The 69,927-nt window shown below is 46.9% G+C and overlaps 2 protein-coding genes across 3 annotated transcripts in view; one reads left to right on the forward strand and one right to left on the reverse strand.

Moving 5' to 3' along the window:
• rigi (RNA sensor RIG-I) overlaps window positions 1-8,022 on the forward strand; it is a 52,697-nt gene extending 44,675 nt beyond the window's left edge. The window contains 7 exon segments of the mRNA XM_031791579.1: window positions 1-157; window positions 1,562-1,710; window positions 2,038-2,184; window positions 3,096-3,168; window positions 3,282-3,367; window positions 4,911-5,052; window positions 6,792-8,022. The exon segment at window positions 1-157 is cut by the window's left edge and continues 17 nt beyond it. Coding sequence (XP_031647439.1) covers window positions 1-157; window positions 1,562-1,710; window positions 2,038-2,184; window positions 3,096-3,168; window positions 3,282-3,367; window positions 4,911-5,052; window positions 6,792-6,808 — 771 coding nt within the window. The 3' untranslated portion in view covers window positions 6,809-8,022.
• A 15,729-nt stretch (window positions 8,023-23,751) lies between these two features.
• On the reverse strand, window positions 23,752-59,842 carry LOC109885038 (mucin-19). Of its 2 annotated transcripts, XM_020476910.2 has the most exons (3): window positions 59,534-59,826; window positions 53,758-56,621; window positions 23,752-25,281 (listed from the first exon to the last, which is right to left on the reverse strand). In XM_020476910.2, the coding sequence occupies exons 2-3, from the start codon at window positions 54,697-54,699 to the stop codon at window positions 25,234-25,236; spliced, it is 990 nt and encodes a 329-aa protein (XP_020332499.1). In that variant the 5' UTR covers window positions 54,700-56,621; window positions 59,534-59,826; the 3' UTR covers window positions 23,752-25,233. The 2 variants fall into 2 exon arrangements, with proteins under 2 accessions (XP_020332499.1, XP_031647440.1); XM_031791580.1 differs by lacking the exon at window positions 23,752-25,281 and having other exon boundaries at window positions 54,699-56,621; window positions 59,534-59,842.
• Between the last annotated feature and the right edge of the window lie 10,085 nt (window positions 59,843-69,927).

Consider the following 69,927-nt stretch of genomic DNA (forward strand, 5'->3'; position numbering starts at 1 on the left):
AAGAAAGGTGTGCTGGATTCCTTTAAGAGTTTTGACAATCAAAGCAAGATCCTGATCGCTACTTCGGTGGCCGACGAGGGCATCGATATCCCACAATGCAACCTGGTATTGATGTACGAATACGTTGGCAATGTGGTCAAGATGGTCCAAGTCAGAGGTAATCAATCAATGGATCAATCAGTTACTCAGCTAGTCAGTCAATCCAGTCAGTAAGCCGGCCATTCAGTCAGTCAGTAAATTCATCAATCAACCAGTCAGTCAATTAACCAGTCAGCCAGTCAGTCAATCAACCAGTCAGTCAATCAACCAGTCAGTCAGTCAATCAACCAGTCAGCCAGCCAGTCAATCAACCAGTCAATCAACCAGCTAGCCAGCCAGTCAATCAACCAGTCAGTCAACCAGCTAGCCAGCCAGTCAATCAACCAGTCAGTCAACCAGCTAGCCAGCCAGTCAATCAACCAGTCAGCCAGTTAATCAAACAGTCAGCCAGCCAGTCAGTCAGTTAATCAACCAGCCAGCCAGTCAGTCAGTTAATCAACCAGTCAGTCAATCAACCAGTCAGCCAGCCAACCAGTCAGCCAGCCAGTCAATCAACCAGTCAGTCAATCAACCAGTCAGTCAATCAACCAGTCAATCAATCAACCAGTCAATCAGCCAGTCAGTCAATCAACCAGTCAGCCAGTCAGTCAATCAGCCAGCCTGTCAATCAACCAGTCAGCCAGTCAATCAACCAGCCAGTCAGTCAATCAACCAGTCAGCCAGTCAGTCAATCAACCAGTCAGCCAGTCAACCAGTCAGTCAATCAACCAACCAGTCAATCAACCAGCCAGTCAATCAGCCAGTCAATCAACCAGTCAGCCAGTCAGTCAATCAACCAGTCAGTGAATCAACCAGTCAATCAGCCAGTCAGTCAATCAGCCAGTCATTCAATCAACCAGTCAGTCAATCAACCAGTCAGCCAGCCAGCCAGTCAATCAACCAGTCAGTCAATCAACCAGTCAGTCAATCAGCCAGTCAGTCAATCAACCAGTCAGCCAGTCAGTCAATCAGCCAGCCTGTCAATCAACCAGTCAGCCAGTCAATCAACCAACCAGTCAATCAACCAGCCAGTCAATCAGCCAGTCAGTCAATCAACCAGTCAGCCAGTCAGTCAATCAACCAACCAGTCAATCAACGAGCCAGTCAATCAGCCAGTCAGTCAGTCAATCAACCAGTCAGCCAGTCAATCAGCCAGTCAGTCAGCCAGTCAGTCAATCAACCAGTCAGCCAGTCAATCAGCCAGTCAGTCAATCAATCAGCCAGTCAGTCAATCAACCAGTCAGCCAGTCAATCAACCAGTCAATCAGTCAGCCAGTCAGTCAATGAGCCAGTCAGTCAATCAACCAGCCATTCAGTCAATCAACCAGTCAATCAACCAGTCAGTCAGTCATGTTATAACGATGTGTTCCAGGGCAGTATCCTGGTGATATGATTATTGTGTGTGTGTGTGTGTGTGTGTGTGTGTGTGTGTGTGTGTGTGTGTGTGTGTGTGTGTGTGTGTGTGTGTGTGTGTGTGTGTCAGGCCGCGGCAGGGCCCAGGGCAGCAAGTGTATCTTGGTGTCTGATAAAAAGGACAGGATTGATAAAGAGAAACATAACATGGAGAAGGAGAAGATTGTAGAGAGGGCCATCAGAAACCTACAGGACACACCTACTGAGATGCTCCGCAAGGTGGGTACACACACACACACACACACACACACACACACACACAGTTACACACACACAGTTACACACACACACAGTTACACACAGTTACACACACACACACAGTTACACACACAGTCCCTGAGATACAAATGTTTCAAGGTGTGTGTCTGTCTGTCCGTCCCGGTGTGTGTGACTGTGTGTCTGTTCCGGTGTGTGTGTGTGTGTGTCCGTCCCGGTGTGTGTGTGTCTGTGTCCGACCCGGTGTGTGTGACTGTCCCTGTGGGACTGTGTGTGTCTGTGTGTGTGTCCGTGTGGGTGTGTGTGACTGTGTGTCCGTCCCGGTGCCAGATGGAGGTGTTTCAGCGTGGGGACAAGGTGTGTCGTGACATGGTGAAGATGGTACCAGAGAGACCCCGGACTGAAGGCAGCTACCAGCTCCTCTGCTCCAAGTGTAAAAAACACAGCTGTTACACAGACGACATCAGAGTACTGCAGGTAGGTACACACACACACACACACACACACACACACACACACACACACACACACACACACAGATGACATCAGAGTACTGCAGGTAGGTACACACACACACACACACAAACACAGATGACATCAGAGTACTGCAGGTAGGTACACACACACACACACACACACATACACACAAACACAGATGACATCAGAGTACTGCAGGTAGGTACACACACACACACACACACACACACACACACACACAAACACAGATGACATCAGAGTACTGCAGGTAGCATGTGTTTCATGCTCAACAGTTTCCCGTGTGTGTGGAATGGGTCACCACCCAACGGACATCCAGCTAACTGGACACAACTGTGGAAAGCATTGGAGTCAACATGGGCACACTTTCCAAGCCCTGACGAATTGAGGCTGTTCTGAGGGCAAGGGGGGAGGTATTCAATATTAGAAAGATGTTCCTAATGTTTTGTAAACTCACTGTGTAGAGTTCTGTTCTCTCTTGTCTCTTTCCTCTCCCCTCTCTCCCCCTTTCTCTCTCCCTCTCCCCTCCCCTGCCCTCCCCTCCCCTGCCCTCCTCTCCCCTCTCTCCCCTTTCTCTCTCCCTCTCCTCTCCCCTCCACTCACCTCTATCCCCCTTTCTCTCTCCCTCTCCCCTCCCCTCTCTCCCCCTTTCTCTCTCCCTCTCCCCTCCCCTCTCTCCCCATTTCTCTCTCCCCTCCCCTCTCTCCCCCTTTCTCTCTCCCCTCCCCTCCCCTCTCTCCCCCTTTCTCTCTCTCTCCCTCTCCTCTCCCCTTCCATCTCTCCCCCTTTCTCTCTCCCTCTCCTCTCCCCTCCCATCTCTCCCCCTTTCTCTCTCCCTCTCCACTCCCCTCCCCTCTCTCCCCCTCTCTCCCTCTCCCCTGCCATCTCTCCAGGATTCTCACCACATCGTTTTGGACCCCACTCTGTTCTCTCGAGCTCGAACTGAACCTCACCCTAAACCCAAAGGTGTGTTTATATCAGAGGGGTTAAAAACTCTAGTCTTTTCTAGATGAATAAAGTAGTATCTAAAGTATCTAAAGTAGTATCTAAAGTATCTAAAGTAGTATCTCCTTCTACAGGTTTCATGGGGCTGGTGAAGACCAGGAAGCTGTTCTGTCACTGTGGACTGGACTGGGGCATAGTGGCCTCATACCTGTCCATACAGGTAAACACTAGACTGGACTGGGGCATAGTGGCCTCATACCTGACCATACAGGTAAACACTAGACTGGACTGGGGCATAGTGGCCTCATACCTGACCATACAGGTAAACACTAGACTGGACTGGACTGGACTGGGGCATAGTGGCCTCATACCTGTCCATACAGGTAAACACTAGACTGGACTGGACTGGACTGGGGCATAGTGGCCTCATACCTGACCATACAGGTAAACACTAGACTGGACTGGACTGGACTGGGGCATAGTGGCCTCATACCTGTCCATACAGGTAAACACTAGACTAGACTGGGGCATAGTGGCCTCATACCTGACCATACAGGTAAACACTAGACTGGACTGGGGCATAGTGGCCTCATACCTGACCATATAGGTAAACACTAGACTGGACTGGGGCATAGTGGCCTCATACCTGACCATACAGGTAAACACTAGACTGGAATGGGGCATAGTGGCCTCATACCTGTCCATACAGGTAAACACTAGACTGGACTGGGGCATAGTGGCCTCATACCTGTCCATACAGGTAAACACTAGACTGGACTGGGGCATAGTGGCCTCATACCTGACCATACAGGTAAACACTAGACTGGACTTGGACATAGTGGCCTCATACCTGTCCATACAGGTAAACACTAGACTGGACTGGGGCATAGTGGCCTCATACCTGACCATACAGGTACACACTAGACTGGACTGGGGCATAGTGGCATCATACCTGTCCATACATGTACACACTAGACTGGACTGGGGCATAGTGGCCTCATACCTGACCATACAGGTAAACACTAGACTGGACTGGGACATAGTGGCCTGATACCTTCCCATACAGGTAAACACTAGACTGGACTGGGGCATAGTGGCCTCATACCTGACCATACAGGTAAACACTCGACTGGACTGGGGCATAGTGGCCTCATACCTGACCATACAGGTAAACACTAGACTGGACTGGGGCATAGTGGCCTTATACCTGACCATACAGGTAAACACTAGACTGGACTGGACTGGGACATAGTGGCCTCATACCTGACCATACAGGTAAACACTAGACTGGACTGGGGCATAGTGGCCTCATACCTGACCATACAGGTACACACTAGACTGGACTGGGGCATAGTGGCGTCATACCTGTCCATACATGTACACACTAGACTGGACTGGGGCATAGTGGCCTCATACCTGACCATACAGGTAAACACTAGACTGGACTGGGGCATAGTGGCCTCATACCTGACCATACAGGTAAACACTAGACTGGACTGGGGCATAGTGGCCTCATACCAGACCATACAGGTAAACACTAGACTGGACTGGACTGGACTGGGGCATAGTGGCCTCATACCTGACCATAAAGGTAAACACTAGACTGGACTGGGACATAGTGGCCTCATACCTGCCCATACAGGTAAACACTAGACTGGACTGGGGCATAGTGGCCTCATACCTGACCATACAGGTAAACACTAGACTGGACTTACTTGATTTGCCGTTGTAGTGTGTTTATCTTTAAATGTTTTGTCTCCCAGAATCTGCCTGTGTTAAAGATAGAGAGCTTTGTGGTGAAGAACTGTGTTACCGAGCAACAGAGGTACTACAGGAAATGGAGAGACGTGACCTTTTCCATGAAGACCTTTGAACTTACAGACATTGCTGATAGCTGGAATCCATGTGAGTCTCTCTCTCCGTCTGTCTTCTCTCTCCCCTCTCTCTCTCTGTCATCTCTCAATCTCCCCCTTTCTCTCCCCCTCTCTGTCACTCTCTCTTTATGTGTGTGTGTGTGTGTGTGTGTGTGTGTGTGTGTGTGTGTGTGTGTGTGTGTGTGTGTGTGTGTGTGTGTGTGTGTGTGTGTGTGTGTGTGTGTGTGTGTGTGTGTGTGTGTGTGTGTGTGTGTGTGTGTGTGTTGTCGTGTCTTTACTATGGATTAAATTATATGACATGCTATTTTATAAAATCAATTCTCTGCAATTAATATTACCTGATTAAACTAATGATTTAAATGTAATGTAAGGAAGTTGGGGCACCACGGAAGAATGTTTATAGAGCTGTTGTCTTCTCTTAAAGACCTGGTAAAACGTTTATATTAATAGCAGTCCAGCAGAGATCTCCCTTGTCCTTTGAAGAATATTTCTGGGTGATACATTGTAGTGTGTCGTCGTGTGGTAGAATGGATACGTTGTAGTACCCTGTCGTCGTGTGGTAGAATGGATACGTTGTAGTACCCTGTCGTCGTGTGGTAGAATGGATACGTTGTAGTACCCTGTCGTCGTGTGGTAGAATGGATATGTTGTAGTACCCTGTCGTCGTGTGGTAGATGGATATGTTGTAGTACCCTGTCGTCGTGTTGTAGAATGGATATGTTGTAGTACCCTGTCGTCGTGTGGTAGAATGGATATGTTGTAGTACCCTGTCGTCGTGTGGTAGAATGTATATGTTGTAGTACCCTGTCGTCGTGTGGTAGAATGGATACGTTGTAGTACCCTGTCGTTGTGTGGTAGAATGGATATGTTGTAGTACCCTGTCGTCGTGTGGTAGAATGTATATGTTGTAGTACCCTGTCGTCGTGTGGTAGAATGGATACGTTGTAGTACCCTGTCTTTCTGAAGAGATTGTCCGTCCTATCCGTCCGATGTATCACTTCTTTAGTGGATAAGAGTTCAAAGTTCATACCAAGTTGCCAAACTATAAGCTCATGCTATATTCTGGCTGGTGTAATCAAATTCATCCTTCCAGCTTGGCGATTGTCACCTCCACGTTGAAATTCGCCCTTCTAAACGTATGGACATCAGTCCTCACGTCATCGGGAACACAAGGTTCATTTCGTTAGGTTGCAGTTGTTCAACCATTTGCAACCAGAGCTCACGCTGAGGTTGGCTTAGTTCGCCGTGAATTGGGTCACGGGGGCTGTTATAGACATGTAGAAAAAGGGGTTGGTTCATCCTTTCCAACCAATGCCTATGCATGTGGGCGTGGCCACTGATTGAGCATATTTAACATATGAAAACAATCCTCTCATTTTAAAAACTAAAATGACATTTAATCTTTTCACAAATAGTTTCATATTTAAACATTTAAATTGCACAACAATTCCATGTGGATCTGATAACTAGAATGTGTAGACTTTCCAAGATACAGTTTATGTCGTCCTGTCATCAGTAATAATATCTCAGACAACAACTGATCTGACATCATATTCTTTAAGTACCAACGGACACTTTCAACTGGTTGGATTACTGAAATACTGTTCCGTTCCCCAACCTTTTGATGTTACCAGACTATGTTAACAAAGGGCTTTGTCCTGTAGAGTAGAGAGAGACAAAAGGAGGGAAAGGTATTTATGGGGGTTATCAACCTCACCAACAGGACAACGTCATGACAGTGTGTTGTAATGTTGCTTTGTTTCTTTCTAGTGCTTGACGACCAGTAAGCAGCTGTCAATCTGGAACGGAGGAGCCATGAAGAGAGAGAGAGAGAGAGAAGAGAGAGGCATTGGTCATTACCAAGCCCTGCAATGCCAGGAGCCTCAGGACCAGAACATCCAATCCAAACAGATCAAAACAAATTACAACACAGTCAAAACAAAACAACAATGCTTATTGGGAAACACAAGAACAAAGCAAAATGCAGTGCTATCTGGCCCTAAATCGACAGTACATCGTGGCTAACTATTTGACCATGGTTACTGATCAAAACCTTAGAAAAACCTTAACAAAGTACAGGCTCAGTGAGCACAGCCTTGCCATTGAGAAGGGTAGACACAGGAAAACCTGGCTCCCTGTAGAGGAAAGATCTGATAAAAACATCCTGTTTGCAGAGAGCTGTGGGTTGTCAGCACACATGTTATTGTTATTATTCAATGTGGGTTGTATGGTTATGTGGACCCTTGATTATTGTTGTTACTGTTTGTCCCCTGGACAATATTGATTATTATTATTATTAATTATGTCAGTGTATTAAATGAATCACCTAATTTCCAAAGTTTGGCAATATGTACATTGTTACGTCATGCCAATAAAGCAAATTGATTGAGAGAGAGAGAGATGTACACAGAGAGATAGTGTTTAACATAATTCTTTTTAATTATATATATTTTTTATTGACTACATCATCTCTGTAACCCACATATACATATTGACTCAGAGGTGTGAATACTTATGTTAATTAGATATCTGTATTTCATTTGCAATACTTTTGGAACAATTTCTAAAAAACATGTTTTCACATTATCATTATGGGGTATTGTGATGTCATTATGGGGTATTGTGATGTCATTATGGGGTATTGTGATGTCATTATGGGTTATTGTGATGTCATTATGGGTTATTGTGATGTTATTATGGGGTAATTTTCCTTCATCTGAGTCACAACAATAGACAAACACAGTGTGCTTAAACTAATAACACACAAATTATTGTATTTTTCTGGTCTATATTGAATACATCATTTAAACATTCACAGTGTAGGTTGGATAAAGTATGTGAACCCCTGGGCTAATTACTTCTGCAAAAGCTAATTGGAGTCAGGAGTCAGCTAATCTGGAGTCCAATCAATGAGACGAGACTGGAGATGTTGGTTAGAGCTGCACTGCCCTGTCGTGTCTCTGACTTATCATTAAATGCGAAGACTGTTATTTTTATCAAATCAATTCTCTGTAATTATTATTACGTGATTAAACTAATCATGTAAATTTAATTAACTAGGAAGTCGGGGCACCGCGGAAAACATTGGTTTACAGAGTCATAATTTTGCTAATATTACTCTTCAGATATTTTAATATCTGATCAATTAGTCTTCAATTAATGAGTTCTTATTATTACCTTCGTCAGTCTCATCTGAACATCGTAAATTCTTGGTTATCTGCACGAACCCAGCCTCTACTATGACTCATCCATACACCAATTGGCTCAATTATTTATTTACTAACTAATTAAACAATTACAGAATATACCTTACATAATGACATCATACAGTAAATACCGTCCCTAGTGGACTAAACAAAAAAACAGTTTGGTTATAGCACGATAGATTCAGAGAGAAGAGAAGGGGGTTTTGGAAGGAAGACTAAGGAACACGGGTCTCTATCGGACCTGGGAAGCTCTTCTCTCATAAATACATACACCACTAACGATCGCTCATTCGGAAAAGCAATGCACAACAAATATTATGGCTGAACTCAAATGTGCTGGTTGATAAAATGCCTGTATTTATGGGAAAGATGTTTGAAAAGGGAATTTTGTTCTAAAAATGATATTGTCAATTGTAATGGTAGAGTTATGTCCTTCAAAGAGTACAAAAGGAAAGGTTCAAAGAGAAAGGAAAGGTTTAAAGAGAAAGGCTCAATCCAAGAGTACAACCAATAGATTACAGCACCCAATACTGGAGGAGGAGGGTGGCAGCAGGAGGAGGTAGGGAACTGGTCTGTCTGCCCAATATAAAGGATCAAAACTGGAGGAGGAGGGTGGGAGGAGGTAGGGAACTGGTCTGTCTGCCCAATATAAAGGATCAAAACTGGAGGAGGTAGGGAACTGGTCTGTCTGCCCAATATAAAGGATCAATACTGGAGGAGGTAGGGAACTCGTCTGTCTGCCCAATATAAAGGATCAAAACTGGAGGAGGAGGGTGGCAGCGGGAGGAGGTAGGGAACTGGTCTGTCTGCCCAATATAAAGGATCAAAACTGGAGGAGGAGGGTGGCAGCAGGAGGAGGTAGGGAACTGGTCTGTCTGCCCAATATAAAGGATCAATACTGGAGGAGGTAGGGAATTGGTCTGTCTGCCCAATATAAAGGATCAATACTGGAGGAGGTAAGGAACTGGTCTGTCTGCCCAATATAAAGGATCAAAACTGGAGGAGGAGAGTGGCAGCAGGAGGAGGTAGGGAACTGGTCTGTCTGCCCAATATAAAGGATCAATACTGGAGGAGGTAGGGAACTGGTCTGTCTGCCCAATATAAAGGATCAATACTGGAGGAGGTAGGGAACTGGTCTGTCTGCCCAATATAAAGGATCAATACTGGAGGAGGTAGGGAACTCGTCTGTCTGCCTAATATAAAGGATCAAAACTGGAGGAGGAGGGTGGCAGCAGGAGGAGGCAGGGAACTGGTCTGTCTGCCCAATATAAAGGATCAAAACTGGAGGAGGAGGGTGGCAGCAGGAGGAGGTAGGGAACTGGTCTGTCTGCCCAATATAAAGGATCAATACTGGAGGAGGTAGGGAACTCGTCTGTCTGCCCAATATAAAGGATCAAACTGGAGGAGGAGGGTGGCAGCAAGAGGAGGTAGGGAACTGGTCTGTCTGCCCAATATAAAGGATCAAAACTGGAGGAGGAGGGTGGCAGCAGGAGGAGGTAGGGAACTGGTCTGTCTGCCCAATATAAAGGATCAAAACTGGAGGAGGCAGGTGGCAGCAGGAGGAGGTAGGGAACTGGTCTGTCTGCCCAATATAAAGGATCAATACTGGAGGAGGCAGGGAACTGGTCTGTCTGCCCAATATAAAGGATCAAAACTGGAGGAGGAGGGTGGCAGCAGGAGGAGGTAGGGAACTGGTCTGTCTGCCCAATATAAAGGATCAATACTGGAGGAGGCAGGTGGGAGGAGGTAGGGAACTGGTCTGTCTGCCCAATATAAAGGATCAAAACTGGAGGAGGCAGGTGGCAGCAGGAGGAGGTAGGGAACTGGTCTGTCTGCCCAATATAAAGGATCAATACTGGAGGAGGCAGGGAACTGGTCTGTCTGCCCAATATAAAGGATCAAAACTGGAGGAGGCAGGTGGCAGCGGGAGGAGGTAGGGAACTGGTCTGTCTGCCCAATATAAAGGATCAAAACTGGAGGAGGCAGGTGGCAGCGGGAGGAGGTAGGGAACTGGTCTGTCTGCCCAATATAAAGGATCAATACTGGAGGAAGAGGGTGGCAGCGGGAGGAAGTAGGGAACTGGTCTGTCTGCCCAATATAAAGGATCAATACTAGAGGAAGAGGGTGGCAGCGGGAGGAAGTAGGGAACTGGTCTGTCTGCCCAATATAAAGGATCAATACTGGAGGAGGCAGGTGGCAGTGGGAGGAGGTAGGGAACTGGTCTGTCTGCCCAATATAAAGGATCAATACTGGAGGAGGTAGGGAACTGGTCTGTCTGCCCAATATAAAGGATCAAAACTGGAGGAGGCAGGTGGCAGCGGGAGGAGGTAGGGAACTGGTCTGTCTGCCCAATATAAAGGATCAAAACTGGAGGAGGCAGGTGGCAGCGGGAGGAGGTAGGGAACTGGTCTGTCTGCCCAATATAAAGGATCAAAACTGGAGGAGGCAGGTGGCAGCGGGAGGAGGTAGGGAACTGGTCTGTCTGCCCAATATAAAGGATCAATACTAGAGGAAGAGGGTGGCAGCGGGAGGAAGTAGGGAACTGGTCTGTCTGCCCAATATAAAGGATCAAAACTGGAGGAGGTAGGGAACTGGTCTGTCTGCCCAATATAAAGGATCAAAACTGGAGGAGGTAGGGAACTGGTCTGTCTGCCCAATATAAAGGATCAAAACTGGAGGAGGTAGGGAACTGGTCTGTCTGCCCAATATAAAGGATCAATACTGGAGGAGGGTGGCAGTGGGAGGAAGTAGGGAACTGGTCTGTCTGCCCAATATAAAGGATCAATACTGGAGGAGGTAGGGAACTGGTCTGTCTGCCCAATATAAAGGATCAATACTGGAGGAGGGTGGCAGCGGGAGGAGGTAGGGAACTGGTCTGTCTGCCCAATATAAAGGATCAAAACTGGAGGAGGAGGGTGGCAGCAGGAGGAGGTAGGGAACTGGTCTGTCTGCCCAATATAAAGGATCAAAACTGTCAGAGGAATAAAAATAGCATAAATAGGAAAGTTTACCAGTTTCATTTGAGGACCAGGATGTTGACAACTGCCATACAGATTGCAAAATAGTTGGGAAGAGATTTTTGATGTACTGATTCCATGGTACAGGGTGTATGAGTTGGTATATAAAACAATGCGATATTCAAGACTTCGTGATTTTCATCAAATATTATTATATAGACATATAGAAAGATTATGTACATAATTCTTGCCACCAACAAAATGTTTAATATTTGGGGCATAAAATCATCGAAGATCTGCAGATTTTGTTGTGAATATACAGAATCTATAGACCATTTATTTTGGTATTGCCCTCAGGTAGCCTGTTTCTGGTCTCAGGTTCAGGAATGTCTGAAAATGCATAGCATTGATCTAAAATTGACCCTAGAAATAGTACTGTTAGGATATCTGGAGAGACCGGGTCAGTCAATTACTAATATACTAATACTCCTAGTAAAAGTATTTATCTTCAACTCGCAATCTGTAGATTCTATTCCATTAGATAGATTGAATTATACGTTAAACATCACAGCATAGTTGAAAGATATATGTTGCATATAAATCCGAAGAGGGTGGCCAACAGAGACAGGTGGGATGGGCTGAGGGAAGCTGAGGGTTGGGATGTGGAACTAGAGACAAGTGGGAGGGGCTGAGGGGAGCTGAGGGTTGGGATGTGGAACTGGAGACAGGTGGGAGGGGAGCTGAGGGTTGGGATATGGAACTAGAGACAAGTGGGAGGGGCTGAGGGGAGCTGAGGGTTGGGATGTGGAACTAGAGAAAAGTGGGAGGGGCTGAGGGGAGTTGAGGGTTGGGATGTGGAACTAGAGACAAGTGGGAGGGGCTGAGGGAAGCTGAGGTTTGGGATGTGGAACTAGAGACAAGTGGGAGGGGCTGAGGGGAGCTGAGGGTTGGGATGTGGAACTAGAGACAAGTGGGAGGGGCTGAGGGAAGCTGAGGGTTGGGATGTGGAACTAGAGACAAGTGGGAGGGGCTGAGGGAAGCTGAGGGTTGGGATGTGGAACTGGAGACAAGTGGGAGGGGCTGAGGGAAGCTGAGGGTTGGGATGTGGAACTAGAGACAAGTGGGAGGGGCTGAGGGAAGCTGAGGGTTGGGATGTGGAACTAGAGACAAGTGGGAGGGGCTGAGGGGAGCTGAGGGTTGGGATGTGGAACTAGAGACAAGTGGGAGTGGAGCTGAGGGTTGGGATGTGGAACTAGAGACAAGTGGGAGGGGCTGAGGGAAGCTGAGGGTTGGGATGTGGAACTAGAGACAAGTGGGAGGGGCTGAGGGAAGCTGAGGGTTGGGATGTGGAAATAGAGACAAGTGGGAGGGGCTGAGGGGAGCTGAGGGTTGGGATGTGGAACTAGAGACAAGTGGGAGTGGAGCTGAGGGTTGGGATGTGGAACTAGAGACAAGTGGGAGGGGCTGAGGGAAGCTGAGGGTTGGGATGTGGAACTAGAGAAAAGTGGGAGGGGAGCTGAGGGTTGGGATGTGGAACTAGAGACAAGTGGGAGGGGCTGAGGGGAGCTGAGGGTTGGGATGTGGAACTAGAGAAAAGTGGGAGGGGCTGAGGGAAGCTGAGGGTTGGGATGTGGAACTGGAGACAGGTGGGAGGGGAGCTGAGGGTTGGGATGTGGAACTAGAGACAAGTGGGAGGGGCTGAGGGGAGCTGAGGGTTGGGATGTGGAACTAGAGAAAAGTGGGAGGGGCTGAGGGGAGCTGAGGGTTGGGATGTGGAACTAGAGACAAGTGGGAGAGGCTGAGGGAAGCTGAGGGTTGGGATGTGGAACTAGAGAAAAGTGGGAGGGGAGCTGAGGGTTGGGATGTGGAACTAGAGACAAGTGGGAGGGGCTGAGGGGAGCTGAGGGTTGGGATGTGGAACTAGAGAAAAGTGGGAGGGGCTGAGGGAAGCTGAGGGTTGGGATGTGGAACTGGAGACAGGTGGGAGGGGAGCTGAGGGTTGGGATGTGGAACTAGAGACAAGTGGGAGGGGCTGAGGGGAGCTGAGGGTTGGGATGTGGAACTAGAGAAAAGTGGGAGGGGCTGAGGGGAGCTGAGGGTTGGGATGTGGAACTAGAGACAAGTGGGAGAGGCTGAGGGAAGCTGAGGGTTGGGATGTGGAACTAGAGACAAGTGGGAGGGGCTGAGGGAAGCTGAGGGTTGGGATGTGGAACTAGAGACAAGTGGGAGGGGCTGAGGGAAGCTGAGGGTTGGGATGTGGAACTAGAGACAATTGGGAGGGGCTGAGGGAAGCTGAGGGTTGGGATGTGGAACTAGAGACAAGTGGGAGGGGAGCTGAGGTTTGGGATGTGGAACTAGAGACAAGTGGGAGGGGAGCTGAGGGTTGGGATGTGGAACTAGAGACAAGTGGGAGGGGCTGAGGGTTGGGATGTGGAACTAGAGACAAGTGGGAGGGGCTGAGGGTTGGGATGTGGAACTAGAGACAAGTGGGAGGGGCTGAGGGTTGGGATGTGGAATTGGAGACAAGTGGGAGTGGAGCTGAGGGTTGGGATGTGGAACTAGAGACAAGTGGGAGGGGCTGAGGGTTGGGATGTGGAACTAGAGACAAGTGGGAGGGGCTGAGGGTTGGGATGTGGAATTGGAGACAAGTGGGAGGGGAGCTGAGGGTTGGGATGTGGAACTAGAGACAAGTGGGAGGGGCTGAGGGGAGCTGAGGGTTGGGATGTGGAACTAGAGAAAAGTGGGAGGGGCTGAGGGGAGCTGAGGGTTGGGATGTGGAACTAGAGAAAAGTGGGAGGGGCTGAGGGAAGCTGAGGGTTGGGATGTGGAACTGGAGACAGGTGGGAGGGGAGCTGAGGGTTGGGATGTGGAACTAGAGACAAGTGGGAGGGGCTGAGGGGAGCTGAGGGTTGGGATGTGGAACTAGAGAAAAGTGGGAGGGGCTGAGGGGAGCTGAGGGTTGGGATGTGGAACTAGAGACAAGTGGGAGAGGCTGAGGGAAGCTGAGGGTTGGGATGTGGAACTAGAGACAAGTGGGAGGGGCTGAGGGAAGCTGAGGGTTGGGATGTGGAACTAGAGACAAGTGGGAGGGGCTGAGGGAAGCTGAGGGTTGGGATGTGGAACTAGAGACAATTGGGAGGGGCTGAGGGAAGCTGAGGGTTGGGATGTGGAACTAGAGACAAGTGGGAGGGGAGCTGAGGTTTGGGATGTGGAACTAGAGACAAGTGGGAGGGGAGCTGAGGGTTGGGATGTGGAACTAGAGACAAGTGGGAGGGGCTGAGGGTTGGGATGTGGAACTAGAGACAAGTGGGAGGGGCTGAGGGTTGGGATGTGGAACTAGAGACAAGTGGGAGGGGCTGAGGGTTGGGATGTGGAATTGGAGACAAGTGGGAGTGGAGCTGAGGGTTGGGATGTGGAACTAGAGACAAGTGGGAGGGGCTGAGGGTTGGGATGTGGAACTAGAGACAAGTGGGAGGGGCTGAGGGTTGGGATGTGGAATTGGAGACAAGTGGGAGGGGAGCTGAGGGTTGGGATGTGGAACTAGAGACAAGTGGGAGGGGCTGAGGGGAGCTGAGGGTTGGGATGTGGAACTAGAGAAAAGTGGGAGGGGCTGAGGGGAGCTGAGGGTTGGGATGTGGAACTAGAGAAAAGTGGGAGGGGCTGAGGGAAGCTGAGGGTTGGGATGTGGAACTGGAGACAGGTGGGAGGGGAGCTGAGGGTTGGGATGTGGAACTAGAGACAAGTGGGAGGGGCTGAGGGGAGCTGAGGGTTGGGATGTGGAACTAGAGAAAAGTGGGAGGGGCTGAGGGGAGCTGAGGGTTGGGATGTGGAACTAGAGACAAGTGGGAGAGGCTGAGGGAAGCTGAGGGTTGGGATGTGGAACTAGAGACAAGTGGGAGGGGCTGAGGGAAGCTGAGGGTTGGGATGTGGAACTAGAGACAAGTGGGAGGGGCTGAGGGAAGCTGAGGGTTGGGATGTGGAACTAGAGACAATTGGGAGGGGCTGAGGGAAGCTGAGGGTTGGGATGTGGAACTAGAGACAAGTGGGAGGGGAGCTGAGGGTTGGGATGTGGAACTAGAGACAAGTGGGAGGGGCTGAGGGTTGGGATGTGGAATTGGAGACAAGTGGGAGTGGAGCTGAGGGTTGGGATGTGGAACTAGAGACAAGTGGGAGGGGCTGAGGGGAGCTGAGGGTTGGGATGTGGAACTAGAGACAAGTGGGAGGGGAGCTGAGGTTTGGGATGTGGAACTAGAGACAGGTGGGAGGGGAGCTGAGGGTTGGGATGTGGAACTAGAGACAAGTGGGAGGGGCTGAGGGTTGGGATGTGGAACTAGAGACAAGTGGGAGGGGCTGAGGGTTGGGATGTGGAACTAGAGACAAGTGGGAGGGGCTGAGGGTTGGGATGTGGAATTGGAGACAAGTGGGAGTGGAGCTGAGGGTTGGGATGTGGAACTAGAGACAAGTGGGAGGGGCTGAGGGGAGCTGAGGGTTGGGATGTGGAACTAGAGAAAAGTGGGAGGGGCTGAGGGGAGCTGAGGGTTGGGATGTGGAACTAGAGACAAGTGGGAGAGGCTGAGGGAAGCTGAGGGTTGGGATGTGGAACTAGAGACAAGTGGGAGGGGCTGAGGGAAGCTGAGGGTTGGGATGTGGAACTAGAGACAAGTGGGAGGGGCTGAGGGAAGCTGAGGGTTGGGATGTGGAACTAGAGACAAGTGGGAGGGGCTGAGGGAAGCTGAGGGTTGGGATGTGGAACTAGAGACAAGTGGGAGGGGAGCTGAGGTTTGGGATGTGGAACTAGAGACAAGTGGGAGGGGAGCTGAGGGTTGGGATGTGGAACTAGAGACAAGTGGGAGGGGCTGAGGGTTGGGATGTGGAACTAGAGACAAGTGGGAGGGGCTGAGGGTTGGGATGTGGAACTAGAGACAAGTGGGAGGGGCTGAGGGTTGGGATGTGGAATTGGAGACAAGTGGGAGTGGAGCTGAGGGTTGGGATGTGGAACTAGAGACAAGTGGGAGGGGCTGAGGGGAGCTGAGGGTTGGGATGTGGAACTAGAGACAAGTGGGAGGGGCTGAGGGTTGGGATGTGGAATTGGAGACAAGTGGGAGTGGAGCTGAGGGTTGGGATGTGGAACTAGAGACAAGTGGGAGGGGCTGAGGGGAGCTGAGGGTTGGGATGTGGAACTAGAGACAAGTGGGAGGGGCTGAGGGTTGGGATGTGGAATTGGAGACAAGTGGGAGGGGCTCTGTGGGAGATAGAATGATGGCCAAAGATAAAAGTCAATATAAAACATTAAAAAAGTGTGTTTAAATGACACTGAGTGTCTTTACAACTAATGTCAGTTTGCCTGGGGCTGATGCCGTGCAGGTGTTTGTACACATGAATATACACACACTCTCATTCAAATACACACATACAAGAACACACACATACATGTCATAGTGCCAGACATGCACACAAACACATACATTTGGCATTGCTGTTATGATTTTAGTTCCTTGATGTCTTTTGTTTTTTGTGTGTTTTTTTGCATTGTTGTTTTCCTGTTTTCTTCTGTCTTTGTCTTTCTTCTCTTTAGTTCATTCTCTTGGTTGTTTTTTCTCTTTAGTTCATTCTCTTGGTTGTTTTTCTCTTTAGTTCATTCTCTTGGTTGTTTTTTCTCTTTAGTTCATTCTCTTGGTTGTTTTTTCTCTTTAGTTCATTCTCTTGGTTGTTTTTTCTCTTTAGTTCATTCTCTGGTTGTTTTTTCTCTTTAGTTCATTCTCTTGGTTGTTTTTTCTCTTTAGTTCATTCTCTTGGTTGTTTTTTCTCTTTAGTTCATTCTCTTGGTTGTTTTTTCTCTTTAGTTCATTCTCTTGGTTGTTTTTTCTCTTTAGTTCATTCTCTTGGTTGTTTTTTCTCTTTAGTTCATTCTCTTGGTTGTTTTTTCTCTTTAGTTCATTCTCTTGGTTGTTTTTTCTCTTTAGTTCATTCTCTTGGTTGTTTTTTCTCTTTAGTTCATTCTCTTGGTTGTTTTTTCTCTTTAGTTCATTCTCTTGGTTGTTTTTTCTCTTTAGTTCATTCTCTTGGTTGTTTTTTCTCTTTAGTTCATTCTCTTGGTTGTTTTTTCTCTTTAGTTCATTCTCTTGGTTGTTTTTTCTTTTTAGTTCATTCTCTTGGTTGGTGGTGCACAAATGTTTGAGGGGCAGCTATTGGGGAACTGATGGGGAGATCTTGAAGGGTTCGGGTTTATGTTTTTGGTCTGGTGGGAGATCTGTCAACATGCCTTTGCGCAGGGCATTGACCCTGGATTCTTCTGTGTGTCGCTCTGAATGGGAGTCAGTTGGATGACTGGTGTGATGTAGTTGTTGAGCAGCTTCACTGCAAGTATATTGTATGTTTCAGATATTCAATTTTCCTATTTTTTTTGTTTTTAAAGTAATGCATTGTATTTACGTGAAACTGGCTTCGATAGTTGGGCTGGTGATGTGAGGCTCTGGTTTGCCCAGTCGAGGTCGCCATTGTTCTTTGTAGATTCTTCCAAGTCGTCGTGTGAAAGGTTCACGTGATCTGAGAGGTTCATCTCACTCTGGAGATGCTTCCTCGTCGGTCAGTGTTCTCGTACTCCATTTGCACATATGTTCACCTGCAGTCTGATATATGCTAGTTTATTATGCACTTCTTCCCTAGGTGATCAATAGTTCAGAGTTCACACCATTTCACGTGTGGAGGAAGCCTTCACGTCTCCCGCCCTGTATAGTTGAAAATAGACCTTTTCAACATGGAGGACAAGTCCTCCCGTTATTTGGAACTGAGGTGACTTTTTGTCACGGGGGCTTTTATAGAAATGTAGAAAAGGGGGTTGGTTCATCATTTCCAACCAATGTCTATTCACATGGGCGTGGCCACGTAGTCAGCACCAGTTTACTTATGAAAACAATTCTCTCATTTAGAAGACTAAATATCACATTACATCATTTCGCAAATAGTTTCATCTTTACTCATTCATTTTATACAGGAAATAGATGCAAGCCTAAAAAACGGAGGCTCCTGTATTAACAGAGTTAGGGTAATGTGGCTGTATTGTCTTTCGTGAGGTCACAACCTGAAACAAAACGGACCGTGTCGTAGCTGGCTTCTCCACCGACTGATTCCACATACTCCAGAATAGGAATATTGTTCAATTCTCAAATTCTAGGATGTGGTAGAATTTGGCGGGGGAGTTTCTTTGTTCTACTGTGACTCTCTCCCATACTGCATGGTCAGGGAGACAAGAGTCTCTTCAAGGAATTTCTGATGTGGTTGTAAAGTCATAAAACTGCCCCCCACTGCACTCCTAACAGGAGGGGGGGGTTGTTCACATCTCTGCTAGCAAATTCACTGAAAGGGCTAGCGTCATGACATCCCTATAAAAAACACTCACAAAATGTGAGTTTGCTATTCACAAGAGGGATTGCCTGATGTGAACCATGCCTTGAACAAAATAGATATCAGAAGACCTAAGATTAAGAATTGTTGACTTGCATAACGCTGTAAAGGGTTTAAAAAGTATCTCTACAAGCCTTGATGTTCATCAGTCCACGGTAAGACAAATTGTCTATAAATGGAGAAAGTTCAGCACTGTTGCTACTCTCCCTTGGAGTGTCCGTCCTGCAAAGATGACTGCAAGAGCACAGCGCAGAATGAGGTTAAGAAGAATCCTAGAGTGTCAGCTAAAGACGTACAGAAATCTCTGGAACATGCTGACATCTCTGTTGACGAGTCTACGATACATAAAACACTAAACAAGAATGGTGTTCATGGGAGGACACCACAGAAGAAGACACTGCTGTCCACAAAAAAACATTGCTGCACGTCTGAAGTTTGTAAAAGTGCACCTGGATGTTCCACAGCACTACTGGCAAAATATTCTGTGGACAGCTGAAACTACAGTTGAGTTGTTTGGAAGGAACACTGCCCTGTGGTGTACCGCAGGGCAGCTCTCTAGGCCCCCTACTCTTTTCTATTTTTACCAGCGACCTTACACTGGCATTGAACAAAGCATGTGTATCCATGTATGCTGATGATTCAACCATATACGCATCAGCAACCACAACTAATGAGTTCACTGAAACCCTTAACAAAGAGTTGCAGTCTGTTTTGGAATGGGTGGCCAGTAATAAACTGGTCCTGAACATCTCTAAAACTAAGAGCATTGTATTTGGTACAAATCATTCCTTAAGTGCTAGACCTCAGCTGAATCTGGTAATGAATGGTGTGGCTGTTGAGCAAGTTGAGGAGACTAAATTACTTGACATTACTTTAGATTGTAAACTGTCATGGTCAAAACATGTAGATTCAATAGTTGTAAAGATGGGGAGAGGTCTGGCCGTAATAAAGAGATGCTCTCCTTTTTTGACACCACACTTCACAAAGCAAGTCCTGCAGACTCTAGTTTTGTCTAATATTGATTATTGTCCAGTTGTGTGGTCCAGTTCTGAAGGAAAGACCTAGTTAAGCTGCAGCTGGCCCAGAACAGAGATCCACGTTTTGCTCTTCATTGTAATCAGAGGGCTGATATAAATACTATGCATGCCAGTCTCTCTTGGTTAAGAGTTGAGGAGAGACGGACTGCATCACTTCTTCTTTTTATAAGAAACATTTAATGTGTAGAAAATCCCAAATGGTTTGCATAGTCAACTTACACACAACTCTGACACACACACACTTACCCAACCAGACATGCCACCAGGGGTCTTTTCACAGTCCCCAAATCCAGAACAAATTCAAGAAAGCGTACAGTATTATATAGAGCCCTTATTGCATGGAACTTCCTTCCATCTCATATTGATCAAATAAACAGCAAACCTGGTTTCAAAAAACAGATAAAGCAACACCTCACGGCACAACGCCTCTCCCCTATTGGACCCACAGCACAACGCCTCTCCCCTATTGGACCCAGAGCACAACGCCTCTCCCCTATTGGACCCACAGCACAACGCCTCTCCCCTATTGGACCCACAGCACAACGCCTCTCCCCTATTGGACCCACAGCACAACGCCTCTCCCCTATTGGACCCACAGCACAACGCCTCTCCCCTATTGGACCCACAGCACAACGCCTCTCCCCTATTGGACCTAGATAGTGTGTGTGTATGCATTGATATGTATATATAGTGCCTTTTTTTAAATGTATGTAGTTCTGACCTTGAGCTGTTCGTGTCTATTAACGTTCTGTGTTCTGTGTTGTGTTCTGTATTCTGTGTTCTGTGTTGTGTTCTGTATTCTGTGTTCTGTGTTGTGTTCTGTATTCTGTGTTCTGTATTGTGTTCTGTATTCTGTGTTCTGTGTTATGTCATGTTCTGTGTTCTGTGTTGTGTTCTGTGTTATGTCATGTTTTGTGTTGTGTTCTGTGTTCTGTGTTCTGTCATGTTCTGTGTTCTGTGTTCTGTCATGTTCTGTGTTCTGTGTTTCATGTTCTGTGTGGACCCCAGGAAGAGTAGCTGCTGTTTTTGCAACAACTAATGGGAATCCTAATAAAATACAAAAACAGTATGTGTGGGGGCAAAAGGACCAGCACACCAACATCAGAACCTCATCCCAACTGTAAAGTCTGGTGGAGGGAGCATCATGGTCTGGGGCTGCTTTGCTGCCTCAGGGCCTGGACAGCTTGTTAGCATCGACGGAAAAATGAATTCCCAAGTTTACAAGACATTTTGCAGGAGAATGTTAGGCTATCTGTCCGCCAATTGAAGCTCAACAGAAGTTGGGTGATGCAACAGGACAACGACCCAAAACACAGAAGTAAATCAACAACAGAATGGCTTCAACAGAAGAAAATATGCATTCTGGAGTGGCCCAGTCAGAGTCCTGACCTCAAACCGATTGAGATGCTGTGGCATGACCTCAAGAGAGCAGTTCACACCAGACATCCCAAGAATATTGCTAAAACTGAAGCAGTTTGGTAAAGAGGAATGGTACAAAATTCCTCCTGACCGTTTGGTTGAGAACGGTTGGAGGGTCAACCAGTTATTAAATCCAAGGGTTCACATACTTTTCCCACCCTGCACTGTGAATATTTACACAGTGTGTTCAATGGAGACATGAAAACATATAATTGTTTGTGTGTTATTAGTTTAAGCAGACTGTGTTTGTCTATTGTTGTGACCATCAGATCAAATGACCAATTTATCCAGAAATCCAGGTATTTCCAACATACTTCTTCCTTGCCACTGTATTTGCTTACTTGGTGGACATAAAAGACTGGAACAACACCAGGAAATCAGCTCTATGTGATTTTTATTGAAGCAAATCTGTTCCCAAGTGTCCCCATGTGCACAATAGGTGATCGTATACAAATGTAAGGAAGGTTTGAAATTTTTATGTTTTGGCCAAACAGAAAATAATTACATTTCATTCAATTTAAACCACAAGGAGTTTTAAAGACCTTACAGTAACAATCAGTTATGCACTTAGAATAAACGGAACTACAGTTGGATGTTCAGTTACATTTGACTACAGTCAATGGAGCAGAACAGTCTAATGAGGTACCTTATATGTGTCCCAGAGTCCACCTTCACAACCTCCTCGATCGCTAGGCCACGGGCAGGAAACAGTTAACGTAGTAAACCTTCAGGAAACAGTTAGAGACGGTAGCAGCGGCAGTACGGTGTCTGTGTGTTGGGAGGAGCTGGATCGGTAGAGCGCGGCCCCGGGGAGGTGTCGGCGACGTCGCTAAGTGACGGGGTCGCGCTCCTGCACCCGCGGCACGGCTAGAGGAATGAGTCCCGGGGGAGGGAAGGGGGAGGAGGGAGGGAGGGAGGTGGAGGAGGGGATGATGTGATGATTACGTTTCACGAGCGCACAGTTATTCGGTTATTAGCAGCGTTCTGGTCCAAATAATAATACATTAATAGATGATTACATCATTATTATAGAATTATATTATTATATAATAATCACATTATAACACATATATCATCATGTTATTACATCATTATTATATGATTATATTCTAATGTGATTTTAATATGTGCCGTTACACAGGCGATCAGCAAGTTGCTGGAACAGGAGAGAATATATGCAGCACGGTAATTCACATCTGAATGTATTTTTTTTTCTCGGAAGGTGTGTGTGTGTACAGTGTGTGTGTGTACAGTGTGTGTGTGTACAGTGTGCGTGTGTACAGTGTGCGTGTGTACAGTGTGCGTGTGTACAGTGTGTGTGTGTACAGTGTGTGTGTGTACAGTGTGTGTGTGTACAGTGTGTGTGTACAGTGTGCGTGTGTACAGTGTGTGTGTGTACAGTGTGTGTGTGTACAGTGTGTGTGTGTACAGTGTGCGTGTGTACAGTGTGCGTGTGTACAGTGTGTGTGTGTTTAGTGAGCGTGTCTATCGTGCAGTGACCTTATGCGTTGCATTCAATGTCATCGTATTCTGCAACCGTCTCCTGGTCTGTCTGACACTCTCAGGTCCACATATAGAACACGGTTTTAAACGCTGTGTGTGTACTGTGCGTGTGTACTGTGTGTGTACTCTGCGTGTGTACTGTGCGTGTGTACAGTGTGTGTGTGTACTGTGTGTGTGTGTGTACTGTGTCTGTTTACTGTGTGTGTGTACTGTGTGTGTGTACTGTGTGTGTGTGTGTGTGTGTGTACTGTGTCTGTTTACTGTGTGTGTGTAATGTATGTGTGTGTGTGTGTGTGTACTGTGTGTGTTTACTGTGTGTGTGTACTGTGTGTGTTTACTGTGTGTGTGTACTGTGTGTGTGTGTGTGTGTACTGTGTGTGTTTACTGTGTGTGTGTAATGTATGTGTGTGTGTGTGTGTGTGTGTGTACTGTGTGTGTTTACTGTGTGTGTGTACTGTGTGTGTGTGTGTGTGTACTGTGTGTGTTTACTGTGTGTGTGTGTGTGTGTGTCTGTGTGTGTGTGTGTGTGTACTGTGTGTGTTTACTGTGTGTGTGTACTGTGTGTGTGTGTGTGTGTACTGTGTGTGTTTACTGTGTGTGTGTGTGTGTGTGTGTACTGTGTGTACTGTGTGTGTGTACTGTGTGTGTTTACTGTGTGTGTTTACTGTGTGTGTGTACTGTGTTTGTGTTCTCCATATAGCTTGGTATGAATTTAGCATTATTCTGAATTATAATTTTGCTTAAATAAAACCACGATTTCCTGTCCTAGCTGACGTGTGTGTGTGTGTGTGTATGTGTGTGTGCAAGAGAGAGTGAGGATTCAGTAGAAAATGTCTGCAAATTAAATGAGGGGAGATGAGATGAGCCCGGAGCCCCTCCCACATTGTGGAACACAAGGCACAATTCCATTGTTATCTCTGTTGCCTAGTAACACAGGTTGTCATGGAGAAACGGGAGTTCTGATAGCTACACCATTACAGCAGGGAGAGAGGCAATGACAGGACCACACACACACACACACACACACACACACACACACACACACACACATTTGCAGGATTGAAAATGCTAATGCTGACAAATGGCTGCATGATGCAACCAGCAGATATTCTGTGTTATAACAGTACTGCTCTACATATTCACCCTCCCCCCGCACACACACACACACCACACACCACCCACACACCACCCACACACACGTACATTATTTAAAACCATTTTATTACTCGACACATGGAGGAATCACGACGTTAATATACAAACGTTTTGTAACCTTTCAAAAAAACAAAACACGTTATAATCCATGCGACAGCCAGTTAGAGAGGAGGGGCTTATTCAATGAAAAGGGTCCCAGCCAGTTAGAGAGGAGGGGCTTATTCAATGAAAAGGGTCCCAGCCAGTTAGAGAGGAGGGGCTTATTCAATGAAAAGGGTCCCAGCCAGTTAGAGAGGAGGGGCTTATTCAATGAAAGGATCCCAACCAGTCAGAGAAGAGGGGCGTATTCAATGAAAGGATCCCAACCAGTCAGAGAAGAGGGGCGTATTCAATGAAAAGGGTCCCAGGCAGTTAGAGAGGAGGGGCTTATTCATCGAAAAGGGTCCCAGCCAGTTAGAGAGGAGGGGCTTATTCAGTGAAAAGGGTCCCAGCCAGTTAGAGAGGAGGGGCTTATTCAGTGAAAAGGGTCCCAGGCAGTTAGGGAGGAGGGGCTTAATTCAACGAAAAGGGTCCCAGGCAGTTAGAGAGGAGGGGCTTAATTCAACGAAAAGGGTCCCAGCCAGTTAGAGAGGAGGGGCTTGTTCAATGAAAGGGTCCCAGCCAGTTAGAGAGGAGGGGCGTATTCAATGAAAAGGGTCCCAGCCAGTTAGAGAGGAGGGGCTTATTCAGTGAAAAGGGTCCCAGGCAGTTAGAGAGGAGGGGCTTATTCAGTGAAAAGGGTCCCAGGCAGTTAGAGAGGAGGGGCTTATTCAACGAAAAGGGTCCCAGCCAGTTAGAGAGGAGGGGCTTATTCAGTGAAAAGGGTCCCAGGCAGTTAGGGAGGAGGGGCTTCATTCAACGAAAAGGGTTCCAGCCAGTTAGAGAGGAGGGGCTTAATTCAACGAAAAGGGTCCCAGGCAGCATCCTATTCCCTCCACAATGCACTACATTCAAAGTAATGCACTATATAGCGTAAGTATAACACACTATATAATATAGTATATGTCCAAATCAAACTTTACAGGGAAGAGGGTGCAATTGGAACACACAACCTTAAATGTTTCCCGGGAAACGTTCTGTGACAGCTCCAGTCAGGTTCGTAGATGTTAAACATCAGAACATGAAGGAGGAACCTCCTGGGTTCTAAAGGTTTCTGCTCCGCTGCAATGCGATGTACTGTCCTGAAAACACATCGGACTGACTGGGCTACATTGAGGAAGAGTTAGAACACTGTTGTTGTTGTTGTTGTTGTTGTGGAAGGAGGTAGAGAGTATAAGAGACAGAATCTCAGGCCCCATCACGACATCACTGACTGGGGGAAGGGGTGGAGGGGCCAGTTCTATAAGACTTTATTTCTATGGTGAGAGAGGAACCAGTCACGAGGTGAAGAACTGAAACAAGTTACTAGTTATAGACTAGTTATAGACTAGTAAAGACTAGCAGGAGTTCTCCTTTTCACATCTTCAGCTTTTCAAGAGTTGTTGTTCGACCTCTAGAAGAACCATCTGAAAGCTTCTCCACTGGGCACCGAGGGAGGACTCTGAGGAGAGAAGGAAACACACTGTTAAATACTGGCCAGTGGGAATAGAGACTGGACTGTTAGAATACTGACCAGTGGGAATAGAGACTGGACTGTTAGAATACTGGCCAGTGGGAATAGAGGCTGGACTGTTAGAATACTGGCCAGTGGGAATAGAGACTGGACTGTTAGAATACTGGCCAGTGGGAATAGAGACTGGACTGGACTGTTAGAATACTGGCCAGTGGGAATAGAGACTGGACTGGACTGTTAGAATACTGGCCAGTGGGAATAGAGACTGGATTGTTAGAATACTGGCCAGTGGGAATAGAGTCTGGACTGTTAGAATACTGACCAGTGGGAATAGAGACTGGACTGGACTGTTAGAATACTGGCCAGTGGGAATAGAGACTGGACTGTTAGAATACTGACCAGTGGGAATAGAGACTAGACTGTTAGAATACTGACCAGTGGGAATAGAGACTGGACTGGACTGTTAGAATACTGGCCAGTGGGAATAGAGACTGGACTGTTAGAATACTGACCAGTGGGAATAGAGACTGGACTGTTAGAATACTGGCCAGTGGGAATAGAGACTGGACTGTTAGAATACTGGCCAGTGGGAATAGAGACTGGACTGTTAGAATACTGGCCAGTGGGAATAGAGACTGGACTGTTAGAATACTGGCCAGTGGGAATAGAGACTGGACCGTTAGAATACTGGCCAGTGGGAATAGAGACTGGACTGTTAGAATACTGAGCAGTGGGAATAGAGACTGGACTGTTAGAATACTGACCAGTGGGAATAGAGACTGGACTTTTAGAATACTGGCCAGTGGGAATAGAGACTGGACTGTTAGAATACTGACCAGTGGGAATAGAGACTGGACTGTTAGAATACTGGCCAGTGGGAATAGAGACTGGACTGTTAGAATACTGACCAGTGGGAATAGAGACTGGACTGGACTGTTAGAATACTGACCAGTGGGAATAGAGACTGGACTGTTAGAATACTGACCAGTGGGAATAGAGACTGGACTATTAGAATACTGACCAGTGGGAATAGAGACTGGACATTAAGAATACTGACCAGTGGGCATAGAGACTGGACTGTTAGAATACTGACCAGTGGGAATAGAGACTGGACTGTTAGAATACTGACCAGTGGGAATAGAGACTGGACTGTTAGAATACTGACCAGTGGGAATAGAGACTGGACTGTTAGAATACTGACCAGTGGGAATAGAGACTGGACTGTTAGAATACTGACCAGTGGGAATAGAGACTGGACTGTTAGAATACTGACCAGTGGGAATAGAGACTGGACTGTTAGAATACTGACCAGTGGGAATAGAGACTTGACTGTTAGAATACTGACCAGTGGGAATAGAGACTGGACTGGACTGTTAGAATACTGACCAGTGGGGATAGAGCCTGGACTGTTAGAATACTGACCAGTGGGAATAGAGACTGGACTGTTAGAATACTGGCCAGTGGGAATAGAGACTGGACTGGACTGTTAGAATACTGACCAGTGGGAATAGAGACTGGACTGTTAGAATACTGACCAGTGGGAATAGAGACTGGACTGTTAGAATACTGGCCAGTGGGAATAGAGACTGGACTGTTAGAATACTGACCAGTGGGAATAGAGACTGGACTGTTAGAATACTGACCAGTGGGAATAGAGACTGGACTGTTAGGATACTGACCAGTGGGAATAGAGACTGGACTGGACTGTTAGAATACTGACCAGTGGGAATAGAGACTGGACTTTTAGAATACTGGCCAGTGGGAATAGAGACTGGACTGTTAGAATACTGGCCAGTGGGAATAGAGACTGGACTGTTAGAATACTGAGCAGTGGGAATAGAGACTGGACTGGACTGTTAGAATACTGACCAGTGGGAATAGAGACTGGACTGTTAGAATACTGACCAGTGGGAATAGAGACTGGACTGTTAGAATACTGGCCAGTGGGAATAGAGACTGGACTGTTAGAATACTGACCAGTGGGAATAGAGACTGGACTGTTAGAATACTGACTGGTGGGAATAGAGACTGGACTGTTAGGATACTGACCAGTGGGAATAGAGACTGGACTGGACTGTTAGAATACTGACCAGTGGGAATAGAGACTGGACTTTTAGAATACTGGCCAGTGGGAATAGAGACTGGACTGTTAGAATACTGACCAGTGGGAATAGAGACTGGACTGTTAGAATACTGGCCAGTGGGAATAGAGACTGGACTGGACTGTTAGAATACTGACCAGTGGGAATAGAGACTGGACTATTAGAATACTGACCAGTGGGAATAGAGACTGGACTGTTAGAATACTGACCAGTGGGAATAGAGACTGGACATTAAGAATACTGACCAGTGGGAATAGAGACTGGACTGTTAGAATACTGACCAGTGGGAATAGAGACTGGACTGTTAGAATACTGACCAGTGGGAATAGAGACTGGACTGTTAGAATACTGACCAGTGGGAATAGAGACTGGACTGTTAGAATACTGACCAGTGGGAATAGAGACTGGACTGTTAGAATACTGACCAGTGGGAATAGAGACTGGACTGTTAGAATACTGACCAGTGGGAATAGAGACTTGACTGTTAGAATACTGACCAGTGGGAATAGAGACTGGACTGGACTGTTAGAATACTGACCAGTGGGGATAGAGCCTGGACTGTTAGAATACTGACCAGTGGGAATAGAGACTGGACTGTTAGAATACTGGCCAGTGGGAATAGAGACTGGACTGGACTGTTAGAATACTGACCAGTGGGAATAGAGACTGGACTGTTAGAATACTGACCAGTGGGAATAGAGACTGGACTGTTAGAATACTGGCCAGTGGGAATAGAGACTGGACTGTTAGAATACTGACCAGTGGGAATAGAGACTGGACTGTTAGAATACTGACCAGTGGGAATAGAGACTGGACTGTTAGGATACTGACCAGTGGGAATAGAGACTGGACTGGACTGTTAGAATACTGACCAGTGGGAATAGAGACTGGACTTTTAGAATACTGGCCAGTGGGAATAGAGACTGGACTGTTAGAATACTGGCCAGTGGGAATAGAGACTGGACTGTTAGAATACTGAGCAGTGGGAATAGAGACTGGACTGGACTGTTAGAATACTGACCAGTGGGAATAGAGACTGGACTGTTAGAATACTGACCAGTGGGAATAGAGACTGGACTGTTAGAATACTGGCCAGTGGGAATAGAGACTGGACTGTTAGAATACTGACCAGTGGGAATAGAGACTGGACTGTTAGAATACTGACTGGTGGGAATAGAGACTGGACTGTTAGGATACTGACCAGTGGGAATAGAGACTGGACTGGACTGTTAGAATACTGACCAGTGGGAATAGAGACTGGACTTTTAGAATACTGGCCAGTGGGAATAGAGACTGGACTGTTAGAATACTGACCAGTGGGAATAGAGACTGGACTGTTAGAATACTGGCCAGTGGGAATAGAGACTGGACTGGACTGTTAGAATACTGACCAGTGGGAATAGAGACTGGACTGTTAGAATACTGACCAGTGGGAATAGAGACTGGACTGTTAGAATACTGGCCAGTGGGAATAGAGACTGGACTGTTAGAATACTGACCAGTGGGAATAGAGACTGGACTGTTAGAATACTGACCAGTGGGAATAGAGACTGGACTGTTAGGATACTGACCAGTGGGAATAGAGACTGGACTGGACTGTTAGAATACTGACCAGTGGGAATAGAGACTGGACTTTTAGAATACTGGCCAGTGGGAATAGAGACTGGACTGTTAGAATACTGGCCAGTGGGAATAGAGACTGGACTGTTAGAATACTGAGCAGTGGGAATAGAGACTGGACTGGACTGTTAGAATACTGACCAGTGGGAATAGAGACTGGACTGTTAGAATACTGACCAGTGGGAATAGAGACTGGACTGTTAGAATACTGGCCAGTGGGAATAGAGACTGGACTGTTAGAATACTGACCAGTGGGAATAGAGACTGGACTGTTAGAATACTGACTGGTGGGAATAGAGACTGGACTGTTAGGATACTGACCAGTGGGAATAGAGACTGGACTGGACTGTTAGAATACTGACCAGTGGGAATAGAGACTGGACTTTTAGAATACTGGCCAGTGGGAATAGAGACTGGACTGTTAGAATACTGACCAGTGGGAATAGAGACTGGACTGTTAGAATACTGGCCAGTGGGAATAGAGACTGGACTGGACTGTTAGAATACTGACCAGTGGGAATAGAGACTGGACTATTAGAATACTGACCAGTGGGAATAGAGACTGGACTGTTAGAATACTGACCAGTGGGAATAGAGACTGGACATTAAGAATACTGACCAGTGGGAATAGAGACTGGACTGTTAGAATACTGACCAGTGGGAATAGAGACTGGACTGTTAGAATACTGACCAGTGGGAATAGAGACTGGACTGTTAGAATACTGACCAGTGGGAATAGAGACTGGACTGTTAGAATACTGACCAGTGGGAATAGAGACTGGACTGTTAGAATACTGACCAGTGGGAATAGAGACTGGACTGTTAGAATACTGACCAGTGGGAATAGAGACTTGACTGTTAGAATACTGACCAGTGGGAATAGAGACTGGACTGGACTGTTAGAATACTGACCAGTGGGGATAGAGCCTGGACTGTTAGAATACTGACCAGTGGGAATAGAGACTGGACTGTTAGAATACTGGCCAGTGGGAATAGAGACTGGACTGGACTGTTAGAATACTGACCAGTGGGAATAGAGACTGGACTGTTAGAATACTGACCAGTGGGAATAGAGACTGGACTGTTAGAATACTGGCCAGTGGGAATAGAGACTGGACTGTTAGAATACTGACCAGTGGGAATAGAGACTGGACTGTTAGAATACTGACCAGTGGGAATAGAGACTGGACTGTTAGGATACTGACCAGTGGGAATAGAGACTGGACTGGACTGTTAGAATACTGACCAGTGGGAATAGAGACTGGACTTTTAGAATACTGGCCAGTGGGAATAGAGACTGGACTGTTAGAATACTGGCCAGTGGGAATAGAGACTGGACTGTTAGAATACTGAGCAGTGGGAATAGAGACTGGACTGGACTGTTAGAATACTGACCAGTGGGAATAGAGACTGGACTGTTAGAATACTGACCAGTGGGAATAGAGACTGGACTGTTAGAATACTGGCCAGTGGGAATAGAGACTGGACTGTTAGAATACTGACCAGTGGGAATAGAGACTGGACTGTTAGAATACTGACTGGTGGGAATAGAGACTGGACTGTTAGGATACTGACCAGTGGGAATAGAGACTGGACTGGACTGTTAGAATACTGACCAGTGGGAATAGAGACTGGACTTTTAGAATACTGGCCAGTGGGAATAGAGACTGGACTGTTAGAATACTGACCAGTGGGAATAGAGACTGGACTGTTAGAATACTGGCCAGTGGGAATAGAGACTGGACTGGACTGTTAGAATACTGACCAGTGGGAATAGAGACTGGACTGTTAGAATACTGACCAGTGGGAATAGAGACTGGACTGTTAGAATACTGACCAGTGGGAATAGAGACTGGACATTAAGAATACTGACCAGTGGGCATAGAGACTGGACTGTTAGAATACTGACCAGTGGGAATAGAGACTGGACTGTTAGAATACTGACCAGTGGGAATAGAGACTGGACTGTTAGAATACTGACCAGTGGGAATAGAGACTGGACTGTTAGAATACTGACCAGTGGGAATAGAGACTGGACTGTTAGAATACTGACCAGTGGGAATAGAGACTGGACTGTTAGAATACTGACCAGTGGGAATAGAGACTTGACTGTTAGAATACTGACCAGTGGGAATAGAGACTGGACTGGACTGTTAGAATACTGACCAGTGGGGATAGAGCCTGGACTGTTAGAATACTGACCAGTGGGAATAGAGACTGGACTGTTAGAATACTGGCCAGTGGGAATAGAGACTGGACTGGACTGTTAGAATACTGACCAGTGGGAATAGAGACTGGACTGTTAGAATACTGACCAGTGGGAATAGAGACTGGACTGTTAGAATACTGGCCAGTGGGAATAGAGACTGGACTGTTAGAATACTGACCAGTGGGAATAGAGACTGGACTGTTAGAATACTGACCAGTGGGAATAGAGACTGGACTGTTAGGATACTGACCAGTGGGAATAGAGACTGGACTGTTAGAATACTGACCAGTGGGAATAGAGACTGGACTGTTAGAATACTGACCAGTGGGAATAGAGACTGGACTGTTAGGATACTGACCAGTGGGAATAGAGACTGGACTGGACTGTTAGAATACTGACCAGTGGGAATAGAGACTGGACTTTTAGAATACTGGCCAGTGGGAATAGAGACTGGACTGTTAGAATACTGGCCAGTGGGAATAGAGACTGGACTGTTAGAATACTGAGCAGTGGGAATAGAGACTGGACTGGACTGTTAGAATACTGACCAGTGGGAATAGAGACTGGACTGTTAGAATACTGACCAGTGGGAATAGAGACTGGACTGTTAGAATACTGGCCAGTGGGAATAGAGACTGGACTGTTAGAATACTGACCAGTGGGAATAGAGACTGGACTGTTAGAATACTGACTGGTGGGAATAGAGACTGGACTGTTAGGATACTGACCAGTGGGAATAGAGACTGGACTGGACTGTTAGAATACTGACCAGTGGGAATAGAGACTGGACTTTTAGAATACTGGCCAGTGGGAATAGAGACTGGACTGTTAGAATACTGACCAGTGGGAATAGAGACTGGACTGTTAGAATACTGGCCAGTGGGAATAGAGACTGGACTGGACTGTTAGAATACTGACCAGTGGGAATAGAGACTGGACTGTTAGAATACTGACCAGTGGGAATAGAGACTGGACTGTTAGAATACTGACCAGTGGGAATAGAGACTGGACATTAAGAATACTGACCAGTGGGCATAGAGACTGGACTGTTAGAATACTGACCAGTGGGAATAGAGACTGGACTGTTAGAATACTGACCAGTGGGAATAGAGACTGGACTGTTAGAATACTGACCAGTGGGAATAGAGACTGGACTGTTAGAATACTGACCAGTGGGAATAGAGACTGGACTGGACTGTTAGAATACTGACCAGTGGGAATAGAGACTGGACTGGACTGTTAGAATACTGACCAGTGGGAATAGAGACTGGACTGTTAGACTACTGACCAGTGGGAATAGAGACTGGCCTGTTAGAATACTGGCCAGTGGGAATAGAGACTGGACTGGACTGTTAGAATACTGACCAGTGGGAATAGAGACTGGACTGTTAGGATACTGACCAGTGAGAATAGAGACTGGACTGGACTGTTAGAATACTGACCAGTGGGAATAGAGACTGGACTGGACTGTTAGAATACTGACTAGTGGGAATAGAGACTGGACTGGACTGTTAGAATACAGACCAGTGGGAATAGAGACTGGACTGTTAGAATACTGACCAGTGGGAATAGAGACTGGACTGTTAGAATACAGACCAGTGGTATTTATTAGGATATCCCACTAGCTGTGGCAATTGCAGCTACTCTTCCTTGGGTCCACAAAGAACATGAAACATGATACAGAACATTAATAGATAAGAACAGCTCAAAGACAGAACTACCTACGTTTGAAAACAGCACACATAGCCTACATATCAACACATACACACAAATTATCTAGGTCAAACAGGGGAGAGGCTTTGTGCTGTGAGGTGTTGATTTATCTGGTTTTTTGAAACCAGGTTTGCTGTTCATTTGAGCAATATGAGATGGAACGTAGTTCCATGCTGTAATGGCTCTATACAATACTGTCCACATTATTGAATTTGTTCACTCACTATCGAGTTCCAAACTGCCTCTGGAAGCAACGTCAGCACAAGAACTGTTCGTCTGGAGCTTCATGAAATGTGTTTCCATGGCCGAGCAGCCGCACACGAGCCTAAGATCACCATGAGCAATGCCAAGTGACTCTGGAGCAGTGGAAACGTGTTCTCTGTAGTGATGGACGGACGTATCTGGGTTTGGCGGATGCCAGTAGAATGCTACCTGCCCCAATGCATAGTGCCAACTGTAAAGTTTGGTGGAGGAGGAATAATGGTCTGGGGCTTTTTTTCATGGTTCGGGCCCCTATGTTCCAGTGAAGGGAAAGCTTAACGCTACAGCATACAATGACATTGGGGGAGAAGGCCCTTTCCTGTTTCACTCCCCTCGTGCACAAAGTGAGATCAGTGTGGAAGAACTTGACTGGCCTGCACAGAACCCAGAACTCAACCCCATCGAACACCTTTGGGATGAATTGGAACGCTGACTGCGAGCCAGACCTAATCGCCCAACATCAGTGCCCGACCTCACTAATGCTCCTGTGGCTGAATGGCAGCACGTCTCCACAGCAATGTCCCAACATCTAGTGGAAAGCCTTCCCAGTAGAGTGGAGGCTGTTATAGCAGCAACGTTCCAACATCTAGTGGAAAGCCTTCCCAGAAGAGTGGAGGCTGTTATAGCAGCAATGTTCCAACATCTAGTGGAAAGCCTTCCCAGAAGAGTGGAGGCTGTTATAGCAGCAATGTTCCAACATCTAGTGGAAAGCCTTCCCAGACGAGTGGAGGCTGTTATAGCAGCAATGTCCCAACATCTAGTGGAAAGCCTTCCCAGAAGAGTGGAGGCTATTATAGCAGCAATGTTCCAACATCTAGTGGAAAGCCTTCCCAGAAGAGTGGAGGCTGTTATTGCAGCAACGTTCCAACATCTAGTGGAAAGCTTTCCCAGAAGAGTGGAGGCTGTTATAGCAGCAACGTTCCAACATCTAGTGGAAAGCCTTCCCAGAAGAGTGGAGGCTGTTATAGCAGCAACGTTCCAACATCTAGTGGAAAGCCTTCCCAGAAGAGTGGAGGCTGTTATAGCAGCAATATTCCAACATCTAGTGGAAAGCCTTCCCGGAAAAGTGAAGGCTGTTATAGCAGCAATGTTCCAACATCTAGTGGAAAGCCTTCCCAGAAGAGTGGAGGCTGTTATAGCAGCAATGTTCCAACATCTAGTGGAAAGCCTTCCCAGAAGGGTGGAGGCTGTTATAGCAGCAATGTTCCAACATCTAGTGGAAAGCCTTCCCAGAAGGGTGGAGGCTGTTATAGCAGCAATGTTCCAACATCTAGTGGAAAGCCTTCCCAGAAGAGTGGAGGCTGTTATAGCAGCAATGTTCCAACATCTAGTGGAAAGCCTTCCCAGAAGGGTGGAGGCTGTAATAGCAGCAAAGGGGGACCAACAAAAAAAAAAAAATGTATTTATTTATTTATATAGCCCTTCGTACATCAGCTGATATCTCAAAGTGCTGTACAGAAACCCAGCCTAAAACCCCAAACAGCAAGCAATGCAGGTGTAGAAGCACGGTGCCTAGGAAAAACTCCCTAGAAAGGCCAAAACCTAGGAAGAAACCTAGAGAGGAACCAGGCTATGTGGGGTGGCCAGTCCTCTTCTGGCTGTGCCGGGTGGAGATTATAACAGAACATGGCCAAATGTTCATAAATGACCAGCATGGTCGAATAATAATAAGGCAGAACAACTCCATATTAATGCCCATGATTTTGGAATGAGATGTTCAATGAGCAGGTGTCCACATACTTTTGGTTATGTAGTGTATTACCCCTCTGATTACAATGAAGAGCAAGACGTGCCGCTCTGTTCTGGGCTGCAGCTAAACTAGGTCTTTCTTTGCAGCACTTGACCATATGGCTGGACAATAACCAAGATAAGATAAAACAAGAGCCTGCAGGACTTGCTTTGTGGAGTGTGGTGTCAAAAAAGCAGAGCATCTCTTTATTACAGACAGACCTCTCCTCATCTCTTTATTACAGACAGATCTCTCCCCATCTCTTTATTACGGACAGACCTCTCCCCATCTCTTTATTACGGACAGACCTCTCCCCATCTCTTTATTACAGACCTCTCCCCATCTCTTTATTACAGACCTCTCCCCATCTCTATTACAGACAGACCTCTCCTCATCTCTTTATTATGGACAGACCTCTCCCCATCTCTTTATTACAGACCTCTCCCCATCTCTTTATTACAGACCTCTCCCCATCTCTATTACAGACAGACCTCACCCCATCTCTTTATTACAGACAGACCTCACCCCATCTCTTTATTACAGGCAGACCTCTCCCCATCTCTTTATTACAGGCAGACCTCTCCCCATCTCTTTATTACAGACAGACCTCTCCCCATCTCTTTATTACAGACAGACCTCTCCCCATCTCTTTATTACGGCCAGACCTCTCCCCATCTCTTTATTACAGACAGACCTCTCCCCATCTCTTTATTACAGACAGACCTCTCCCCATCTCTTTATTATGGACAGACCTCTCCCCATCTCTTTATTACAGACAGACCTCTCCCCATCTCTTTATTACGGCCAGACCTCTCCCCATCTCTTTATTACAGACAGACCTCTCCCCATCTCTTTATTACGGCCAGACCTCTCCCCATCTCTTTATTACAGACAGACCTCTCCCCATCTCTTTATTACGGCCAGACCTCTCCCCATCTCTTTATTACGGCCAGACCTCTCCCCATCTCTTTATTACGGCCAGACCTCTCCCCATCTCTTTATTAAGGACAGACCTCTCCCCATCTCTTTATTAAGGACAGACCTCTCCCCATCTCTTTATTACGGACAGACCTCTCCCCATCTTTACAACCATTCAATCCATATGTTTTGATCATGGCAGTTTACAATCTAAGGTAACACCAGGTAATTTAGTCTCCTCAACAGCAACACCATTCATTACCAGATTCCACTGATGTCTGGTGCTTAGGGAATGATTCGTACCAAATGCAATGCTCTTAGTTTTAGAGATGTTCAGGACCAGTGTATTACTGGCCACCCATTCCAAAAGGCTTTGTTTAATGCCAGTGGCATTACGAACGATAAAGGCATGCGCTCCTTTTTTTTTAAATCATGTTGAGCTGTTTCCGGTAGGTGCACTTGATTTAAAAGTCCTGCACACCGGGTGAAGTGTTCCCATGAGACAAACTCCACCTACCCGGCGGACCGGCAAATCTGTGACTAAAATCGAGTGCACCTACTGCGCTGCCCAATCGGATAGCTCAAATCACCGTGGCGTCAGAGCGTCCAATCGGATAGCTCAAATCACTGTGGCGACAGAGCGTCCAATCGGATAACTCAAATCACCGTGGCTACAGAGCATCCAATCGGATAGCTCAAATCACCGTGGCTACAGAGCGTCCAATCGGATAGCTCAAATCACCGTGGCTACAGAGCATCCAATCGGATAGCTCAAATCACCGTGGCCACAGAGCGTCCAATCGGATAGCTCAAATCACCGTGGCTACAGAGCGTCCAATCGGATAGCTCAAATCACCGTGGCTACAGAGCGTCCAATCGGATAGCTCAAATCACCGTGGCTACAGAGCATCCAATCGGATAGCTCAAATCACCGTGGCTAGAGCGTTCAATCGGATAGCTCAAATCACCGTGGCTAGAGCGTTCAATCGGATAGCTCAAATCACCGTGGCTACAGAGCATCCAATCGGATAGCTCAAATCACCGTGGCTACAGAGCATCCAATCGGATAGCTCAAATCACCGTGGCTACAGAGCGTCCAATCGGATAGCTCAAATCACCGTGGCGACAGAGCGTCCAATCGGATAGCTCAAATCACCGTGGCTACAGAGCATCCAATCGGATAGCTCAAATCACCGTGGCTACAGAGCGTCCAATCGGATAGCTCAAATTACCGTGGCTAAAGAGCATCCAATTGGATAGCTCAAATCACCGTGGCTACAGAGCTTCCATGCCCCCGGCCACTATAGGCTACTAACCTACTTAAGATTAAATAACTTGTAAAACCATGACCACAGAGAGACTGTGTGGTCGAAGAGCTGCTGTTTTTATGAGTGAGTTCAAGTTTATATTCACTGTTTTTATTCAACACTATTACAAAACGTGCTTCTTCGTACTTCCGCTGCAGCTACAATGAATGAGTAGCCAAGTATCGACAGCCCTGCGTTTTATCGTTATTAGCAGCTCATCGTGTTGATTTTAATATTAAGGAATATCTACATTCCTCTGGTCACGGGAGCAGCATTCATTTGTGCAGATGTGGTGCGACTCGAGTTTGGCCATCAAGTGGAAGACGGTGTCCCATCTCTCTGCTCAGTCTCACCCGAGGAGAGGAAGGAAAGAGCAGGGAACGTGGGAAGGAATTGTTTTGAACGGTCATCCAAGTCGGAATTCCAAGTCGGAACTCCAAGTCGGAATTCCAAGTCGGAACTCCAAGTCGTAATTCCAAGTCGGAACTCCAAGTCGTAATTCCAAGTCGGAGCTTCAAGTCGGAACTCCAAGTCGGAACTCCAAGTCGGAAAACACTGGCATCTTTTCTAGAGCTCTGACTTTTCGACCTGAAGATCAGGGAGAGAGAGAGAAAGAGAGAAGATCACTGACGTCGTGATTTGACCTCGTTGACCATCAGATACAGGTACCATCAGTCCAATAAAATAAAAAAAGATAATTATTTAAATTCATCATAAAGCTCCACAGTGTCTCAGAACCAACTGATCTATTTCGTTATCAAAGCTGGAGTTATGAAATATAAAATGGTCTGATGAACAATATTGGCTTGTCATATAACCAATATGCTGTGATAATGTACTAGGCCTACTGCCCAAACCTCATTCCTACAAAACAGTTTGTTTGAGGTTAATGTAAAAAACAACAATCTGAGCAGTAGATCTCAGCTTGCTTTTTGACTGCAAAAGTGCTCTTGACTCAGAAAAGGACTGGTGACCACTGCTGTAAAGGCAAGGGCTGATTTCAAGGTTTTACTGCTAACCTATAAAGCATTACATGGGCTTGTTCCTACCAATCTCTACGTTTTGGTCCTGCCGTACATACCTACACGTACGCTACGGTCACAAGACGCAGGCCTCCTAACTGTCCCTAGAATTTCTAAGCAAACAGCTGGAGGCAGGGCTTTCTCCTATAGAGCTCCACTTTTATAGAATGGTCTGATTATCCATGTGAGAGACAGACTCGGTCTTGTCCTTTAAGTCTTTCTTGAAGACTCATCTCTTCAGTAGGTCCTATGATTGAGTGTAGTCTGGCCCAGGAGTGTGAAGGTGAATGGAAAGGCTCTGGAGCAACGAACCGCCCTTGCTGTCTCTGCCTGGCTGGTTCCCGTCTCTCCACTGGGATTCTCTGCCTCTAACCCTATTACAGGGGCTGAGTCACTGGCTTACTGGGGCTCTTTCATGCCGTCCCAAGGAGGGGTGCGTCACTTGAGTGGGTTGAGTCACTGACGTGATCTTTCTGTCTGGGTTGGCGCACCTCCTCTGGGTCGTGCCGTATGGAAGATCTTCGTGGCCTATACTCAGCCTTGTCTCAGGATGGTAAGTTGGTGGTTGAAGATATCCCTCTAGTGGTGTGGGGGCTGTGCTTTGGCAAAGTGGGTGGGGTTATATCCTGCCTGTTTGGCCCTGTCCGTGGGTATCGTTGGACACAGAGTCTCCCGACGCTTCCTGTCTCAGCATCCAGTATTTATGCTGCAGTAGTTTATGTGTCGGGGGGCTAGGGTCAGTTTGTAATATCTAGAGTATTTCTCCTGTCTTATCCGGTGTCCTGTGTGAATTTAAGTGCGCTCTCTCTAATTCTCTCTCTCTCTCTCTCTTCTCTCAGAGGACCTGAGCCCTAGGACCATAACTGTCCACCGTCCACCTGGCCGTACTGCTGCTCCAGTTTCAACTGTTCTGCCTGCAGCTATGGAACCCTGACCTGTTCACCGGACGTGCTACCTGTCCCAGACCTGCTGTTTTCAACTCTCTAGAGACAGCAGGAACGGTAGAGATACTCTGAATGATCGGCTATGAAAAGCCAACTGACATTTACTCCTGAGGTGCTGACTTGTTGCACCCTGACCACCTATGTCATTATTATTATTATTATTTGACCCTGCTGGTCATCTATGAACATTTGAACATCTTGGCCATGTTCTGTTATAATCTCCACCCGGCACAGCCAGAAAAGGACTGGCCACCCCTCATAGCCTGGTTCCTCTCTAGGTTTCTTCCTAGGTTCCTGCCTATCTAGGGAGTTTTTCGTAGCCACTGTGCTTCTACATCTGCATTGCTTGCTGTTTGGGGTTTTAGGCTGGGTTTCTGTATAGTTGACACCGGCTGATGTAAAAAAGGCTTTAAAAATAAATGTGATTGATTGATCTTATTATCAATATACTTCAACCAATCATCAGTCATTTGTGTCAGTGCAGTACATGTTGAGTGCCCTCGTCTACAAGCATGCTGAAAGTCTGTTGTTCATTTATTTACAGAGAAATAGCATTGTATTTTGTCAAACACTATCTTTTCCAACGGTTTGCTAAGAGCTGGAAGCAAGCTGTCAGGTCTGCTGTTAGAACCAGTAAAGGCCTTGTTACTACTCTTGGGGAACGCAATGCCTTTGGCTTCCCTCCAGGACGATAAACCCGTTCCTCGAGGCTCAGACAAAAGATGTGACAGGCAGGAGTGGCTAAAGAGTAAGCTACCACCCTCAGAGTTGTCAATGCCAGGAGGTTTTGTCATTATTGATAAAAATAAAAATAAATCACCTTTATCATACGAACTTTACAAAATTCAAACTTACAATGCTTTTCTTTATGCTTGAATACGATGGCTCACTGTTTGTCTATTGTTCTATACCACATAATGTCTAGTGTTCTATACCACATGATGTCTAGTGTTCTATACCACATAATGTCTAGTGTTCTATACCACATAATGTCTAGTGTTCTATACCACATAATGTCTAGTGTTCTATACCACATAATGTCTAGTGTTCTATACCACATAATGTCTAGTGTTCCATACCACATAATGTCTAGTGTTCTATACCACATAATGTCTAGTGTTCTATACCACATAATGTCTAGTGTTCTATACCACACCACATAATGTCTAGTGTTCTATACCACATAATGTCTATGTTCTATACCACATAATGTCTAGTGTTCTATACCACATAATGTCTAGTGTTCTATACCACATAATGTCTAGTGTTCTATACCACATAATGTCTAGTGTTCTATACCAGTCTTGAAATAGAGACAGTCTGGGAAATGAAGTGTGGAGTCCCTCCCTCTTATCCTCTTCCCTCTAAGGAAAATAACTTATCCTCTGCTTGTAATTAGTCCCTGAACACAGACACACACAGTGAGTGTGTGTGTGTGTGTGTGTTTGTGTAGTGACTACTCAGAGGTCTAATGTTAAAGTCAATACACCTCTACCTTGATTTACAGTAGTCTGAACCACCACCTATCAGTCTAATACACAGCTCCATGCAGTATGTGTGTGAGAGAGAGAGAGAGAGAGAGAGAGAGAGAGAGAGAGAGAGAGAGAGAGAGAGAGAGCATGGGAGAGAGAAAAAAGAGAGAGAGAGAGAGTAAGGGAGTGAGAGAGTGAGAGTGAGAGAGTGAGGGAGAGAAAGAGAGAAAAGGAGACCTATGCCCCTTCTGCCCCCCCCCCATATCAGACCTATGCCCCTTCTGCCCCCCCCATATCAGACCTATGCCCTTCTGCCCCCCCATATTAGACCTATGTTCCTTCTGCCCCCCCCCCCATATCAGACCCATGTTCCTTCTGCCCCCCCCCCCCCCATATCAGACCTATGCCCCTTCTGCCCCCCCCCCATATCAGACCTATGCCCCTTCTGCCCCCCCCCCATATCAGACCTATGTCCCTTCTGCCCCCCCCACATATCAGACCTATGTCCCTTCTGCCCCCCCCCCCCATATCAGACCTATGTCCCTTCTGCCCCCCCATATCAGACCTATGTCCCTTCTGCCCCCCCCCCATATCAGACCTATGCCCCTTCTCCCCCCCCCATATCAGACCTATGTCCCTTCTGCCCCCCCCCCCCCATATCAGACCTATGTCCCTTCTGCCCCCCCATATCAGACCTATGTCCCTTCGGCCCAACCCCCACATATCAGACCTATGTCCCTTCTGCCCCCCCCCATATCAGACCTATGCCCCTTCTCCCCCCCCCATATCAGACCTATGTCCCTTCTGCCCCCCCCCCATATCAGACCTATGTCCCTTCTGCCCCCCCATATCAGACCTATGTCCCTTCGGCCCAACCCCCACATATCAGACCTATGTCCCTTCTGCCCCCCCCCCCATATCAGACCTATGTCCCTTCTGCCCCCCCCCATATCAGACCTATGTCCCTTCTGCCCCCCCCATATCAGACCTATGTCCCTTCTGCCCCCCCCCCCCATATCAGACCTATGCCCCTTCTCCCCCCCCCCATATCAGACCTATGTTCCTTCTTCCCCCCCCCCCCCCATATCAGACCTATGCCCCTTCTGCCCCCCCCCCATATCAGACCTATGTCCCTTCTGCCCCCCCCCATATCAGACCTATGTCCCTTCTGCCCCCCCCCCATATCAGACCTATGTCCCTTCTGGCCCCCCCCCATATCAGACCTATGCCCCTTCTCCCCCCCCCCATATCAGACCTATGTTCCTTCTGCCCCCCCCCCCATATCAGACCTATGTCCCTTCTGCCCCCCCCCATATCAGACCTATGGCCCTTCTGCCCCCCCCATATCAGACCTATGTCCCTTCTGCCCCCCCCCCATATCAGACCTATGCCCCTTCTCCCCCCCCCCCCATATCAGACCTATGTTCCTTCTGCCCCCCCCCCCCCCATATCAGACCTATGTCCCTTCTGCCCCCCCCCCCCCATATCAGACCTATGGCCCTTCTGCCCCCCCATATCAGACCTATGTCCCTTCTGCCCCCCCATATCAGACCTATGTCCCTTCTGCCCCCCCCCATATCAGACCTATGTCCCTTCTGCCCCCCCCCCCATATCAGACCTATGCCCCTTCTGCCCCCCCCCATATCAGACCTATGCCCCTTCTGCCCCCCCCCATATCAGACCTATGTCCCTTCTGCCCCCCCCACATATCAGACCTATGTCCCTTCTGCCCCCCCCCCCCCCATATCAGACCTATGTCCCTTCTGCCCCCCCATATCAGACCTATGTCCCTTCTGCCCCCCCCCCCATATCAGACCTATGCCCCTTCTCCCCCCCCCCATATCAGACCTATGTCCCTTCTGCCCCCCCCCCATATCAGACCTATGTCCCTTCTGCCCCCCCCATATCAGACCTATGTCCCTTCTGCCCCCCCCCCATATCAGACCTATGCCCCTTCTCCCCCCCCCCATATCAGACCTATGTTCCTTCTTCCCCCCCCCCCCATATCAGACCTATGCCCCTTCTGCCCCCCCCCCATATCAGACCTATGTCCCTTCTGCCCCCCCCATATCAGACCTATGTCCCTTCTGCCCCCCCCCATATCAGACCTATGTCCCTTCTGCCCCCCCCCATATCAGACCTATGCCCCTTCTCCCCCCCCCCATATCAGACCTATGTTCCTTCTGCCCCCCCCCCCATATCAGACCTATGTCCCTTCTGCCCCCCCCCCATATCAGACCTATGGCCCTTCTGCCCCCCCATATCAGACCTATGTCCCTTCTGCCCCCCCCCCCATATCAGACCTATGCCCCTTCTCCCCCCCCCCCCCATATCAGACCTATGTTCCTTCTGCCCCCCCCCCCCCATATCAGACCTATGTCCCTTCTGCCCCCCCCCCATATCAGACCTATGGCCCTTCTGCCCCCCCCATATCAGACCTATGTCCCTTCTGCCCCCCCATATCAGACCTATGTCCCTTCTGCCCCCCCCCATATCAGACCTATGTCCCTTCTGCCCCCCCCCCCCATATCAGACCTATGTCCCTTCTTCCCCCCCCATATCAGACCTATGTCCCTTCTGCCCCCCCCCATATCAGACCTATGTCCCTTCTGCCCCCCCCCATATCAGACCTATGTCCCTTCTGCCCCCCCCCCCATATCAGACCTATGTCCCTTCTGCCCCCCCCCCATATCAGACCTATGCCCCTTCTCCCCCCCCCCCATATCAGACCTATGTTCCTTCTGCCCCCCCCCCCATATCAGACCTATGTCCCTTCTGCCCCCCCCCCCATATCAGACCTATGCCCCTTCTGCCCCCCCCCCATATCAGACCTATGTCCCTTCTGCCCCCCCCATATCAGACCTATGTCCCTTCTGCCCCCCCCCATATCAGACCTATGTCCCTTCTGCCCCCCCCATATCAGACCTATGTCCCTTCTGCCCCCATATCAGACCTATGTTCCTTCTGCCCCCCCCCCCCATATCAGACCTATGTTCCTTCTGCCCCCCCCCCCATATCAGACCTATGCCCCTTCTGCCCCCTCGTATCTCCCCACCCCTGCAGCATCAACATGACAGCAGGACATATGCCCAGGCAGTGAGCAGAGCAACAGGCCCAACCCCCACTATTACACCCACCCAATCCCCATCCTGCAACAGGCCCAACCCCCACTATTACACCCACCCAATCCCCATCCTGCAACAGGCCCAACCCCCACTATTACACCCACCCAATCCCCATCCTGCAACAGGCCCAACCCCCACTATTACACCCACCCAATCCCCATCCTGCAACAGGCCCAACCCCCACTATTACACCCACCCAATCCCCATCCTGGGGAGGTATGTATCAGATGCTCAACATGCTCTGCTCACACCTACTGTGATGGTCCGGGCCTAAACCACACAAAAACAACACTAGACACTAAACAACACTAGACACTATGGAACACAAAGCTTTTACTATCTCATCCTGGAATATACAAGGTCTGAGGTCATCTGCCTTTGGTAGGATTCTACACTACTTTCTACTAAAGTGCAGGAACCCAGACTTAAATCAAAGAAATGAGAAAATACAGACATTGTCATCCTACAAGAAACATGGTATAGAGGAGATGGACCCACTGGTTGCCCTCTAGGTTACAGACAGCTGGTAGTCCCATCCACCACACTACCAGGTGGGTGGTATAGAGGAGATGGACCCACTGGTTGTCCTCTAGGTTACAGAGAGCTGGTAGTCCCATCCACCACACTACCAGGTGGGTGGTATAGAGGAGATGGACCCACTGGTTTCCCTCTAGGTTACAGAGAGCTGGTAGTCCCATCCACCAAACTACCAGGTGTGAAACAGGGAAGGGACTCCGGGGGTATGCTATTTTGGTATAGAGGAGACCTAACCCACTCTATTAAATTAATCAAAACAGGAACATTCTACATCTGGCAAGAAATTCAAAAGGAAAGGATCTCAACAGAGAACAATGTCCTCCTGTGTGCTCCCTATATCCCTCCACTAGAATCCCCATACTTTAATGAAGACAGCTTCTCCATCCTGGAGGGGGAGATCAATCATTTCCAGGCCCAGGGACATGTACTAGTCTGTGGAGACCTAAAAGCCAGAACTGGACAAGAACCTGACACCCTCAGCACACAGGGGGACAAACACCTGCCTGGAGGTGACAGTATTCCCTCCCCAATATGCCCCCCAAGACAACTATGGCAACATAACCAACAAAAACTTGTCACAACTCCTGCAGCTCTGTCACACGCTGGGTATGTACATAGTCAATGGTAGTCTTCGAGGGAACTCCTATGGTAGGTACACCTATAGCTCTGTTACATCCTGGGTATGTACATAGTCAATGGTAGTCTTCGAGGGGACTCCTATGGTAGGTACACCTATAGCTCATCTCTTGTCAGTAGTACTGTAGACTACTTTATCACTGACCTCAACCCAGACTCTCTCAGAGCGTTCACAGTCAGCCCACTGACACCCCTATCAGACCACTGCAAAATCACAGTCTACTTGAACAGAGCAATACTCAATCATGAGGCATCAAAACCAACTAGAAATGCTCTAGTTGGAAGGAAAGTAGTGTGGAATCCTACCAAAAAACTATTAGAAAACAAGTTCAATCCCTTTTAGACAACTTCCTGGACAAAACGTTCCACTGTCATAGTATCCTCAGCGTACAACGGAAAACACCAAATAATGCAAAGAAGACGTTCAATTCTACAACCACTTAAAAGGAAGCGATTCCCAAACCTTCCATAACATTAGGTCCCAGAGAGATGAACCTGGAGAAGAGTCCCCTAAGCAAACTGGTCCTGGGGCTCTGTTCACAAACACAAACAAACCCCACAGAGCCACAGGACAGCAGCACAATTAGACCCAACCAAATCATGAGAAAACAAAAAAGATAATTACTTGACACATTAACAAAAAACAGAGCAAACTAGAATGCTATTTGACCCTACACAGAGAGGTGACACAGTGGCAGAATACCTGACCACTGTGACTGGCCCTACACAGAGAGGTGACACAGTGGCAGAATACCTGACCACTGTGACTGGCCCTACACAGAGAGGTGACACAGTGGCAGAATACCTGACCACTGTGACTGACCCAAACTTAAGGAAAGCTTTGACTATGTACAGACTCAGTGAGCATAGCCTTGCTATTGAGAAAGGCCGCCGTAGGCAGACATGGCTCTCAAGAGAAGACAGGCTATGTGCACACTGCCCACAAAATGAGGTGGAAACTGAGCTGCATATCCTAACCTCCTGCCAAATGTGTGACCATATTAGAGACACATACAGTGGGGCAAAAAAGTATTTAGTCAGCCACCAATTGTGCAAGTTCTCCCACTTAAAAAGATGAGAGAGGCCTGTAATTTTCATCATAGGTACACTTCTACTAACTATGACAGACAAAATTAGAAAAAAAAATCCAAAAAATCACATTGTAGGATTTTTTATGAATTTATTTGCAAATGAAAACAAACCCGATTTTGATAAACTCCCATATCTACTGGGTACAATTCCACAGTGTGACATCACAGCAGCAAGATTTGTGACCTGTGGCCACAAGAAAAGGGCAACCAGTGAAGAACGAACACAAACATCATTGTAAACACAACCCATATTTATGTTGATTTATTTTCCCTTTTGTACGTTAACTATTTAAACATAATTATAACACTGTATATATACTATCACACTTTCACAAAATGTATGAAGACAGGTCAATCAGATTTGTGATTCCCTGGCTGTATATTGCCGCTTCCCATGTTGTCTGTTGTCTGTAGCTTGTGAGGTGTGGAAACACTTTGTTGCTTTTATGAATTTTGTCTTGCTGCTTTTTGTTCTATGTTGCTCTGTCTGTATGCTACGTCTTGCTTGTCCTATGTTGCTCTGTGTGTGATTGTCTATATTGTAATTGTTTTTAATAACCTGCCCTGGGACTGCGGTTGAAAATTAGCCGGTTGGCTAAAACCGGCACTTTTACTGAAACGTTGATTAATGTGCACTGTTCCTGTAAAAATAAAATGAACTCAAACTCAATAACACTGAGAGACAGACAGACAGACAAACAGAGAAAGAGATAGAGAGAGAGAGAGAGAGAGAGAGAGAGAGAGAGAGAGAGAGAGAGAGAGAGAGAGAGAGACAGTGACGCGTCCGTGTTACATCTTTAACAGAACTGAGCAGGTGGAGACAACTGTAACCTTTAAGCCCTGAGGTGGCATACACACACACACACACACACACACACACACACACACACACACACACACACACACACACACACACACACACACATACACACACACACACACACACACACACACACACACACACACACACACACACACACACACACACACACACACACACACACACACACTTAGTGGAGGCCTTCCAGCAGGACTGGCAGTGATTAGGGCTAAGAGTGCCAGGGCATACACACACACACACACACACTGGTAATTAGAGTTAATTGGAGCTGGCAGAGAAGGGTGGGCAGAGGGCTGAGTTGAATAACTCAGAGAAAAAAAGAGAGAGAGAGAGAGAGAGAGAGAGACAGAGAGAGACAGAGAGAGAGGGAGAGAGAGAGAAAGAGACAGAGAGAGAGAGAGAGAGAGAGAGAGAGAGAGAGAGAGAGAGAGAGAGAGAGAGAGAGAGAGAGAGAGAGATAAGAGGGATAAAGCCCCTTGAATTGAAATTGAATTGAGAGAGGGGGGGGTAGAAGGAATGTGCCAGTAGCCATTAAGCCACCATGCTAGCGCCTAGCGTTCTGAGAAACATATGTTTCTTAAAGCTGAGTGAGAGCGTGGTTGTCCTATGGTTATTTTACATACAACTTTCTGGGATTTGTGCAGTTTGTAACATACTTAGCTCATCTACGGAACTTTTACACGGTTACATTACATTTACATTTGTTCTAGAAACGTTCTCCAACTGGTTTAACATTGGGATTCTTCTCCAATAGTTCAGAGAATGTTTTTCTGTGGGAATATTAGTACTTCAGCATAACGTTTTCCTGCAGGTTTCCACGTGGTTCTATACTTCAGCATTACGTTTTCCTACAGGTTTCCTCATGGTTCTATACTTCAGCATTACGTTTTCATACAGGTTTCCTCATGGTTCTATACTTCAGCATAACGTTTTCCTACAGGTTTCCTCATGGTTCTATACTTCAGCATTACGTTTTCCTACAGGTTTCCACATGGTTCTATACTTCAGCATTACGTTTTCCTACAGGTTTCCACATGGTTCTATACATCAGCATGACGTTTTCCTACAGGTTTTCTCATGGTTTCCTCATGGTTCTATACTTCAGTATAACGTTTTCATACAGGTTTCCTCATGGTTCTATACTTCAGCATAACGTTTTCCTACAGGTTTCCTCATGGTTCTATACTTCAGCATTACGTTTTCCTACAGGTTTCCTCATGGTTCTATACTTCAGCATTACGTTTTCCTACAGGTTTCCTCATGGTTCTATACTTCAGCATTACGTTTTCCTACAGGTTTCCTCATGGTTCTATACTTCAGCATTACGTTTTCCTACAGGTTTCCTCATGGTTCTATACTTCAGCATTACGTTTTCCTACAGGTTTCCTCATGGTTCTATACTTCAGCATTACGTTTTCCTACAGGTTTCCTCATGGTTCTATACTTCAGCATTACGTTTTCCTACAGGTTTCCTCATGGTTCTATACTTCAGCATTACGTTTTCCTACAGGTTTCCACATGGTTCTATACTTCAGCATTACGTTTTCCTACAGGTTTCCACATGGTTCTATACTTCAGCATGACGTTTTCCTACAGGTTTCCTCATGGTTTCCTCATGGTTCTATACTTCAGTATAACGTTTTCATACAGGTTTCCTCATGGTTCTATACTTCAGCATAACGTTTTCCTACAGGTTTCCTCATGGTTCTATACTTCAGCATTACGTTTTCCTACAGGTTTCCTCATGGTTCTATACTTCAGCATTACGTTTTCCTACAGGTTTCCTCATGGTTCTATACTTCAGCATTACGTTTTCCTACAGGTTTCCTCATGGTTCTATACTTCAGCATTACGTTTTCCTACAGGTTTCCTCATGGTTCTATACTTCAGCATTACGTTTTCCTACAGGTTTCCACATGGTTCTATACTTCAGCATTACGTTTTCCTACAGGTTTCCTCATGGTTCTATACTTCAGCATGACGTTTTCCTACAGGTTTCCTACTGGTTTCCTCATGGTTCTATACTTCAGTATAACGTTTTCCTACAGGTTTCCTCGTGGTTCTATACTTCAGTATAACGTTTTCCTACAGGTTTCCACATGGTTCTATACTTCAGCATAACGTTTTCCTGCAGGTCTCCTCATGGTTCTATACTTCAGCATAACGTTTTCCTACAGGTTTCCTCATGGTTCTATACTTCAGCATGACGTTTTCCTACAGGTTTCCACATGGTTCAATACTTCAGCATAACGTTTTCCTACAGGTTTCCTACTGGTTTCCTCATGGTTCAATACTTCAGCATAACGTTTTCCTCCAGGTTTCCTACTGGTTTCCTCATGGTTCTATACTTCAGTATAACGTTTTCCTACAGGTTTCCTACTGGTTTCCTCATGGTTCTATTTAAAGTCATGTTTGGAAATTGTTCAGAGAATTTTAAAAACATACACTCCTCTACGGGATGGGTGTCCCTAAACCGGGATGTTTGTTGCTAACGTGCACTGATGTGACTAGTATACAACAGCCAACTCTCTGGGACACAGACATGTCTTATATGGGCAGAAAGCTTAAATTATTGTTAATATGTCCAATTAACAGTAGCTATTACAGTGAGGAGAGTGAGGAGAGTGAGGATAGTGAGGAGAATGAGGAGAGTGAGGAGAGTGAGGAGAGTGATGAGAATGAAGAGAGTGAGGAGAGTGAGGAGAGCGAGGAGAGCGAGGAGAGCGAGGAGAGTGAGGAGAATGAGGTGAGTGAGGTGAGTGAGGAGAATGAGGTGTATATACTATACAGCCAAGTTATTACCTCGTACCCCTAAACATGGACTCAGTACTGGTACCCAGTGTATACAGCCAAGTTATTACCTCGTACCCCTACACATGGACTCAGTACTGGTACCCAGTGTATATACTATATAGCCAAGTTATTACCTCGTACCCCTACACATGGACTCAGTACTGGTACCCAGTGTATATACTATATAGCCAAGTTATTACCTCGTACCCCTAAACATGGACTCAGTACTGGTACCCAGTGTATACAGCCAAGTTATTACCTCGTACCCCTACACATGGACTCAGTACTGGTACCCAGTGTATATACTATATAGCCAAGTTATTACCTCGTACCCCTAAACATGGACTCAGTACTGGTACCCAGTATATACAGCCAAGTTATTACCTCGTACCCCTACACATGGACTCAGTACTGGTACCCAGTGTATATACTATATAGCCAAGTTATTACCTCGTACCCCTACACATGGACTCAGTACTGGTACCCAGTGTATATACTATATAGCCAAGTTATTACCTCGTACCCCTACACATGGACTCAGTACTGGTACCCAGTGTATATACTATATAGCCAAGTTATTACCTCGTACCCCTACACATGGACTCAGTACTGGTACCCAGTGTATATACTATATAGCCAAGTTATTACCTCGTACCCCTACACATGGACTCAGTACTGGTACCCAGTGTATATACTATATAGCCAAGTTATTACCTCGTACCCCTAAACATGGACTCAGTACTGGTACCCAGTATATACAGCCAAGTTATTACCTCGTACCCCCACACATGGACTCAGTACTGGTACCCAGTGTTTATACTATATAGCCAAGTTATTACCTCGTACCCCTACACATGGACTCAGTACTGGTACCCAGTGTATATACTATATAGCCAAGTTATTACCTCGTACCCCTACACATGGACTCAGTACTGGTACCCAGTGTATATACTATATAGCCAAGTTATTACCTCGTACCCCCACACATGGACTCAGTACTGGTACCCAGTGTGTATACTATATAGCCAAGTTATTACCTCGTACCCCCACACATGGACTCAGTACTGGTACCCAGTGTGTATACTATATAGCCAAGTTATTACCTCGTACCCCCACACATGGACTCAGTACTGGTACCCAGTGTGTATACTATATAGCAAAGTTATTACCTCGTACCCCTACACATGGACTCAGTACTGGTACCCAGTGTGTATACTATATTGCCAAGTTATTACCTCGTACCTCCACACATGGACTCAGTACTGGTACCCAGTGTGTATACTATATAGCCAAGTTATTACCTCGTACCCCCACACATGGACTCAGTACTGGTACCCAGTGTGTTTACTGTATAGCCAAGTTATTACCTCGTACCCCTACACATGGACTCAGTACTGGTACCCAGTGTATATACTATATAGCCAAGTTATTACCTCGTACCCCTACACATGGACTCAGTACTGGTACCCAGTGTATATACTATATAGCCAAGTTATTACCTCGTACCCCCACACATGGACTCAGTACTGGTACCCAGTGTATATACTATATAGCCAAGTTATTACCTCGTACCCCCACACATGGACTCAGTACTGGTACCCAGTGTGTATACTATATAGCCAAGTTATTACCTCGTACCTCCACACATGGACTCAGTACTGGTACCCAGTGTGTATACTATATAGCCAAGTTATTACCTCGTACCCCTACACATGGACTCAGTACTGGTACCCAGTGTGTATACTATATAGCCAAGTTATTACCTCGTACCCCTACACATGGACTCAGTACTGGTACCCAGTGTATATACTATATAGCCAAGTTATTACCTCGTACCCCTACACATGGACTCAGTACTGGTACCCAGTGTATATACTATATAGCCAAGTTATTACCTCGTACCCCTACACATGGACTCAGTACTGGTACCCAGTGTATATACTATATAGCCAAGTTATTACCTCGTACCCCTACACATGGACTCAGTACTGGTACCCAGTGTATATACTATATAGCCAAGTTATTACCTCGTACCCCCACACATGGACTCAGTACTGGTACCCAGTGTGTATACTATATAGCCAAGTTATTACCTCGTACCCCTACACATGGACTCAGTACTGGTACCCAGTGTGTATACTATATAGCCAAGTTATTACCTCGTACCCCTACACATGGACTCAGTACTGGTACCCAGTGTGTATACTATATAGCCAAGTTATTACCTCGTACCCCTACAAATGGACTCAGTACTGGTACCCAGTGTATATACTATATAGCCAAGTTATTACCTCGTACCCCTACACATGGACTCAGTACTGGTACCCAGTGTGTATACTACATAGCCAAGTTATTACCTCGTACCCCTACACATGGACTCAGTACTGGTACCCAGTGTATATACTATATAGCCAAGTTATTACCTCGTACCCCTACACATGGACTCAGTACTGGTACCCAGTGTATATACTATATAGCCAAGTTATTACCTCGTACCCCTACACATGGACTCAGTACTGGTACCCAGTGTATATACTATATAGCCAAGTTATTACCTCGTACCCCTACACATGGACTCAGTACTGGTACCCAGTGTATATACTATATAGCCAAGTTATTACCTCGTACCCCTACACATGGACTCAGTACTGGTACCCAGTGTATACAGCCAAGTTATTACCTCGTACCCCTACACATGGACTCAGTACTGGTACCCAGTGTGTATACTATATAGCCAAGTTATTACCTCGTACCCCTACACATGGACTCAGTACTGGTACCCAGTGTGTATACTATATAGCCAAGTTATTACCTCGTACCCCTACACATGGACTCAGTACTGGTACCCAGTGTGTATACTATATAGCCAAGTTATTACCTCGTACCCAGTGTGTATACTATATAGCATAGGTTATTGTTACTCATTGTGGATTTACTCCTCCTTTTATTATTGTCTACTGTTTCTCTAGTCTACTCCTGTTGTTATTATTGTCTACTGTTTCTCTAGTCTACTCCTGTTGTTATTATTGTCTACTGTTTCTCTAGTCTACTCCTGTTGTTATTATTGTCTACTGTTTCTCTAGTCTACTCCTGTTGTTATTATTGTCTACTGTTTCTCTAGTCTACTCCTGTTGTTATTATTGTCTACTGTTTCTCTAGTCTACTCCTGTTGTTATTATTGTCTACTGTTTCTCTAGTCTACTCCTGTTGTTATTATTGTCTACTGTTTCTCTAGTCTACTCCTGTTGTTATTATTGTCTACTGTTTCTCTAGTCTACTCCTGTTGTTATTATTGTCTACTGTTCTCTAGTCTACTCCTGTTGTTATTATTGTCTACTGTTTCTCTAGTCTACTCCTGTTGTTATTATTGTCTACTGTTTCTCTAGTCTACTCCTGTTGTTATTATTGTCTACTGTTTCTCTAGTCTACTCCTGTTGTTATTATTGTCTACTGTTTCTCTAGTCTACTCCTGTTGTTATTATTGTCTACTGTTTCTCTAGTCTACTCCTGTTGTTATTATTGTCTACTGTTTCTCTAGTCTACTCCTGTTGTTATTATTGTCTACTGTTTCTCTAGTCTACTCCTGTTGTTATTATTGTCTACTGTTTCTCTAGTCTACTCCTGTTGTTATTATTGTCTACTGTTTCTCTAGTCTACTCCTGTTGTTATTATTGTCTACTGTTTCTCTAGTCTACTCCTGTTGTTATTATTGTCTACTGTTTCTCTAGTCTACTCCTGTTGTTATTATTGTCTACTGTTTCCTCTAGTCTACTCCTGTTGTTATTATTGTCTACTGTTTCTCTAGTCTACTCCTGTTGTTATATTGGTCTACTGTTTCTCTAGGTCTACTCCTGTTGTTTACCAAGGCCTGTAAATAACCTTTCACTGTTACAAGCATGTGACAAATAACATTTTATTTGATTTGTGAGCAGGTGTATGTGTGTGTGTGTGTGTATGTGTGGTGTGTGTGTGTGTGTGTGTGTGTGTGTGTGTGTGTGTGTGTGTGTGTTGTGTGTGTGTGTGTGAGTTAATATATGTGTGTGTAATGTGTGTGTGTGTGAGTTAATATATGTGTGTGTTAATGTGTGTGTGTGTGTGTGTTAATGTGTGTGTGTGTGTGTGTGTGTGTGTGTCTGTCTCCTACCTCTAGCTGTATACTCCCAGCCTTCTTCTTCAGTTCGTCACACTTCCTGAACTTACAGATCTGATGACCTGTCTTCCTGTTTCTACAGGCTGAACAGACCCCACAGTTAATCAGTCTTCTGCAGGGGGCACACACTCCACACCGCTTCCTCTTCCTCTTGGAGGCTCCTGACCCCTGACCCCCAGAGGTCATCCCCGGGGAAGTCGAGGGGCAGGGGGAGGAGTTAGTCTGGTTGGCGTGGTGGCAGTCCGATAGCATCTGGTTGTGGTTGGTCGCCATCTGGAAGTGGGAGGAGTCTGGAATGTTGACGCCATTGTGCGACCCCATCGCCATGACGATGACCCCGGGTGGTAACCCCAACATTCCAGCGGGGAAGTTGGGCATGTTGACCCCGTTGGCTCCTCCTCCTCCATTGCAGCTGCTGTTGCGATCTGATAGGCTGAGCATGTCCTGGTGGGTGTGGCCTTGTTTTGTCATGTGATCGGTGGACGTGTAGCCTGACAGGAAGTTGTTATTCCCGTGGTGATGATGTGTTTCCTGTCCCTGTGAGGAGGAGGCGTGTCCTCCGTGCTGCTTCCCCTCACCGCCGGTCCGGTGGGGGTGGGGCTGCATGTGCGTTGCCAAGGGCGACGGGTGCGTTGTGGGAGGAGCCAGGGGTGTGGCCTGATGTACGGGAGGTTTACGCCCCCACAGCATCGCCGCTGCATTGATGTTCATGTTGACGTTGTCATGGCAGCCCCAAGGCGTCACTCCCGCTACGCCAAGCCTGCCGCCGGGGAACATGGGAGGAGTGATTCGGGCGAGCTTGGCCGACTGAGGGAAATTCATGCTGTTAACAGCGTTCATGTTCACGTTAGTTTTAGCATAGAAGTTAGCGAAAGATCGGTATCGCTCCATCTCAGCCGTATAGTCCAAGACCGGGGTTAGACCACAACCGTCCATGGTGACCGCACAGCACTGAACGTGGTGGTTGTGACCGTTTGTGGTTGTGGTTGAGGAGTGGCTGTGAACGCTATGGTTCTATTGACTAGGACTGTTCTCTACACCACTAGACCTGGTTAGACCGTTCTCTATACCTCTAGACCTGGTTAGACCGTTCTCTACACCACTAGACCTGGTTAGACCGTTCTCTACACCACTAGACCTGGTTAGACTGTTCTCTACACCACTAGACCTGGTTAGACCGTTCTCTACACCACTAGACCTGGTTAGACCGTTCTCTACACCACTAGACCTGGTTAGACCGTTCTCTCCACCACTAGACCTGGTTAGACCGTTCTCTATACCACTAGACCTGGTTAGACCGTTCTCTACACAGATGGACCTGGTTAGACCGTTCTCTACACCACTAGACCTGGTTAGACCGTTCTCTATACCACTAGACCTGGTTAGACCGTTCTCTACACAGATGGACCTGGTTAGACCATTCTCTACACCACTAGACCTGGTTAGACTGTTCTCTACACCACTAGACCTGGTTAGACCTTTCTCTACACCACTAGACCTGGTTAGACTGTTCTCTACACAGATGGACCTGGTTAGACCGTTCTCTATACCACTAGACCTGGTTAGACCGTTCTCTATACCACTAGACCTGGTTAGACCGTTCTCTACACAGATGGACCTGGTTAGACCGTTCTCTATACCACTAGACCTGGTTAGACCGTTCTCTATACCACTAGCCCTGGTTAGACCGTTCTCTACACCACTAGACCTGGTTAGACCGTTCTCTCCACCACTAGACCTGGTTAGACCGTTCTCTATACCACTAGACCTGGTTAGACCGTTCTCTACACAGATGGACCTGGTTAGACCGTTCTCTATACCACTAGACCTGGTTAGACCGTTCTCTACACCACTAGACCTGGTTAGACCGTTCTCTACACCACTAGACCTGGTTAGACTGTTCTCTATACCACTAGACCTGGTTAGACTGTTCTCTACACCACTAGACCTGGTTAGACTGTTCTCTACACCACTAGACCTGGTTAGACTGTTCTCTACACCACTAGACCTGGTTAGACTGTTCTCTATACCACTAGACCTGGTTAGACCGTTCTCTATACCACTAGACCTGGTTAGACTGTTCTCTATACCACTAGACCTGGTTAGACCGTTCTCTACACCACTAGACCTGGTTAGACTGTTCTCTATACCACTAGACCTGGTTAGACTGTTCTCTACACCACTAGACCTGGTTAGACTGTTCTCTACACCACTAGACCTGGTTAGACCGTTCTCTACACAGATGGACCTGGTTAGACCGTTCTCTACACTACTAGACCTGGTTAGACCGTTCTCTACACCACTAGACCTGGTTAGACCGTTCTCTACACAGATGGACCTGGTTAGACCGTTCTCTATACAGATGGACCTGGTTAGACCGTTCTCTGCACCACTAGACTTGGTTAGACTGTTCTCTACACAGATGGACCTGGTCAGATCGAACATGACAACAGGGAACCCGATTGGAGAAAGTGCCGTTGTGGTCAGTTACAGGTCCCGTCACTCTGGTCACGTTGTGGTCAGTTTCAGGTCCCGTCAATCTGGTCACGTTGTGGTCAGTTTCAGGTCCCGTCACTCTGGTCACGTTGTGGTCAGATTCAGGTCCCGTCACTCTGGTCACGTTGTGGTCAGTTTCAGGTCCCGTCTCTCTGGTCACGTTGTGGTCAGTTTCAGGTCCCGTCTCTCTGGTCACGTTGTGGTCAGTCTCTGGTCCCGTCACTCTGGTCACGTTGGTTAGTCTGGAGGAGAGTTAACCCTTTATGGTCTCAGCAGACCTCACTGGAGGAGAGTTAACCCTTTATGGTCTCAGCAGACCTCACTGGAGGAGAGTTAACCCTTTATGGTCTCAGCAGACCTCACTGGAGGAGAGAAACAGAGAGAAAAGAAAATAAGCATTTTAATGCTCAACTTTACATACGTTATATAGACATACAGTATATACAACAATAAAATATGCATATTCATCCACGTTGAATTTATAAATGGGTTAAATACATCTGGACTATCTTAATGTTAGCAAGGATCTATTTTTCATCTTGACCTTTATTTAACTAGGCAGTTAAGAACAAATTCTCATTTTCAATGACGGTCTAAGGAACAGTGGGTTAGCTGCCTTGTTCAGGGGCAGCACGACAGATTTTTACCTTGTCAGCTCGAGGATTTGATCTTCCAACCTTTCGGTTATTAGCCCAATGCTCTAAACACTAGTCTACCTGCCGCCCTTATCCACTGTCTAGTTTGACCTGGCTATATCCTGTCTAGTTTGACCTGACTATATCCTGTCATAGTTTGACCTGGCTATATCCTGTCTAGTTTGACCTGACTATATCCTGTCTAGTTTGACCTGACTATATCCTGTCCAGTTTGACCTGGCTATATCCTGTCTAGTTTGACCTGACTATATCCTGTCTAGTTTGACCTGGCTATATCCTGTCATAGTTTGACCTGACTATATCCTATCATCTTCTTCTCTTTCTGCAATACCTCATCCTCCTTTCTGTTCCTCCCTGGCCCCTCAAAACTTTCCCTCAAACCTCTCTCTCTCAGGGTTTCTGGTTTCAGTGCTCTCACTCTCCTCTACACCCCCATCTCTCTATTTCTCTCTCTCTCTCTCTAATGGACAAATCTGATATGTTACAGGAATGTTCTTGTGACAACAGTAAAATAACTTCCCCTGCACCAAGCCCAGAGAGTGTGTGTTTCTGTGTGAGTGTGATAAGATTCATTGGTTTGGATCAATATTTGATGTACTCATCAGTGACGAACTCTTCAGATTTGTGTCAATGCATCCTCTAAATTATATGTAAAAAGAATTATCTTAGAATCAATCTATATGACGCTGTGTGTGTGTGGGGGGGGGGGCATCATCATCATGCCGCCGGGGACCAAATTACTTCATCATCATGAGACAGGTCCTGTGACCAGATGACCTCATCATCATGAGACAGGTCCTGTGACCAGATAACCCCATTATCATCATCAGACATGTCCTGCAACCAGATGACCTCATCATCATGAGACAGGTCTTGTGACCAGGTGATCATCATGAGACAGGTCATGTGACCAGATGACCTCATCATCATGAGACAGGTCCTGTGACCAGGTGATCATCATGAGACAGGTCCTGAGACCAGGTGATCATCATGAGACAGGTCCTGAGACCAGGTAATCATCATGAGACAGGTCCTGAGACCAGATGACCTCATCATCATGAGACAGGTCCTGAGACCAGATGATCATCATGAGACAGGCCCTGTGACCAGGTGATCATCATGAGACAGGTTCTGAGACCAGGTGATCATCATGAGACAGGTCCTGAGACCAGGTGATCATCATGAGACAGGTCCTGTGACCAGGTGATCATCATGAGACAGGTCCTGAGACCAGGTGATCATCATGAGACAGGTCCTGAGACCAGATGACCTCATCATCATGAGACAGGTCCTGAGACCAGGTGATCATCATGAGACAGGTCCTGTGACCAGGTGATCATCATGAGACAGGTCCTGTGACCAGGTGATCATCATGAGACAGGTCCTGTGACCAGGTGATCATCATGAGACAGGTCCTGTGACCAGGTGATCATCATGAGACAGGTCCTGTGACCAGGTGATCATCATGAGACAGGTCCTGTGACCAGGTGATCATCATGAGACAGGTCCTGTGACCAGGTGATCATCATCATGAGACAGGTCCTGTGACCAGGTGAACATCATGAGACAGGTCCTGTGACCAGGTGATCATCATGAGACAGGTCCTGTGACCAGATGACCTCATCATCATGAGACAGGTCCTGTGACCAGGTGATCATCATGAGACAGGTCCTGAGACCACATTACCTCATGAGACAGGTTCTGAGACCAGGTGATCATCATGAGACAGGTCCTGAGACCAGATGACTTCATCATCATGAGACAGGTCCTGTGACCAGATGACCTCATCATCATGAGACAGGTCCTGCGACCAGATGACCTCATCATCATGAGACAGGTCCTATGACCAGATGACCTCATCATCATGAGACAGGTCCTGTGACCAGATGACCTCATCATCATGAGACAGGTCCTGTGACCAGATGACCTTATCATCATGAGAAAGGTCCTGTGACCAGATGACCTCATCATCATGAGACAGGTCCTGTGACCAGATGACCTCATCATCATGAGACAGGTCCTGTGACCAGATGACCTTATCATCATGAGAAAGGTCCTGTGACCAGATGACCTCATCATCATGAGACAGGTCCTGTGACCAGATGACCTCATCATCATGAGACAGGTCCTGAGGAAATAAAAGAGCGAATTCATTCCATCATCAAACTGTTCCAGACAGACCGGTCTATAAAATGACTGGTTTCCTCTCATGTCTCTACTCTCTCCTCGTCTCTCTATCACTCTGTCACTCTTTCTCGCTCTCTCGCTCTCTCTCCTTTTCTCTTTTCTCTCTTTCTCTCTCTGTGTGTGTGTGTGTGTGTGTGTGTGTGTGTGAGTGTGTGTGTGTGTGTGTGTGTGTGTGTGTGTGTGTGTGTGTGTGTGTGTGTGAGGCCCGTTGCCCCCAGGGCTAGAGCTAATTCCCCTCTCTGTCTGTTCAGATGGCAGGCAGCCTGAGCGGTGGAAGGTCACCAGCTGAGGAAATTGAACCTCCCCAGCGAGCCAACCCCCCCCATCTCTCTCTCTCTCTCTCTCTCTCTGGTACAACACCGTAAAGACAGACAGCATGCAGCTATAGAGAAGCAATGTGTGAAAGAAGATGGACGCTGTTACCTACTCACCGGGTCCCGGAGGGGAGAGGAGGCGGGAAGCGTGGAGCAGCATGTCTGTCTCTGTCTGGCAGGGAGCAGCAACGAGGAGGAGAGGAGGAAAGGGAGGGGGGGCTGCCTCTCCTCTGTAAACCAAACGGAGGAAAATGGGTTGAAGTCTCCAGCGCCGTGGCGACCTGTGGGGCTAGCAGGAGAAAAACAAGGGGATAATAATGAATAATGGCGGAGAGACGGGAGGGAGGGCAGACTGATAAGGCGCGCGCTGTGCCTTCCGTGCGTCCTCGAAGACGAGCCGTGAGTGACGGGAGGGGAGGAGGACGGGAGGGGGGGGGCACGCGACGGTGACGGTATAACAGGGCTCCTCCCGGGGCGCTCGCGGTGGAGAGGAGAGGGGGGATGGAGGAGAGGGGGGAGGTGTTATTGTGTGGGCGAGGAGAGTGTTCGTTTCAGCTCATTTGGCTCAGCTCGCGCCCTCCCGTGTCTCTGTCTGTCTGTCGCTGCGTGAAGGCTGATTGGTGCAAGGTGAGGAATGGATGAACCCCAGCCGATCATTGGCTAAGAATCACTATAGAGACATCAGAGAGAGTTGGAGGGAGAGAGATAGGGGAAAAGAAAAGAGAGAGGTGAGGAGAGGAGAGGAGAGAAAGAGAGGGGGAAAGAGACTGAGAGAGGTGATGAGAGAAAGAGAGGTGAGGAGAGAAAGAGAGGTGAGGAGAGAAAGAGAGGTGATGAGAGAAAGAGAGTTGAGGAGAGAAAGAGAGGTGAGGAGAGAAAGAGAGGTGAGGAGAGAAAGAGAGGTGAGGAGAGAAAGAGAGGTGATGAGAGAAAGAGAGGTGAGGAGAGAAAGAGAGGTGAGGAGAGAAGAGAGGTGAGGTGAGGAGAGAAAGGAGAGGTGAGGAGAGAAAGAGAGGTGAGGAGAGAAAGAGAGGTGAGGAGAGAAAGAGAGGTGATGAGAGAAAGGGAGGTGAGGAGAGAAAGAGAGGTGAGGAGAGAAAGAGAGGTGAGGTGAGGAGAGAAAGGAGAGGTGAGGAGAGAAAGAGAGGTGAGGAGAGAAAGAGAGGTGAGGAGAGAAAGAGAGATGATGAGAGAAAGAGAGAGGTGAGGAGAGAAAGAGAGATGATGAAAGAGAGGTGATGAGAGAAAGAGAGGAGGAAAGGGACAGAGAGAGGTGAGGAGAGAAAGAGAGGTGAGGAGAGAAAGAGAGGTGAGGAGAGAAAGAGAGGAGGAAAGAGACAGAGAGAGCTGAGGAGAGAAAGAGAGAGGTGAGGAGAGAAAGAGAGGTGATGAGAGAAAGAGGTCAGGAGAGAAAGAGAGAGGGAAAGGGACAGAGAGCGGTGAGGAGAGAAAGAGAGGTGAGGAGAGAAAGAGAGATGAGGAGAGACAGAGAGAGGTGAGGAGAGAAAGAGAGGTGATGAGAGAAAGAGAGGTGAGGAGAGACAGAGAGAGGGAAAGGGACAGAGAGAGGTGAGGAGAGAAAGAGACGTGAGGAGAGAAAGAGAGGTGAGGAGAGAAAGAGAGGTGAGGAGAGACAGAGAGAGGTGAAGAGAGAAAGAGAGAGGTGAGGAGAGAAGAGAGATGAGGAGAGAAAGAGAGGTGAGGAGATAAAGAGAGAGGTGAGGAGAGAAAGAGAGGTGATGAGAGAAAGAGAGGTGAGGAGAGAAAGAGAGGTGAGGAGAGAAAGAGAGAGGTGAGGAGAGAAAGAGAGGTGATGAGAGAAAGAGAGGTGAGGAGAGAAAGAGAGGTGAGGAGAGAAAGAGAGGTGAGGAGAGAAAGAGAGGTGAGGAGATAAAGAGAGAGGTGAGGAGAGAAAGAGAGGTGAGGAGAGAAAGAGAGGTGAGGAGAGAAAGAGAGAGGTGAGGAGAGAAAGAGAGGAGGAAAGAGACAGAGAGAGGTGAGGAGAGAAAGAGAGGTGAGGAGAGAAAGAGAGGAGGAAAGAGACAGAGAGAGGTGAGGAGAGAAAGAGAGGTGAGGAGAGAAAGGGAGGTGATGAGAGAAAGAGAGTTGAGGAGAGAAAGAGAGTTGAGGAGAAAAAGAGAGGTGAGGAGAGAAAGAGAGGTGATGAGAGAAAGAGAGGTGAGGAGAGAAAGAGAGATGAGGAGAGAAAGAGAGGTAAGGAGAGAAAGAGAGGTGAGGAGAGAAAGAGGGAGGGAGGGAGGGAGGGAGGGAGGGAGGGAGGGAGGGAGGGAGGGAGGGAGGGAGGGAGGAGGGAGGGAGGGAGGGAGGGAGGGAGGGAGGGAGGGAGGGAGGGAGGGGAGGGAGGGAGGGGGATGCAGCTTGATCCCCACCTTGTTCAATGAATTGGCGAGTGTTCTAGAACAGTCTGCAGCATGTGGCCTCACCCTACTAGAATCTGAAGTCAAATGTCTTTGCTGATGATCTGGAGCTTCTGCACAGATTCTGTCAGACCTGGGCCCTGACAGACCTGGGCCCTGACAGTAAAGATCAGTAAGACAAAACGATGGTGTTCCAAAAAAGGTCCAGTTGCCAGGACAACAAATACAAATTCAATCGACAAACCGTTGCCCTGGAGCACGCAAAAACGACACATACCTCGGCCAAAACATCACCGCCACAGGTAACTTCCACAAAGCTGTGAACGATCTGAGAGACAAGGTAAGAAGGGCATTCTATGCCATCAAAAGGAACATAAACTCAAAATACCAATAAATCAAAAGAAACTGGCTAAATATCCTTGAATCGGTCATAGAGCCCATTGCCCTTTACGGTCGTGAGGTTTGAGGTCCGCTCAACAACCAAGAATTCACCAAATTGAGACTCTGCATGCAGAACTCTGCAAAAATATATACTTAGTGTGCAATGCAAAACCCCAAATAATGCATACAGAGCAGAATTAGGAATATTCACACTAGTTATCAAAATCCAGAAAAGAGCTGTTCAATTCTACAACCACCTAAAAGAGATACCCACACATTCCACCACAAAGCCCTCACCTACAGAGAGATGAACCTGGAGAAGAGTCCCCTAAGCAAGCTGGTCCTGGGGCTCTGTTCACAAACACAAACACACCCTACAGAGCCCCAGGACAGCAGCACAATTAGACCCAACCAAATCATGAGAAAACAAAAAGATAATTACTTGACACATTGGAAAGAATTAACAACAAGAAAATTAGCCAACTAGAATGCTATTTGTCCCTAAACAGAGAGTACACAATGGCAGAATACCTGACCACTGTGACTGACCCTACACAGAGAGTACACAGTGGCAGAATACCTGACCACTGTGACTGACCCTACACAGAGAGTACACAGTGGCAGAATACCTGACCACTGTGACTGACCCTACACAGAGAGTACACAGTGGCAGAATACCTGACCACTGTGACTGACCCTACACAGAGAGTACACAGTGGCAGAATACCTGACCACTGTGACTGACCCTAAACAGAGAGTACACAGTGGCAGAATACCTGACCACTGTGACTGACCCTACACAGAGAGTACACAGTGGCAGAATACCTGACCACTGTGACTGACCCTACACAGAGAGTACACAGTGGCAGAATACCTGACCACTGTGACTGACCCTACACAGAGAGTACACAATGGCAGAATACCTGACCACTGTGACTGACCCTAAACAGAGAGTACACAGTGGCAGTATACCTGACCACTGTGACTGACCCTAAACAGAGAGTACACAGCGGCAGAATACCTGACCACTGTGACTGACCCTAAACAGAGAGTACACAGTGGCAGAATACCTGACCACTGTGACTGACCCAAAGAGAAGAAACAAAAAGTAAAGTGAGAGATTGAGACACTTCCGACATGTTTCATTGCCCTCTTGTTCTCTGGTCAAGGTCATGAACACATTAACAACACTGCCCCCAGGTGGTAGGATGTGGTCATTGGTTTCTCATGTGGTAGAATGTGGTAGAATGTGGTCATTGGTTTCTCATGTGGTAGAATGTGGTAGAATGTGGTCATTGGTTTCTCATGTTGTAGAATGTGGTCCTTGGTTTCTCATGTGGTAGAATGTGGTCCTTGGTTTCTCATGTGGTAGAATGTGGTCATTGGTTTCTCATGTGGTAGAATGTGGTCATTGGTTTCTCATGTGGTAGAATGTGGTCATTGGTTTCTCATGTGGTAGAATGTGGTCATTGGTTTCTCATGTGGTAGAATGTGGTCCTTGGTTTCTCATGTGGTAGAATGTGGTCATTGGTTTCTCATGTGGTCATTGGTTTCTCATGTGGTAGAATGTGGTCCTTGGTTTCTCATGTGGTAGAATGTGGTCATTGGTTTCTCATGTGGTCCTTGGTTTCTCATGTGGTAGAATGTGGTCCTTGGTTTCTCATGTGGTAGAATATGGTCCTTGGTTTCTCATGTGGTAGAATGTGGTCATTGGTTTCTCATGTGGTAGAATGTGGTCCTTGGTTGCTCATGTGGTAGAATGTGGTCATTGGTTTCTCATGTGGTAGAATGTGGTCCTTGGTTTCTCATGTGGTAGAATGTGGTCATTGGTTTCTCATGTGGTCATTGGTTTCTCATGTGGTAGAATGTGGCCATTGGTTTCTCATGTGGTCATTGGTTTCTCATGTGGTAGAATCTGGTCATTGGTTTCTCATGTGGTCATTGGTTTCTCATGTGGTAGAATGTGGTCATTGGTTTCTCATGTGGTCATTGGTTTCTCATGTGGTAGAATGTTGTCCTTGGTTTCTCATGTGGTCATTTGTTTCTCATGTGGTAGAATGTGGTCATTGGTTTCTCATGTGGTCATTGGTTTCTCATGTGGTCATTGGTTTCTCATGTGGTAGAATGTGGTCATTGGTTTCTCATGTGGTCATTGGTTTCTCATGTGGTCATTTGTTTCTCATGTGGTAGAATGTGGTCATTGGTTTCTCATGTGGTCATTGGTTTCTCATGTGGTCATTGGTTTCTCATGTGGTAGAATGTTGTCCTTGGTTTCTCATGTGGTAGAATGTTGTCCTTGGTTTCTCATGTGGTAGAATGTGGTCATTGGTTTCTCACGTGTTCATTTGTTTCTCATGTGGGTAGAATGTTGTACGATCTTTTGAAAGATAAAGGTCAAAGGTAACAGGATGTCTTCTCAGCGTCCGGATTAATGTCCTGCTCCTTGAAAGAGGCAGCTCGAGCCTTTAGCTCGATGCGGACGTTGCCTGTAATCCATGGTTTCACTGTGGGGACAACGTCGTCAATGCACTCTTTAATGAAGACGCTGACTGATATGGTAAACTCCTCAATGTTATCAGATGAATCCTGGAACATATTCTACTCTGTGCTAGTGAAACAGTCCTGTAGCTTAGCATCCGCTTCCTCGGACCACTTCTGCATTGAGCGTTGTCACTGGTACTTCCTGTTTATAAGGAAGTACCTTCCTGTTGCTTATAAGAGGATCGAATTATAGTCTGATTTGCCAAATGGAGGGCGAGGGATAGCTTTGTACACATCTCTGGGTGTGGAGTTAAGGTGGTCTAGAATTGTAGTTTCCCTCTGGTTGCAGATGTGACATCCTGGTAGAAATGAGGTGAAACAGATTTAAATTTCCCTGCATTAAAGTCTCCGGCCACTAGGAGCGCTACTTCTGGATGTGCATATTCTTCTTTGCTTATGGCCTTATACAGCTCATTGAGTGCAGTCTTAGTGCCAGCATGGGTCTGTGGTGGTAAATAGATGGCTACGAATAATATAGATGAGAAGTCTCTCTAGATAAATAGTGTGGTCTTAGTGCCAGCATGGGTTCGTGGTGGTAAATAGATGGCTTCGAAGAAAATAGATGAGAACTCTCTCTAGGTAAATAGTGTGGTCTACAGCTTATCATGAGGTATTCTACGTCTCAGACTAGGAGGGAACATTGAGACTTCCTTAATATTAGAGATCACGCACCAAGCTGTTGTTAACAAAGAGATGCCCCCTTCCCTGAGCTTCCCCTGAGCTGCCATTCTGTCTGCCAAAGCATTGAAAAAACAGGCTAGATGTACACTGAGTGTACAATATATTAGGAACACCTGCTCTTTCCATGACATAGACTGACCAGGTGAATCCAGGTGAAAGCTATGATCCCTTATTGATGTCACCTGTTAAATCCACTTCAATCAGTGTAGATGAAGTGGGAGGAGACGGGGTTAAAGAAGGATTTTTAAGCCTTGAGACAATTGAGACGTGTATTGTGTGTGTTCCATTCAGAGGGTGAATGGACAAGACAAAATATTGAAGTACCTTTGAACAGGGTATGGTAATAGGTGCCAGGTGCACCGGTTTGTGTCAAGAACTGCAAAGCTACTGGGTGTTTCATGCTCAACAGTTTCCCGTGTGTATCCAGAATGTTCCACCACCCAAAGGACATTCAGCTAACTTGACACAACTGTGGGAAGCATTGGAGTCAACATGGACCAGCATCCCTGTGGAAGCACTGGAGTCAACATGGGCCAGCATCCCTGTGGAAGCATTGGAGTCAACATGGACCAGCATCCTTGTGGAAGCACTGGAGTCAACATGGGCCAGCATCCCTGTGGAAGCATTGGAGTCAACATGGACCAGCATCCCTGTGGAAGCACTGGAGTCAACATGGGCCAGCATCCCTGTGGAAGCACTGGAGTCAACATGGGCCAGCATCCCTGTGGAAGCATTGGAGTCAACATGGGCCAGCATCCCTGTGGAAGCACTGGAGTCAACATGGGCCAGCATCCCTGTGGAAGCACTGGAGTCAACATGGGCCAGCATCCCTGTGGAAGCACTGGAGTCAACATGGGCCAGCATCCCTGTGGAAGCACTGGAGTCAACATGGACCAGCATCCCTGTGGAAGCACTGGAGTCAACATGGGCCAGCATCCCTGGGGAACGCTTTGGACACCTTGTAGAGTCAATATGGGCCAGCATCCCTGTGGAAGCATTGGAGTCAACATGGGCCAGCATCCCTGTGGGAGCATTGGAGTCAACATGGGCCAGCATCCCTGTGGAACACTTTAGACACCTTGTAGAGTCAACATGGGCCAGCATCCCTGTGGAACGCTTTAGACACCTTGTAGAGTCAACATGGGCCAGCATCCCTGTGGAACGCTTTAGACACCTTGTAGAGTCAACATGGGCCAGCATCCCTGTGGAACGCTTTAGACACCTTGTAGAGTCAACATGGGCCAGCATCCCTGTGGAACGCTTTGGACACCTTGTAGAGTCAACATGGGCCAGCATCCCTGTGGAACGCTTTGGACACCTTGTAGAGTCAACATGGGCCAGCATCCCTGTGGAACGCTTTGGACACCTTGTAGAGTCAACATGGGCCAGCATCCCTGTGGAACGCTTTGGACACCTTGTAGAGTCAACATGGGCCAGCATCCCTGTGGAACGCTTTCAACACCTTGTAGAGTCAACATGGGCCAGCATCCCTGTGGAACGCTTTCAACACCTTGTAGAGTCAACATGGGCCAGCATCCCTGGGGAACGCTTTCAACACCGTGTAGAGTCAACATGGGCCAGCATCCCTGTGGAACGCTTTGGACACCTTGTAGAGTCAACATGGGCCAGCATCCCTGTGGAACGCTTTGGACACCTTGTAGAGTCAACATGGGCCAGCATCCCTGTGGAATGCTTTGGACACCTTGTAGAGTCAACATGGGCCAGCATCCCTGTGGAACGCTTTGGACACCTTGTAGAGTCAACATGGGCCAGCATCCCTGGGGAACGCTTTCAACACCGTGTAGAGTCAACATGGGCCAGCATCCCTGTGGAACGCTTTCAACACCTTGTAGAGTCAACATGGGCCAGCATCCCTGGGGAATGCTTTCAACACCGTGTAGAGTCAACATGGGCCAGCATCCCTGGGGAACGCTTTCAACACCGTGTAGAGTCAACATGGGCCAGCATCCCTGTGGAACGCTTTGGACACCTTGTAGAGTCAACATGGGCCAGCATCCCTGTGGAACGCTTTGGACACCTTGTAGAGTCAACATGGGCCAGCATCCCTGTGGAATGCTTTGGACACCTTGTAGAGTTAACATGGGCCAGCATCCCTGTGGAACGCTTTGGACACCTTGTAGAGTCAACATGGGCCAGCATCCCTGTGTAACGCTTTGGACACCTTGTAGAGTCCACGACCTGATGAATTGAGGCTGTTCTGAGGGCAAAAGGGCAACAGGGCAACTCAATATTAGGAAGGTGTTCCTAATGTTTTGTACTCTGTGTACATACAGTATGTAGGTGATTTCAAACTGTATATTAGGGGTATACCGGGGTAGACTGGTGACAGACTCCATCACGTGGCTCCATCTGCTGGACGTGCCAGGTCTCGACTCTGTTTCTTTTCTATTCCTGTATATTAGGGGTATAACGGGGTAGACTGGTGACAGACGGGGTCTCCATCACGTGGCTCCGTCTGCTGGCCAGGTCTCGACTCTGTTTCTTTTCTATTCCTGTATATTGCTTAAACCCTTGAAACTGAGGTATCACACTTGTGTCTGATCTGTGTAAACATCTAGAATAGATCGAACCCCCTGGGTTAGTTACGTAGTTATTCTAGCCACGACTGAGAAACATATTATATTCCAGTTCTTCAGGTCCCGTTGATAGGATAGTCTGCAAGGGATCTTACCCAGTTTGTTCTCCAGTGATTGATATGATAGTCTCTCTAACAGAGCTCATCCAGTTTGTTCTCCAGTGACTGATAGGATAGTCTCTCTAACAAGCTCATCCAGTTTGTTCTCCTGTGATTGATAGGATAGTCTCTCTAACAAAGCTCATCCAGTTTATTCTCCAGTGATTGATAGGATAGTCTCTCTAACAAAGCTCATCCAGTTTGTTCTCCAGTGATTGATAGGATAGTCTCTCTAACAAAGCTCATCCAGTTTGTTCTCCAGTGACTGATAGGATAGTCTCTCTAACAAAGCTCATCCAGTTTGTTCTCCAGTGATTGATAGGATAGTTTCTCTAACAAAGCTCATCCAGTTTGTTCTCCAGTGATTGATAGGATAGTCTCTCTAACAAAGCTCATCCAGTTTGTTCTCCAGTGATTGATAGGATAGTCTCTCTAACAAAGCTCATCCAGTTTGTTCTCCAGTGATTTTATTTTTTATTTTTATTTTTTTTTACCTTTATTTAACCAGGCAAGTCAGTTAAGAACACATTCTTATTTTCAATGACGGCCTGGGAACAGTGGGTTAACTGCCTGTTCAGGGGCAGAACGACAGATTTGTACCTTGTCAGCTCGGGGGTTTGAACTTGCAACCTTCCGGTTACTAGTCCAATGCTCTAACCACTGATAGGATAGTCTCTCTAACAAAGCTCATCCAGTTTGTTCTCCAGTGATTGATAGGATAGTCTCTCTAACAAAGCTCATCCAGTTTGTTCTCCTGTGATTGATAGGATAGTCTCCAAGGGATCTCACCCAGTTTGTTCTCCAGTGACTGATAGGATAGTCTCCAAGGGACCTCATCCAGTTTATTCTCCAGTGACTGATAGGATTGTCTCTCTAACAAAGCTCATCCAGTTTATTCTCCAGTGACTGTACATTCACCAGGGTAGAGGCGGTTATTACTTACGGCGGTGTAGCACCCCTGACGAAACTATGTATCTTATTGTTCTGCGTCTCGGGGATTGGGGTGGGGTCTTTGGGATTGGGGCGTGGTCTCTGGGATTAGGGCGTGGCCTCTGGGATTAGGGGTCCGTCTCGGGATTAGTCCATGGTCTCGGGGATTAGGCGTGGTCTCTGGGATTTTAGGCGTGGTCTCGGGGATTAGGGCATGGTCTCGGGGATTAGGGCGTGGTAAGATCAGCACCAAAACAAGACAGGATCAGCCACCAAAACAAGATAAGATCAGCACCAAAACAAGACAGGATCAGCACCAAAACAAGATGAGATCAGCACCAAAACAAGATGAGATCAGCCACCAAAACAAGACAAGAGCAGCACCAAAACAAGACAGGATCAGCACCAAACAAGATAAGATCAGCACCAAAACAAGACAGGATCAGCACCAAAACAAGACAGGATCAGCACTAAACAAGACAGGATCAGCACCAAAACAAGATAGAGCAGCACCAAAACAAGACAGGATCAGCACCAAAACAAGATAAGATCAGCACCAAAACAAGATAAGATCAGCACCAAAACAATATAGGATCAACACCAAAACAAGATAGGATCAGCACCAAAACAAGATAAGATCAGCACCAAAAGAAGACAGGATCAGCACCAAAACAGATGAGATCAGCACCAAAACAAGACAGGATCAGCACCAAAACAAGATAAGATCAGCACCAAAACAAGATAAGATCAGCACCAAAACAATATAGGATCAACACCAAACAAGATAGGATCGGCACCAAAACAAGATGAGATTCAGCACCAAAACAATATAGGATCAGCTCTTCCATCTCTCTCTCTGTCTCTCTCTGTCTCTCTCTGAGCTCTCTCTTTTTTTAATTTAGAAA

This window comes from Oncorhynchus kisutch, linkage group LG16 (assembly GCF_002021735.2).
Source record: "Oncorhynchus kisutch isolate 150728-3 linkage group LG16, Okis_V2, whole genome shotgun sequence".
Classification (NCBI taxonomy): Eukaryota; Metazoa; Chordata; class Actinopteri; order Salmoniformes; family Salmonidae; genus Oncorhynchus; species Oncorhynchus kisutch.

Coding starts and splice junctions, on each gene's coding strand:
- LOC109885038 (XM_031791580.1), bottom strand. CDS start 56,208: ATGTTCGATCTGACCAGGTCCATCTGTGTAGAGAACAGTCTAACCAAG.